The 71,674-nt window shown below is 42.6% G+C and overlaps 4 protein-coding genes across 4 annotated transcripts in view; 1 reads left to right on the plus strand and 3 right to left on the minus strand.

The window, feature by feature from the left end:
* Positions 1–5,080: 5,080 nt before the first annotated feature.
* On the minus strand, positions 5,081–7,278 carry LOC308120290 (glutathione-specific gamma-glutamylcyclotransferase 1-like). The gene is made up of 3 exons (XM_080480805.1): positions 6,860–7,278; positions 6,734–6,769; positions 5,081–5,807 (listed from the first exon to the last, which is right to left on the minus strand). The coding sequence occupies exons 1-3, from the start codon at positions 7,028–7,030 to the stop codon at positions 5,397–5,399; spliced, it is 618 nt and encodes a 205-aa protein (XP_080336931.1). The 5' UTR covers positions 7,031–7,278; the 3' UTR covers positions 5,081–5,396.
* A 3,463-nt stretch (positions 7,279–10,741) lies between these two features.
* LOC308120262 (delta-like protein 4) lies at positions 10,742–18,151 on the minus strand. Its single transcript, XM_080480771.1, has 11 exons — positions 17,721–18,151; positions 17,377–17,631; positions 16,794–16,851; positions 16,115–16,378; positions 15,296–15,356; positions 14,814–14,944; positions 14,557–14,726; positions 14,070–14,289; positions 13,245–13,980; positions 13,041–13,149; positions 10,742–12,164 (listed from the first exon to the last, which is right to left on the minus strand). The coding sequence occupies exons 1-11, from the start codon at positions 17,772–17,774 to the stop codon at positions 12,159–12,161; spliced, it is 2,064 nt and encodes a 687-aa protein (XP_080336897.1). The 5' UTR covers positions 17,775–18,151; the 3' UTR covers positions 10,742–12,158.
* A 32,559-nt stretch (positions 18,152–50,710) lies between these two features.
* exd1 (exonuclease 3'-5' domain containing 1) lies at positions 50,711–56,490 on the minus strand. The gene is made up of 11 exons (XM_080480772.1): positions 56,240–56,490; positions 56,088–56,153; positions 55,960–55,993; positions 55,222–55,277; positions 55,082–55,146; positions 54,917–55,003; positions 54,729–54,833; positions 54,539–54,619; positions 53,897–54,040; positions 52,454–52,645; positions 50,711–51,621 (listed from the first exon to the last, which is right to left on the minus strand). Exons 1-11 carry the CDS (start codon positions 56,367–56,369, stop codon positions 51,037–51,039), a joined length of 1,545 nt encoding a protein of 514 aa, XP_080336898.1. The 5' UTR covers positions 56,370–56,490; the 3' UTR covers positions 50,711–51,036.
* A 9,612-nt stretch (positions 56,491–66,102) lies between these two features.
* The window catches only part of LOC308120105 (RAS guanyl-releasing protein 1-like), a 25,848-nt gene continuing 20,276 nt past the window's right edge, over positions 66,103–71,674 (plus strand). The window contains exons 1-2 of the mRNA XM_080480513.1: positions 66,103–66,459; positions 66,968–67,143. Coding sequence (XP_080336639.1) covers positions 66,332–66,459; positions 66,968–67,143 — 304 coding nt within the window. The 5' untranslated portion in view covers positions 66,103–66,331. The remainder of the gene's footprint in view (positions 66,460–66,967; positions 67,144–71,674) is intronic.

A 71,674-nucleotide genomic window follows, 5' to 3' on the forward strand; every position in this document is an offset into this window, starting at 1 on the left:
ACACACATTTATTTGTATAATTTTCCAAGCAGTGTCTCAAACATGCAGTACTTTCACAATTCCCGCACAGTTTGTTTGGTTGAAAGACAACAGAAAGGCATCGATGGAGAACCACTGTGCAACCTTACAAATGACTTTCATTTCAACTCACATGATTTGATTTGCTCGTTAATCCACATTACAACGTGCCAGAAACAACATGTCCCTGATAAGTGCCTCACCACTGGAGGTATGCCACGCATGCAGCTGGTGAGGTGTCAGAAACTACCACGGACACGTAAAGAGGTGCAGCGCTCTGGCTTGAAATCATTCACCCTTTAAAACCCATATGTAATTTACCAAAAGGTCTAAAGCAAGGGGGAGCAAATATGTTTCAGTTCAGGGGCCACATGCAGCCCACTGTCATCTTGAGTGGGCCGGACCGGTATAATAGTGCCATAATAACCTTTAAATTTAATCTTTAAAGTATTTATTTGTTGTGGCGTATAGGTGGTGGAAAATGTCTATAAATTCACGTCCCAAAAAAGTTGCTACTTAAAGTTATTACAATCTCAACATGGAGGCAATTTCAACCAAATCTTCTTGTGCAAAATACAGTGAAATATCCAGAAAACTTCTCCCAGGCTAGTTTGATAGCAATGAGGTAACTAGTTCTATTCTCCATATCACAGCTCTGGGGTTGGGGATGTGTTGTAACTTTTAGGAAATTTGTCCCAAAAGTTGTCCCAAAATTTGTCCCAAAAAAAAAAAAAATTTGGGGGACAAATCTTTGACATTTCTTTACAATTTCCTCGGTGGTTTGACTTTCGGATTGGAGCCTCTTGCCTCTTGTTTGACGTCCCTGCTTTAAACTGTAAGAAGAACCTGGTGAAAGCCTGCAAAGCATTCCCAAGTATGTGATTCTAGATGTAACAATCACATTATAACAAGATTTGACTGGTTTGATTTCACAGAAGAAAGGCCAAAGCATCAAAAAAACATTTTTTTTTTTTTTTAAGGTATAAAAGTTGAATTTGTAGGGCCACTTAGAAAGCTGCCTGGTTTGCTTTGTTATGAGTGCACATATACCAGTAATGCAAACTACTACATTCTGCTTCAGTGGCGTAAAACGAGAACGACCCGACTTCAGCATTGTCGGTTCTCACACGGGACAACTTTTATTTAGATTTTTATGTTCAAAACATAGTGAAATATGATCAAGATGAAAATAAAGACTTAAGTCCAGTTCACGTTCGGGTTTTATTTGTGTTTCCTTTTCATAGATCAAGTGCCCCTTTACACAGGGATTAACATCACTTTGAACCAATGACAGTTGGAGATCACAGAGGGGTCGGTCAGATTGTATGGAGAGATCTGAAACTGTATAGAGCAAGAATGAAATTTTGCTGATTATGACATTCTATCCTGTTTGTTTAGTCAGTAAAAATCCAAAATGTAGCAATACGTTAATCTCGTATGAAAAATAGTTAAAATCTTTGTTTTGGGCCACAATTATTGAATCACTTAGTGCATTGACAGCCTGTGAAGACAGCGAAATGGAAAGATGAGTGGCTGGAGGTTAAGATCTCATCCTCCAAAGACCTCAGATTACGAGCGGACCTGATACAGAACAACAAGCCGTGTGTTGAAATTGAAACAGTCCTCCTGAGGGCCGCACACCCTGTGGTCAGGCCTGGTCAGCTGCGGTTTGCTTCCAGTGTAAATGAGATTAGGGAAATGAAATTAAGTGCAGCGAAAGTGCCATTCCACGGGGACGGAGGCAGCTAATGAAGCAGGAGGCAGCACTCCGGCTGCAGCTTTCATTTCTCTCCAGATCTGCTCCCGACAGATCGGATTAAAACATCCAGTGGGTGTGATTCATGCTCTGTTTGGATGAGAAGAAACAATTTTCGCATTAACCACTGGCGATGATGAATGGATTAGAGAATAGTGTTTATCGCTGCTCGGTGATGGATGAGTCTGAACTGTTGTTTCTCTTCTTTCAGCCAAAGTACACAGCTCTTTTGATCCGAGTACTTAAAGACGTGGCTGTCTTTCAGGGAATCATATCACACACGGATTGGTTGAAGGGTTTGAATTTATCATTTGTTTTGAGCGCGAAGCACTCAGCTCACAAATGGGGTTTGAATTCATTTTCACCTTTTCTTTTTTTTTTAACTATTTAGAATTTTTGTTCCTTATTTTACAATCTGTTTTGACTGTAGTTCTTATTTGTTTTTGGAAGGATGGATATTTATTTACTCACTGACTATATATTTTGTCAGTCAATGGGTTCAAAAGACGGAAACATCTTCCACAGAGTAGCAATCTGCATAAACACTACCACTAATTTAAATAAAAAACAGGCTCTGCCATGAGTTCTACAATCAAAATTGCAACGACAACTTCGATCAGTGTTTACAGGTGCGGACAATTATTTTGAACACGGCAGTCATTCAGAATAATTGGCTCATTATAATGAGAAAATAACATGATAACATTATCAAATCAATTAGCTTGTTGGGTTCCTTTAATCTATAAACCGAAAAGCTCCTAGAAACTGATATTTGAAATGTTGTTTGGGAAACCAGCTCAGACAGAAAGCCTCCATTTTTCTCATTTTGCACGATAGGTTGTGTTAACTGGCCAACGTGCCGCAGTCTTTCATAGTCCTGAAGGTCTTCCTTGCCTTCAGGCCTTCAGTTGTTGTTTTTTTCTTGAGTCTCTTGCTCCTTGCGACTCTTCTCCTACGTGGAGTAGTCGGGGAAGAAGATGAGAGGAAGAAGCGGTGAGAAAGGCACACGTTGCTGTGAGCACAAAAACACCAAAATGTTGTCGTTTACACAACAGCATGTTTTGAAAAGCGTCTCCGAAGGTCGAACTTTTCAACCCACTAGTGGCTCGACATTATCGTGTAAACAGACATTGTTTCCAAAACACCGCCGTGTAAAGGTGAACCTTTTCTGAAACAAAAACGGTACGTTTTCACAAACATTGTCACGTAAACGAGGCTCATAATCTCTGGTTTGAGAAACGGTTCCAGTGAAGCTCGCTCTCACCAACATACAGAAGCATTACTGCTTCAGTTTCTTCTGATCGTTGTTTGGAAAGAATCGCCCGGTTTATTGTAAAATCGTTATTCTTTGTTTGTGTCTTGTTAATGGACGGTCCTGCCCTCACCACCACTTGAAGGGTCGCGGAGAGGGTGGAGGTGACCCCCGGTGGACAGACCTGACCTCCACGTGTCACAGAGCTCCGGCTCCAAAGTGGATGGACTCCATTAAAAACCTGATCTCTGTCTCATTAACTTGCCTCCAGGGTGACCTTCAGCCCTCGGCTGACATAGCCAAGGTTAACGGTCAAGGTTCAGACCGGGTGCAGGACAGCATGGAGGTTCAGGCTCCAAACAAGGTTTTTTTTTAGGAACGTGAGACCAGTGTGAAGAAGAAATGTGAGCGTGTGTTGCCCTGTTTGCTCATGATGTCATGTATGTTATATTGTGTTGAGGATTGGAGAAAAGAAACATGGAAGCTGTAGAATAACAATACGAACTGACCCCAGTGACAAACCGAGGTAATAATTGTGCAACATATAGTGAACTGAATCCTTATTTTGTGAAGAAATCACTGCACAGCACTGACGTCGATGTATGTTTCAGCTGTAGTTTATGATAAACCCTCTGAAAGGCTTCTCCCGCCCCTGACATAGAGCATGGTTTACTGGTAGGACTCGGATTTCTTTTCGTGGCGCTACAAAAACAATAGGAAATGTCAAACACATGGAGACATAGCAGTTAGTAGCCTCTTCCACTTTGACCCCAGAGTCCAATATCGTCTCTCTCCGAAGTGACATGAAAACGCGGTAAAAGCCATTTATTGATTGGCTCATCTTCATCATCATAGCTCTTCTGAGGGAGCTCTAAATCATAAGGCTCTCTCACTGCATATCCGACTGAGGATACGTGAATGAATAAATAAAGAAACGCGGGCCTTGCGAGCGCCTTTCTAACAGCCTCCTCGCAGCAGCAGATGTTCAGAGCAGCTGCACTCGTCCAGCGCAGAAGAAACTGCTAATTCTGATGTTGTTTGACAAGCCTGACGAGGCGCCGAATGTAGGTCAGCCTCGAGCAGAGGACCGACCCGGGGATTGGTCGCAACAATAAAACAAAAAAAATGTGAGCCCAATTTGTGAAAAAGAAGAAAGCAAAAAAAATGTTCCCCTGACTCGCCTCATGTTGTTGTTGTTGTTGTTGTTGTGGTCAATTTGTGCAAGGACATGTTGAATGTAACCACATGTTGCTAAAGCGAGGAAATTTTAAACCTGCGTCATCTGGATGATCTCATTGGATTTGGTGAAAACAAAACTCCTGCCGTGCTTCATTGGAGCAGTAAACAGTTTTCTAGCAGTCAGTCAGCAGCAGCAGCAGGAGTCACAAACTGTTCTCCCATAGATCAGCACTTTCTCCCCACCCTTGTCAAACACAAGACCGACTCAGCGATCCTGTCATGGAACGAGTGACTTCAAAGGACCTGCACCGGTAACTTTTGTCCATATCGACACGTCCTGTACCTGAAATGTTTTCACCGGGTCTGAGGTAAACCTCTGACCCAGTTTGGGCTTCTTTTCCAGGAAAAAAAAAAAAAAAGTGCAACAGAAGTGTGTAACTCACTGCGAGCACGGTCAGCCTTTATGTGAAACTTGAGGCACGTGCACATGTTACTGCAATGTGACTGCCCCCCATCCCCACCCCCAAAGCCCCCATATGCTCTGTCTATACAGTAAAGGTTGGCAGAAAACACACCGGCATGACAAGACATGACTCTTCCCTGCACAGCTGAACATGCCTCTTCAAAACTGTGAAAACTCTTCTCAGTAAAGAAAATAAACCATACTCCGAAAAACTCCAGATTGCTGAGTTTTCAGAGCTAATTCCGGGGAATCTAGTAAGAGTACAGCCTTAAAGTGTTGTCTCTCGTGCGGTTAACAGCTCTCCGAGGAAAAGTCGTCATTTACACGAAAGCCAGAGTCAACATTCCTGGGACACGTGACGAGGGAGCGTGAACGTATGTGAGCATTAACATAAACACAGTATGAGTGACATACAGGGACTGAAATCGTTGGTTTCTTTTTTTTAATTTCTTTAAATACATTCCAAAAAATACATTTAAATACAAAGTTATTTACACAAAAAAGGTTCAAGACGTTCAAAATGCAATGTTTTTCAAGCTTCCCTTGCTTGTTTTTGCGTTCAGTAGTTGCGTAGCTTACGTATAACAGTCTAATGAAAAAGAAGGTCGGAAGTAGAGTGCTTGTCGACAGGAGATAACTGTAAAGTCAGAGTATTTGTACTCGGAGAGTAAAGCGGGGATTCCTGGGAAATTTGTTCCAGGATTTCATTTCCGCCGTCGACGGCTTTCTTACAGCAGTGCAGACTTTGGCTCCGGGGATTTGATCCCTCCGCAGTCACGCAGAATGTTCAGCAGCGCGGCCTCGATGGAGAAGAGATGCTCGTCCTGCGCCTCGGGGCAGCACAGTCTCATGAACTCTGCCAGGCGCACCAGGTATTCCACATTGTGTCCCGTGCTGCCTCTGCAGCTGGCGATCTGCGCGGCGATCTTCTGGTCCGAGGCCGGGCCGAGGTAGATGGGGTTGTCCGAGGTGGCGATGTAGACGAGGGCCGACAGCGTGCCCTGACCTTTCTCTTTAGGGGTGAACTCCACCATCTCCGTGACGTAGCCGCCGCCCTCCACCTCTCTCACGTTCAGGTACTGCAGCGACTCCTCCACCTGCGAGTCGGTCACTTCGTAAGCGACGCCCCACGTGCAGGCCTGACGGGGAAAGAACGTTTGACACTCGGTTGGAGCAACTCTGTAGAAGGATTTTTATTGCATATCTCGACTCATGAAACTGAAATTTACAGAACGAAGGATGGAAAAACATACTGGGCTTTTATGGCAACATAAATATATCAAGGCTTTGTCATAAATCAGTGCAGAACAAGCAGTAAATACGTCAAATAAATTGAGTGTGAATGACAAACAAAACAATCTTGGTGATGACTCAGAGTTCGTCTTATGCCCTGATTTAAAAAAAAGTCGTGATCTGGCTGATCCATGTAGTTCACTGGGTTCCTTTCGAGTAGATAATAATAATACATGTTGGATTTATGCCCCTGAGCTGTAGACGTTGTCCGGCTCACCGTCTGACTGAAGAATTACAATTTGAATCAACATAATCGGACGCCAAAGACAAACACGGGGATTGGAGCAGGACTGAATCCAACTGCTTTTTTTTGATAAGCGATACATTAATAGTGGGTAGAACTCATTGCTCAGCCATACAATATGTTTAACCCCTCAGGCTCCTACCCAGGATGTGGCATGAGCTTCAAAATAAAATGTTAAACTTCCAAATAAGGAGTGGCGTGATTATTGATAATAACATGAAAATAAACATGTTATTTTGAACTTTTATTGTATTTCGCACCGAGGGGTAAGGTTATTATGGCATTGTGTTAAAATAGTCCTCATATTTCTTTATAAATTACTACTTTTTAAGTTAAAATAACGTATTTCTTTTGACCAGAACAAAGAGAACACATGTTGAGTTGTGATTATTTGTTTGGCTCACTCTTAATTAAATTTGGATTGACGTGGCCCCTGAACTGACTGATAAGAGTTTTTATTCCCATTAACCAATTAAAAAATAAACAAGGTCTCATTTATAGTAGAAGTCGAGCGCATCGTGTACTTACATCTTCATCTTCCACCAGTGTGACCACTCTGCCTAGCTGAGAAGAGAAAAACAAAAACACACAAAATGAGATCTGCTTTTCCAATCAATCTAATTGCATTGGGAGGTTTCAGACTGCAATTCTCACCTTTTCCTTGTCCCCTCGATAGAAATCATCTCCATGCCAGAACCTCCTCTTGTAGCCTTCGATAAATCCCACTTTGCTTCTCCTGTAGGCAAAGTCCGGCTTCCACACCAGCGACCCGTAGCCAAAGATCCAGAGGCTGCTCTTCTCCTTGATGATGTCCTGAGGTTTCATCCTGGTTCTGTTTCTTTCCCTCTGTGTCAACAAGTGTCCGCTGCCTTCTGTCCCGCACCTTCCTGCGTGTCTCCGTTATAAAGTGCCATCATGCTGCCTTCAGCTAAAAAAAAAAAAAAAAGAAAAAAGAATGTTGTTTTTTTTGTTGTTTTTTTTTAAAGCGCTATTGTTGCATTATCGTGGTATAGCGCACTGCAATATAGTGCAGAGACATTCCTCTGCGCTCCCACACGTGTGTTTGTTGTTCTAAGTGCGTCAGAGTGGCGCGCCTTCGACCAATGGCAGCGTGGAGGGGGGCGGGGCCCGGTGATTATGTAACCAATCAGAATCGTGTGCGTGCGGACCCGTCACCTCCTCTCCCCACACTCGTACGCACACAAAAAGAACTGAGAAGAAAAAAACTCAGCTGAAACTTCTACGAAACAACCATGACAGCGGTTTTCTAACATATAATTTACTAAATTATACATTTTCTTAGAAACACTTCCTTTAAAAGAAAAAAAAGAATTCTTGAGTGACATCTGAACATCATAATAACGAGCACATGGTCCTAGATTGTTGCTGCTTTACCTTGAGGAGCACCTTTTGGATCTAACAGTCAATTATAGACACAGATAATCCCATCACCTATAAATAAACGAGCAGTGCCGTTATATCTGTGCTCTCCTAAGCTCATTACCTGTCTGACACTGCTGAGCCAATAGCACATCAATGATAGACAGAGGTGAGAAGTAATGGAGCAGATAATCCTACACACTACAAATACTTTAAGTAGTCAATTCTGATAACTTATGACAAGTTTATGTCTCCAACCTTATAACAATAACAACACTGTCTTGTATTTTGTTTCCCATATCTTTATATTTGAACTTCAAATTCCCTCCTCACTGTGTTGAAAAGCATTAGGAGAACACGTTCATAAGTCACAGTGGCAATTCTATGGATGTAAAAAGCCTTAAACCTGCTGCACCTGCTAAAATATGCATCAGAGCCAAAACATGTTTGTTTTTTTGTTTTTTTTTAAAGAATCAGTGATGAGCAGAAAGCAACCTCTAAGCTGTGAGCTTTCTGAAGTCCTGTCAGCTGCAGACGCTGCAGGCCTTAACAAGCAAGTGGAAAGTCTTTTCTGCGAGCTCCACCTGTGATGAAATGACGACTGATAACCTGTCAGGCTGTGCAAGTTTACAGTTTCATTCACGCAGGTTAACTGGTGTCTTTAACATTCCCTGATTGGCTTGAGTGTCCCTCGATGACAGACAGCGGCTGATCTTTTCAGTTAATCTAACAGAATGAGGCTGCATGTGGCCCTTTGACACTCTGATCTAATGTCCTTCACTGAAGCATTAGATTGTATTTAAGAGCAGCCACTGATGAACAAGAGAGTTACAACTAACTGACTTTACCTTTTGAAACCATACATATTTTAGGCTTCTGCTCAGAAGTTCGATAATGAAAATAAAAGATCTATTTGAATGATTTTGATGTTAAAATGAAGCAACGATGCTACAAGGAGTCGGTATCTGATGCTTCCTTTTTTTGTGTTTTGAAGATGTATGTTCTCCCTGTGTGTGCGTGAGGTTCCTCCGGTTTTCTCCCACAGTCCCCAAAAAACATGTACCGTGGGTCCTTGAGCAAGACCCTCGGTCCCCACCAGCACCCCCCTGAGCGCTGCTCTGTGTGGCTGCTATCGATGGGCCATTTGGTCATAACTGTCCCAAAGGGGATCGGTTCTGTTGTTACAATACAACAACAAAAACAACAACAAGAACAAAAAGGATGACAAATCTTCCCTGAAACGTTCAAGCAATTTGGGTGAGTACTTTCCGAACCTTTCACTATTACCTGCGAGATCCGTGCGTCTCAATGGCGACACATGCTGATCCACCTTCATCTCCTTTACTTTGATCTCTTTTAATCTCCTCCATGAGGTGCCTCTCCCATCCACTTTGTATGGAACATTTTTTCACAGTTTTGGGGGATTTATTCGGAAACTTTGAGCCGGTAACGTCCCAAAATTGAATCGACTGGTCCTTGTATGATGACAAATCATCCCTGAAAATTTCCTGCAATTCATGTAAACAGCTTTTGTGAAAAGTTGGTAAAATACATACATACATACATACATACATACATACATACATACATACATACATACATACATACATACATACATACATACATACATACATACATACATACAAGCGGAAAAAAACATTAGGTGTTTGTACAAACTCATTCTGACATTCTGGCTTGGCTTTGAGGCTAATGCTAGTTTGCTATCTTTCATGGCAGCATCCCCGATACAGTCTCAGTGTTGTATTGTTCTCAGTGTTGTGTTGTATCCAAACTCTGAAGAAATTAGTAAAAATAAACAAAACAAAAATCAATGTTATCTTTTAAATTTTTACCATTTGGCCGGATTGGAGCCTCTTGCGGACCGGTTTTGGCCCACGGCCCTTATGTTTGACATCTCTGCTTTAAAGAATTGAAAACCACAAATTTAAATAAAGAGAGAAGAAAAGCAACTGAAACTAAATTTCCTTCCACCTTTCTCTCATCCTCCCATCTAGTTCTTCAGTTTCATTTTCATTTTTGCACAGTGGTGTGGTGGCTCTTGTCTCGCAGTGCGAAGGTCCTGGGGTTCCTTCCACAGTACAAAAATGTGAACTTGAGGCTAACTGGTGACTCTAAATTGCCTGGAGATGTGAATGTGAGTGTGTGAGACTGTGTTTGAGATGTTTTGCATTTTTTTATTTGCAGATTTTCACAATTTCCCTCCTGAAAAAGGAACTCTGCTTTTACACGATATGGAAATATGATACCTCGTTCAAATTGTGAACCCGGCTTGTTTCTTACCTCTATATGAGGGAGCAAAGGAGGAAACGTAAAAACTCTTTCTTGAAAATGTGTCGCTGTTTAGAACTTCTACCTGGTCATCATGATAATAATATGATTTATTTCAGGGAACTCAGTTCTCAAACATTGTGTGTTATTGTAACAAATAACAACTTTATTACTCAACACTTAATACATATTACATGTGTATCTGTGCTACTAACCTTTACCTACCAAGTTCTTCAGAACATATTATTTTTTGTTACCATGGCAACTTGCCATTTGGAATGATTCAAGTGTTGAATCTAAGCTGAGAAACAATTGTTAAAGTTTCATGCAGATTTCTTATTTTTACTTGATTAAAAGTGAGAAAGTCCTTCATTCCCTCTGATATTAAGCTCCTAAACACAGACCACACCCATTTTTTATTAGTTTGTATTATTGTTTTGTTTCTACCTATGTTTTCTTTTTTAAATCTTTGATCTTATCTTGCTCTATGACTGACGCATCCCACTGTCCCATGCTTAAATATGTTTGCTTGACAGCTTTATTTATGTTGACTGTACGTGTGAATGTCCACTGGGAAAGCTACAAATGAAGGATTTCCTGCTCGTTGGATAAACTTGTCTGAACTGAAAGTGATCTAACTCAGCTCTTCCACTTTTAACAGCCTAGACAGCGAGCGTGGTTGCTTTTTCCCCATATCTGGTAATAGATAACGGCTTGGAAACACGCTGCTTTTGCCTTGTTGTTGGCAATATCCTACCAACCGCTTGGCTCTTCCCCTCACTCAAAACCTGCTGCCCCCAAGTGGTTTAAAAATGCTTCAGCCGATTTCCCATCAGCAGATCCGCAGAGTCAGAGAAGTAGAAAGATCCACAAGGACTCTTTATTGTCACATACAGGTTGTTGGGGTTTTTTTTAAATATAAATTTCTTGTGTGAGTATTTCCTTACAACGCTGTCCACTGAATGATTGCTAGCACATTGATTTCACTTCACACCGACACAGACGTCCCGGACACGCGGCGGAGAATCATCAGGCCAAATATCACTGAATCTATAGACAACGAAGCCACTTTCAAGTCTCTATCTGATTCCGACATTTAATTTAGCATCTCTATTCGACCACATGTACACTCAACCATCAAAGAGCCACAAACAAACAGTGTACCAGATATGTATCCTTGTTTTTTTTTGTTTTTTTTTTTACTTTTATAGTAATAAAATAACATAAAACACCTAAAAACATTTGAAAAATAAATTCACCTTTTGGGGGCATCAAATTAAAAACAGATTTACAAGTCATACTTCTAATCTCAACATATAAATATACAGTATATACAAAATAATCTTATAAAACATAGAAAGAGACAGATCAGTGCTTCATATACTTAAATTACTACTGAAATACTAATCTTACAAAATAACATTATTGGTTCAGTAATTTCCGTTGAAGGCGTCCTTGGTACGATAGTCACTTCTTGTGTTTCTTTGTCATTTGTCTTTCTTTTTTTTTTTCTTTCTTTTTTTTTTTTTAATGATCTTGCATAAAGTAAAACGAGGCCTTATCATGAGTTTCCTTGCATATTGCAACTTTTGATCTTTAATTGTCACTGTCATGGTGCTGTGCAAAGGAACAGAGATAAGGCAGGGCACAGGGTTCTTTTTTTTCTTTTTTTCTTAAATACATATATAAGGCTTTGTGATCTAGGCTGCATACATTCTTTTTAAAAATGGGTTTAATTTACAAAAGTGATCCCCCCCCCCACCCAAACATCCCTCGAAAATGAACCGTTTTTCAGTAGTTTGTGAGACCGTTTATGATTGAGCACAATGCTGATTTAAATTTTTTTGCTTGCATAGCGCATTTGCAGGCCAGGAGGAATAGAAAAGGCTGCCGGCTCCTTCCACAGTCTTATTGGCAGTAAGCTGATTGCTGATTGCTGATTACTGCGATAACGTGGAGAGGAATGCGTGGAGACAGTCCTCTTCTCATCTCGGCCCGGAACCAAGTCCAAAACCGACTTGGACGGAGGCGACGAGGGTTCCGAGTGGAAAAACAAAACGTTTGCTCATTGTTTTCCACCGTCTCCTTCTGTAGGTCTTTACATTCCCACATAGGTTAGTAGCTTCAGTTCTATTGCGTTCGAAGAGCTCGCGAGCTCCGTCCAGTTATCAAGTTTTTCAAGAGCAGCAACTTGCGTTTGTCTTTGTTTTTTTTAAATAAATCCCAGTCTCTCCAAACGTGTAAACAAGCCACGAGTAGTCCAACAAATATTATCGTCCATTCATTAAACCTGGAGGAGAAGATAAAGAGAGAAATTCAGGGATTAATGCGACACACAACCAGGAGCCATAACATTATGACCACCATCAATAACCATGTTGCCTCTTTTTCTTCCGTGAAACAATTTTGATAGCTACCTACCACTGTTTGAATTCTTGTTATATTCTGTAACCATGAGTTAATGTTCTCTGAGGATAAACGCTTTGGCTTTACTCTCTGTCTCGGGGTGTTTGATGGTCCAGTGTCACTTCAGCTCGCAGTTTCAAACTTTCATTCTCTAGTTTTTCACCACAGAAGATGAATTCAGCTCTAAATTTGTCCATTGCTTCAGTGAAACCAGATACTAAGGAACGTTCTTGCTGCACACATTTTTCTTTTTGACCGATTTATCTTTATCTTTAGCCTTATGTGCCGCCATTTTTTTTCTCCCGCTGCTGACTTGGTGAGCTTAACATCATGTATATTGCCGACACTTTTATTTTATATTAATGCTGTCAATCGTTTAAAATTTTTTACTAATTAATCGCACAGTTTTCTGTAATTAATTGCAATTAATCACTTTTCATTTTTCTACTTAAGACTGAAGCCATGGAAATAATGTAAACCCAACACATGGAAACTATATTTAACTTCAAAGACGATTAAATATATGCAAAATTAGTAGTTTTGTCAGGTAAATGAAGTAAATGCAGACTCACCTATTTTAAGATATTAAAAAATGTTGTACTCCTTAAAATCAAGAGGACTTCGTGACCCCCCCCCCCCCCCCCCCCCCCCATGAATGTTTGGTTCTGCCCCTACGGTTGGGAATTACTGATTAAGACCAAACTAATTATTCTGCTTCTGATAGATCAAACAAGAGAACACTGGTGAAAATCAATCTTACCTCAGTGGCGATGATGCATTCATTTTTCTCTTCTGCTATTACAAAAACCGACTGGTAGATTGAATCTCTGGAGGAGCATATTGTTGATATTCGACACTCTGGTCTTTCACTGGAAAGCAAAGACACGTCGTGTTGGTTAAAAGCTCTAATATTGATGGTGCTACTCTTAGATCAGCATCATCCAATCGCCTCTTCTTCACTCACCTGTACATTCGACTCAAATGCATTTTGTCTTCTATTGTCTTTTCACAGTTTTCATCTTTGTCCAGATGGGACAGTTCGTCCCTGTACCCCGTGGAGGATTTATAGTCCAGGTGGTAGTGGTTGATGTATTTGTGATTCGACTTTTCCACGGGACAGTCCACCTCCAAATCCACCTTTTTGTTGGTGTTCTTGAGCTCCAGGGTGGAGATGAGGTTCTCTTTCTGAAAGTCGGCCTTGGAGAGGTTGTTCATGGCCTCGGCGTCCTGCCGCTCGTCCCGCTGCCTCTTGACGTGACGCACCACCGCCACTGCCATGCAGAGGAGCACCAGAACGGCCACCAGGCCAATGCCCAAACTCATGGCTGCAAAGTTCAGCGTGTCCCCGGAGCCTATGTTGGGGCTTGGGGTGCTGGCGAGAGCTTCCTCGGTGGACTGGCAGCGGGGGCCGCTGTAGTGAACGGGGCAGAGGCACACGGGCTGGCCTTTGGCTCCGACGGTGCAGGTCCCGCCGTTGAGGCAGGGCCTGGAGCCACAGCCGTCGATGGGCTTCTCGCAGTGGCGTCCCGTGTACCCCGGAGGGCAGGTGCAGCTGTAGTCGTTCATGCGGTCGATGCAGGTGGAGCCGTTGGCACACGGGTTCCTGGCACACTCGTTGACGTTGATCTCACAGCGCGGTCCGGTGAAACCTGAGCGACAGCTGCAGACGTGGAGGTTATTCTGCACCACGCAATGTCCGCCTGCACAAAACACATCAGCCGGAGTGGTTAGTTTTGATGGAGACACACAGAAACGATTCACGTTTGGTGTAACGGGCCTGGAGGTTTACCATTGATGCATTGCAGCAAGGTACATTTATCCACTTTCTTCTCACAGTTGAGTCCAGTGTAACCTGCTGGACACTCGCATATGTAGCTGTGCCCGTTATCCACCTCTTTGCACTTGCCCCCCTGGAAGCACGGTCTGTCCGCACAAGTCAACATCTTGTGTTTGCAGTGCGGTCCTTCAAAGCCCGGCGGGCACACACACCGATAGCCGTTCTCAGAGTCCTGCCAGGAGAAAAAAGAAAAAGAAAGAAAGTTTATCCAAAAGTTCTCTGTCAGATGTTTTTCCAGTGTATCCTGTTCACAACTGCCCCCAACAAACCCCATTATCCTCGGTCTGAATTCTATTTACAGTGTGCAGTCTGTGAACTGGGTCATCTACTGACTTGACAATCGATAGCATCCTCCTGGACTCGCAGATAGACCGAGGCAAAAACAAAAACAGGAAAGCCTGTGTTGTTGGAAAGGAGAGAGAGAGACTTCCGGACTCACCACGCATTGGCCTCCGTTGTGGCAGGGCCGGCTGTCACACTCCCTGACCTCGGAGTCACAGTTGACCCCGGTGAAGCCTGGCAGGCAGGTGCAGGTGTAGCTGCCCTGGCCCGTGTTCATGCACGTGGCCCCGTTGGCACAGGGCCTGTGATGTGTGCAGTAGTTCAGATCTTTAAACAAACGAGAGGGAACATCAGCACAAGAACCGAAAGAGAAACCACACAGGGGACGCTTTGTGAGATGGTCGATGTGCACACCTTGGTCACAAAAGATTCCTCCCCAGCCTTCTTTGCAGGTGCACTGCCACGGCTCTTTACAGGTACCATGTTTACAGGACGGATGGAGTTTACACACATCACAAAAGAGCCCCTGCCAGCCCTCTCTGCATCTGTTCACACATAAACATGACAGTTAGATGATTCACTCTCACACTCTGAGCCCTCATAAAGACAAAAGTACTCTTATTCAGTTTTTTATCCATGGTTGAAATGAATTAAGAAATATCTTAGTGAGCAACTGCAAATATTAACCCATGGATGGAAGGTGGGGTGAAAGTCACATCATGCACTCTCAGATTACAGATGGTGTGTATAGTTCATTGTGTAACTAATGTATGTGTGTGCCCTTACATAACCTATAGGACTACAACTGTCATACCACGCATTGCCATTGAATAGGTTATACCTATTATACCTATACATCTTTATTTAGCTCCACATACATACAAGTGTATACTCACTTGCATTCTCCAGGCACAGTGCAGTTTCCATTCCTTTCATTACACCCTTCAAGACAGATTGCTGCGAAAAGAAAGAAAAACGACAGTATTTAAAGTTTAACAGTGCCATTGAAACGCTTTTTAATAAGACTTTTATCACCTCTAAACATGCACATTCTCGCATAAAACCTGCACCCATCTGAATGGGGGAATAAAACCCATTTTCTACAAATCGCCCTGTGCTGTATGTGTCATTGATTTTGCACGCTGTTCTGCGGGGTGGAGCGGCTGGTCGGAGAGCGGAACAGATGCTTGTTCTCAGAAAAGCGGGACAGCTGCCCCATTGTTATCGGTGGACGGTTCGAGCCCCGCACGCAGCTGCTGCCCTGCACCGCTTTAACAATAGGGCCCGCAATTTAGTGGCGCGTGGCGGGCGATAATGCCGCGATTAACCCCGGCGCGTGCTGCTGGGCGACCAGCACCCTGGATTAGGCCGACCGCACGCGTCAGAGAGAGAGAGAGAGAGAGAGAGAGAGAGAGAGAGAGAGACCAAATATTACGCATGGTGTTTGGCTGCCTCACATTTCAAAGAAAGTCCATGCAATTTATAAAATATGAGATTTATGACAAAAACGTTTTAAATGTCCAATATAAAATCTAGCATTTTCCACAAATGTCAGACTGAAGCTTACATTTAACAATGACGCACCGTTCCAGTTTGTCTTGACGTGCAATTTCTATTAGCGCGCATTTGCAAACCTCTAAATCGTTCTTCTTTTTTTTTTTATCAAATCACAAACAACATAAAAGTTTCTACATGGAGTCTTCACTCTTGCTTACGTTCTTGGCAGTATTCTCCCTTCCATCCCGGGAGACAGGCTATTTGCCCGTCAGGCTTGCAGGTGTAGTGGCCAAAATGGTCGTCTCTCGGAGCGCATTTTTTGGAACAAGTGTCCCCGTAGTAATTTTCATTGCAGATGAACCGGTATGAGTACCTTAGCTCCGTCTGCGTCCCCGTCTGCACATCCGGGGACCACACAGGCCCTATTCCCAACTGTTTTCGGATGGCAAAAGAACTAATCAAGAAATCAGGGTTGGTGGTATCTATGGAGGTAAAAAAACAAACAAAAAAAACAGTTTGGAAATAAGTCATGTGCAAAAAAGCAGATCGGCTAAAACATTTTAAAGTTATTTCAGTGTCTTACTCAAATCAAATCATTCTTTTAACACAACACACAATCCAAGAAGTGAATTGTCCTCTTTTAAACTATGTCCACTTTCCCATGCGTGCTGAAAATAAAACAAGGGAAGTGCAATTGTGTTTGGAGAGACGTGATTGTGAGGGATTGTCGTGTGACTCATAAGGCATCCTAACAAATGTGAATCCATGACGCTGACATGCCAGCTGCTTTTCGATAAACAGCCACATTAAAAAGCGAGGAATGCAGGTTAAGATGGTATGAAGGGTGGAAAGATGCGTCTCCCTCTAGTGGCGGAGAAATGGTGTGCGTATCCTCACCTCGAGGCTGCGCCGCTGCAGGAGAATACCAAGCTTCAATAACTAATGAAAAAGCACCCTGTGGGGACAATGTTGGAGAAAAGAAAGTGATCAAAGATTGAAAATAACTTAGATGTATGACTCAGTATAAATGTGATAGAAATGCACCTATTCAAGCAAGACAAAACATGTTTTTCAAAGACAGGATGTTGTAATAATCTCACTCTTGTCCTTTACGCGCAGATTAAATAACAATGGGCGCATTGAAGCGTTTAACTATGTATGCCTTGAAAGAAAACAAAAATACAAATCTTCTAAAAGTATGATTTAAAAGTATATGGAAGCATTGTATATTATGTATAGTCCAGTAGAACAAACTCATTTTGAATACCAAAATGATAATTGAAGATATGAGCTGAGTTAAGCATATCTGCGATGTTTGAACAACCGGGATATCTTTGTTATTATTATTGTTATTGTTGGACCTTTTTTGTTTGTTTTATTTAAATAGATCACTAGCCCATTTTCTGTAAACATCATATTGATCTCTGCTGTGGTGCAGAGAGGCGCTAAAGCGCGCAGCAGGACGTGCAGGTGCGCTCACCGGCCAGGTGAAGTTGAGCGGCAGACGCAGCCTGGCGTCCCGCTGGATGCTGAAGGAGTCGCTTCCCAGAACAGGTGTGGCGGCTTTGCCAAATATGCACTTTCCAGGGGACACCTCCGTTTGGAAGTTCTTCAAACAAACCCTAAAATAAGTCTTGCAGCCTCCCATGCTGCTGCAACTGAGTCCATTCGCCAGCAAACCTTTAGTATTCTGAAAATGATGGAGATCGATCTCGAATACGCCTGATCCAAGAACCTAGAAGGAAATGAAGAGTGAGCACAAGGCGATGCAACAAACTATCAAAAAATATTTACAATTTAATGCAAAAGTTGGAAAAAAAATACCTGAGTAAATAATGTTATAACTATTGCGAGGACAGAGGTGAACCAAACGGCCATCCTTTAGAGTTTTATGTGCGTATCCGTGCAGAAATCAGCTTGTCCTGCCACAAAATGCTCCGACTCCAAGGAAAAAGAAAAAATATGGAGTGAAATGAAAGTGATCGGAATAAATATAATCCTTTCGTCCAAAAGAACAAGATCCAGCTCCACAATCCGTATCCAGAAGGAGAAAAACCGAGTTATCCAGTGCTCGGGGTTACGCACTTATCAGTAACGTCAATATCCACAAGTGAGTCATTCTGCGGTCTTTATGTTGTCCATCCATCGTGCCGGTCAGATGGGGTCTGAGTGTGCGGGGCCGATGCGGGGCTGAGGCTCGTGTTGGTGCCAACAGTGATGCGCGCATGTGGCGGAGCATCAGCGCATTGTGACTCCTTGTGAGGGCTGCGGGACGTTTATATACCGCGGAGCGGTGTCATTACGCACAATGTCAGGCAGCAACCCCCCACCTCCACCCCCGCCCCACACACCCCACCCCACCCACCCCAACCACACCCCCTGCGCGCGCCCTCGCTACCTTCTTTTTTTTTTTGTCTTGGCGTGAGTTTTACTAGCATTTCTTAGGAAATTGCCTTTTGATTCAGATGTCCTCATTGAAAATACACCCCCAAAATAGCATTAACTGGAATTAAACGCTCAAGCAGATATCCTCTCTTACAAACACATGCAACCAGCAGAACTGCAGAATCAGTGTCATTCAGGAGAAGAAGAGTCCGCGGGGGTCACAGATTGCGCCTCGTCTCTTATATTTTGCTTTGTTCTTGGTGTTTGTTTGAAACGATTGGGCGGGAGATAGCTCCACGTGTTATTGCAGATTCACACTGTAAACACACACCCAGTGTCAGTCATAAATCAGCCCAGAAACGCGCCTTTCAACAAGCAAAACGGCGAGTAATAGTCCATCTGGAAAGCTTTTGCATTTCTATTGATTATGGTTCTTTGTAAATATATACCGAGTGAATTCACATGGCATAAACAGACTTTCATCAAATCCTGAGTGGGACTTATCTGGAAAGGAAGGGGAATGTTTATTTCCTCAATGTGCGTTTCCCCCGTAATCTGCTATCTTTTCACTGGAAATCACGCTGTGAAAGGAATAACTTGAGTTATATAGAAAGTCAATACATAAAGACCACATACATGTGTCTATTTTTAAAGTAAGGACCTGGTCCCCAACAGTGTGATGCCAAAACCCCCTAATAAATAAAAATTGTTACTAAAACTTAATTGCTTTTAGGAAGAAGTGTATTTACTTTCAGTTTTTCGTAAAAAAAAAAAAAAAGGATGACATATACAGAAATGGCACATAAAGCCAATATTTATGATTGAAATACACTTTTTTAATGTGTATGTAATGTAAATGCTGAGAATAATCATAATTAAAAATAATGACATATAATCTATAACGAATGACCACAATTCTAACGGGTATCACAGTTACAGTTCTTTACACAAGGACATGCCAGCCATATTACTTTCTCCTTGGCAATTATGAATGCCCCGCCCCTTTCAGCAAAATGCATCCTTATATCTGCAAAGTTATCATTTGCATTTTAACACACGTACAAGCTGTGAGGGAAGAAAAATACCCCACATATTTTTCTAAAAGTTCTTTATTATTGTAGCTGAAAAAAAAAAAGCACCAAGCTGTTTGGCTACTATAGTTTACATCCCATCTCACAATGCTCTCAATTCAAAGTGCATTTGTATAAATTCAAGTCAAGATTGTATCCTGTGCACGGCCTCACACTGTTTGTTGAACTAACATCCACTTTAAGAAGTTGCAAAAACATTTATCCTCCTTTTAAGTGCAAGTCTGATTGTCTCGAGCAGGAAAAAAAAAGAAAAATGGACTGAAAAGAGTATATATGAAGGGTGGCGAGTAAATAAATTCCAATGCCATATGCATTTCTTCTTCTTCTTTTTTTTTTAATTCATGAAAAGTCACGCTGGGCACAGGCATTGTTGGCTTTATCACCGCTGCAGCAGGCCGGCTCGTCTGGGAGGATTTACAGTGAGGGAACAGGATCCAGCCACTGTTCCCTGGACCACGAAGGTGTGTGGCTGAACGGCTCTCCTGCTGAGATGACTTCATCTGCAGACCCCCACCTTTGACTTATTGGTCGGAGCTCGCACCGTAGCGGCAGAGACAATGGGCCATTGAGTCTGCAGCGGCGTGAGTAAGAGGCCCGGACATCTCATACCTCTGCTGCATTGAGGCATTTGGAGTTCCCACCATTGACTCGAATGGCACAGATCCTGCAGAGGATCAGCAGTTTCAGCTGTCGACTCCTGCTCTGGTTTGCATCAAGGAATGACCTTAAGCCGTTTATCAGGGGGGCATCCTTTTAGTTTACAGGGCTGCCACTGATACCGGAGTCTCATCACTCTTTTCAGAGAGGACGGAGAATCATGTAGCTCCGCCTTACCTTCATACACGTCAAAACACGCATTCACTTGAATATCTAATGGTTGTGGTTAGGGTTTCTCAACTTATCTCAGGCTTCGATTCCATGTAAAAAGATTGTTTCTTTGGAAAGACTTTGGCTTGAAACATATATGGAGAAACACTTTCCAGGATTTGTCTGATCTACACTTACATATTAATCTCCAGAGGCAGAAAAATACATTCTGGTATTGTTGAAAATAGTGTGGTTCTTAAAAAAACAGCGTGTTAAAGTACGAGGGACTTTTCTTAAAAGATTACTCAAAGATAAATTTACTTTTTTTTTTTTGCTATTTCATGTTGAATTGCTTGCAATTACATATCTACTCCGAAAGCATATTGATAAGAGAACAAAGTCCTTAGAAATGACTGTTAACAAATGTAAAATTAAAAACAAGTAGATACAAAGCAGTGAAAGCAATAAAGTTATCAGTTTAAAAGATGCTTAATAAAACGTCTGCTTAATCATTTCAATTGTGAACATACTCAGAAGTTCCTAATGATTTCTAAAGAAGTTTAAATCCAAGGTTTTGCATTTAAATGTTGGTAAAATTGCATATTTTTGGAAAAATGTGACATCACTTTCCCCTCCGTTGATCCCCTCTGGTATTATTATCATTCATTTATTACATTATTATCATTATTATGTAAACCTGGCTTGAAATAATGGAATATTTGAATGGGTTATTTACTTTTGGGCAAGGCAAACACTAATGAAACGGGCTCTTTTCTGCTGTGTTGCTCTAGAATAAACACGTCCCTGGAAACAGGCCTCGGCCCACCGCAGCCCCGTCTGCAGCCTTGTGTCGGCCATCATTTTTCTTTGTGACAATGTTTTGTAAAGCTGACTTCTGATTGTTCCGTGTCTCTGCAGCTGGCATCCAAAGTCTTAGAAATAACATTTTGATTGGGGAAAAGCAAGAGGTAGGACAGAGGCGTTGGGCTTATTAGGAAAGTTACTATTTGGGAGAAGCTGTCCGACGCAGTGTTTGCTGTTCCCAGCAGTGTTTATTCACGGATGTGAAAAATATCTCTCCAAATCCTATGAATCAAATGAACATTTATGAAATCAAATCAGAAAGGAAACATTTGAGGTGCCCTTTTGTGCTTCTTCCAGTCTAAATGGTCGACTCTTGACATAGTTACTCATGTCAGAATAGCAGTCGCACCAACATACTGTTCATACTTAATATTTCCAAAACACACGAGGATAATTCCAACCCTCATCACTAAAGCGGGGATCAAAGACCTCTCAAAATTACATTTCCTTCTTCCAAACGCCAATGTTTACTGTTAATTTGCCCTGGACATCAGGTAAACAGTGAACTTCGTGACACAAGTGGAGCGCAGCAAACCAGTGAGGTGTCGTTGTGTGTCACCTTATTTTCAAAAACAAAGCGTGGAACTTCTCGAAAGATGTTTTCTGTCTTTGGCGTTAATTTTCAACACCCATGAACGCACAGTGATCTTCGTCTATTTAATCGTCAATGTCAGCGTGTTCGATTCTCTTATGGTTCATTTTATGTTTATTTCTTTTGTTTATTCCTTTTTGTAACCTTGTACACACACACACACACACACACACACACACACACACACACACACACACACACACACACACACACACACACACACACACACACACACACACACACACACACACACACACACACACACACACAGAGTAAATCTGTTTCTTCCTTCCTTCCTATCCATCCATCCATCCATCAATCCATCAATCCATCCTTCTGCCCACTCTTCCTGTCGTTCCAACAGTCTGTCCAAATGCAATAGGAAATTAGCTACAGTGCCAACAGATGGCCTCCCTTTAGTTGAGAAATCTGCTCGCTTTAAAGCACCACAGTTTAACACTTCTTTACAGCACATTTGATCTCTATGCCCCAATCTGTCCGGCCAATCAATGAGGCTTTTGAAGTGTGCCGTCAATGGATCTGAGGCGTCTAAGCATGTCGCCCCGGGAGGAGAAATCACCTGCTGTCGCAATTAGTTAGACGAGGGGTGGGTTCCTTCCAGCTCCACGCCGTCCCCGACTTAACTTAATGATCCTCGCTGATAAAGGAAAATCTGTTCTTATACTGAACTAGATTCATCCACAAACATGAGTGGAAATAAATGTGCAGATGCTGAACATTACGTCCCACTGACTGCGCCTGCATGGCAGTTGATTGAAAACGCCACTTTATAAATCATAAACTTAAATCAATATGATTTAATCTGTCACTTTAAGATCGAGGAATAAATACTTGGTCAGCTTCTGCATATGTCTGTAATCTTTTAAACCTGTGCCATAAATTTGCCCCGAGCAATGACTGATTGAGACGTCTGTTTTCACTCAGTTTAAACCTTCAAAGCCCCTGACATGGTGGCTGTGGTTTAATAGGAGCCTTCAGGCTGTTGTGGAACTTTCCAGCCGCCCTGCTTCTGTGCTGTTGACACAACACAGCCGTGTCAGCACTGCGCCCCCGCCGCGCCACCGACAACACGCGAACAACGCGTCGAGATGCAGGCAGGTGTCACCGAACCCGAGGAGGGACCAATCATGACATCATGCACGTCCATGGCTGTTATTTACGGCTTAACAGCAGCACACTTATCTAACGGGTTCTGCTCAGGCTGGAGTGTGTAAATGAGGTCGGAGTGATCCGGGATCAGGGGCCTGCAACCTGTGGCTCTGGAGCCAGACGAAGGCTCCTCAGCCTTCCAGCAGAGGCTCCGTGGAGCATTAACGTGCAGTATTCTGCCTCAGGATCCGCAGCACATTTCCCTGTCACCTGCACTGAAAGCTCTCACGTTTCTTACTCTACTCTTCTGAAAGGCAACTAAGGAGAAGTAAGAAAGGAAAACATTTCTGAGACAAGAATTTATTTGCGCTACTGAAGCCCTATGAAACAAAAAATGCGAATGGAGTTCCTCAAGGATCAGTTGATGGACCTCTTTCGTTTAACATCTACATGTTTCCTCTGGCTAGGATTGTGGAATATCTTTTACCATCTTTATGCAGAGGACACACAGATGTACAGCACAGAACCATCAGACCAACAAATTCTTGGGTTGTTTTAAGATTAAGATTGTTTTTGGCCCAAAGAAGGAAAATCTATATATAATCTATATATAGGTCTATAAAACCTACAAAATAATCTAGAAATCTTGGTGTTCTAAATTCCAACAGTCCCAAACAAACACAATTACTAAATCAGCCTTTACTACCTTCAAAACATAGTATGAATTAAATTGATTTCTGAGTCCTGATGAGAGTAAAGCACATTACACCAGAAAGCTCTGAACGGTCTTTGGGCAAAACAAATCTCTGGTTTACTCGTTGGTTATGAAGCACATTTTAAAAAACAAAACGTACATTTTCTATTTGATACTACTGGCAACTTGGCTCTTATGATGGAAAAGGTTTCAGACCTCTATCCAGGACTGTTTGTGACAGCTGTCTGTGTGCCAGCATGCAAAAAGACAGCACATCCTTCCCTCCCACTTGTTTCAGATTCGCCCCCCCTAATGCTCAGTATTGATCCAACAGGGCCGCTCCACCTCTGACACATGGACAGTCAGCGGGGACGCTGGGCATCGCCACATCTGCCACCTTAACTGAACCAACTCAACTGCTGCTCCACTTCAGCAGATCCGTTTCCTCAAGATACTGATTTTCTGTCACCGTCTTCCTGTTGTGGCTGTACGCGAGCAGAAAACACACGAAGGACACTCCCAGGCAAAACAGCCAAACATGTTTTTGTGTCCGAGCGGCTCGTGAGTGACGACCGCGGCAAGGCTAATTGTTTTTGCGTGGAAGAAGCAACCGTCGCCTTGAGGAAATCCTCCCTGGCCCGAGTCAAAGCATCGGTGACTCGCACAAGACAAAAAAACCACACAGCAGGAAGGGGAAAGAGATAAATGGAGGTGAGGGAAGAGCGTGCTGGTGTGAAGAGGGCTGTTAAAGCCACGCCGGCGGGCCAATCAGGAAGACCATCCTGAGACTATGAATGACTGGGCTGCAATTCACACACTCATCTACCTGTTGGTGGGAGGCCAAAACGAGTGCTTTCCCCTCATGAGCTGCACAGTGGGGGGGCTTTTTGTGCTTTAAATGCCTCCCATTCGTTTCCCTTTTTCTTTTTTTTTTCTTTTTTTTTATTAAAGCTGCCTGAAGCGGAGAATCAAAGCAATAGCCAATATTAATCTTCAAAGTTGCAAGGCTTTCTGACTCTCAGGGTCTCGGTAGGGGAAACGGAGCAATCACTGCACACCATCAGCGTGATTAGCGTCGAGTAATTCCACATTGGCATGCCACGCTGTTAGATGCTGAGATCGGGCGTGATAAGGGGAATGCAGTTTTTCTTCAATTATCCAGAGACTTAATGATCTCTTATCTGCCGTTCTTCCCCACTTCCTGAGCGGGGGCACATGACCTCTACAGCGCACTATTTTATTGTTTATTTATACAGACGAGACCTAGAAATATTTTAGGAGGGCCTGTTGTTTTTTCCTCTGACAATCCTAGTGGCTCTTTCAGTCTGAGTAGCTTCCTACCTTTGCTTCTAATTTTTCTGAAAGGAGCTTCTTGGGAATCTGAAGTGTTTTCTTCTGTGAGGATAGTGCACGGTGACGTGCGTCTTATTAGGCGAAAGGCTCGGGAAGTGTGGGAACTCTCAGAAACACACTCAACCAGACTGCTGTGAGGCCTTTGTGACCTCCGTCTTACCAAAAAGTCACCATGTACACACACACACACACACACACACACACACACACACACACACACACACACACACACACACACACACACACACACACACACACACACACACACACACACACACACACACACAGCAGTTTATAATTTTCTTACATGAATACAAACCTTTTCATTTTACATTTCTTAGTTGCACTTTTATTATCTATTTATATATTATTTATCAGCGATTCGACCCAAACGTGTGCCGCCGGCCTATTTTCTGTGGGTCAGGGGTCACACTCCTCGGTCAGTTGACAATCACCATTTCAATATGTAGAAGACCCACAAACGTTTGCTCCCTTGTGTTAGTTGCGCCTAGTGAATTACAGATATGATTAGATCTGAATTTCATAATGCTGAGGACAATGGAGGGTAAAACGTTTAGCGTTGCTTGCTGTGAGGTTTTGTTATATTTAAGAATGAAAACTGTCATTTGGCTCTACACTGAAATTACCTGAGGAGAGATTAATTTTATTCCATATTTCTGTATGAAAACACTGTTGAGTCTGTTTTAAAAAAGGCCGGCGTTACTGAAGATGAAAGTTTGTATTGGATTGAAATGCAACTACTTTATGCTGAAATGGGTGACGTCTACACCAACATTTGCTGGTCATGCTGCAGTACTTTGTGTTGGCATGCTGTAATATTCCAACAAATGAATTAAGTTTAACATCAGCCAAAAATAACTGCTTGAAATTACAGTATGCAATATTTCATATACATGGAACAGGTTGATAGTTACTAATTCTTTAGTCTTATAGAAATGACTGTTTCGAGTCCAGCAAACTCCAGAAATGAAATTCTTTTTAAGAAATTCAAAGTCAAAAAATCCTAAACTACACTGAAATTGCCCCAAATGTTTAATTGTTTTATCCAATTCACAGTCGACGGGTGGAGTCAGGGTACATTCTAACTACCGACCTGCTCCACAATAGTTTTGTACAGTGATGGGGCCCCGTTTATACAACAATGTTTACAGTGAAAATTCATACAACAACGTTTTGGAAGCGATGTCCATTTTACACACATATGGCAGAAACACAGAAAACGATGTAGTTAACATGCCGGGCCACGAGTTGGCGATGCTGGTTGATTTTTGTAATAAAACCACACACACTTGAGCACAGCTCATCACGCGATAAGTATGAGCATTTTCCTCCATTTCCATGGAGGTGGAGCATTTTCAAAAAGATTTCCAGTGGCTCAGAGCACTTGTGTACAGCTGTTGTGTAAACAGACACCCGAAACACAATGAAAGTTTTCCGTTTTCACTTGAAATCGCTGTCGTGTAAACGGGGTGCGAGCGCTGCCTAAACAGTCAGAGGAGGGTTGTGAGTAATTTTATCCGTTTTGAATTTTACCTTCCTCAAATCACATATTAACAGTAATACAGTAGGCAAACTCCAGAGAGATCTTTGGCATCAAGCCAGTGATATTCTCACTGTGAGGCGGCAGTGCTAACCACTGCGGTACCGTCAGCTGTCATCGTTGTGAAACGCGACCTTTTGTTTGGATTCCATTTAGCGAGCTGCGCCGCGGTCGACCTCATCACCGTTCACTGTGTACATCCACGGAAAGTCATCTCCACTCTGCAGGACAAACAACAGATGCAAAAAAAAAAAAAAAAAAAAACCTTTTGTGTTAAGTGATTGTTATCCAGGTCAAACGAAGGCAAGGACACATAAATAAACACCGGCACAGATTGAACATGTGTACGTTCACGCGTCTGGCGAGTTAGCGGGCATCGCGCCACGTTTGACATCATTCAGGCGCCTGGCTGTGCTCACCCAGCCTCACCATGAGGCCGCTGGGACATTGTTTGATTGATTCTTTCTGTTGGTGCTCGGTGTCGAGGAGCCTGTTTGTCCAGTAAAGGCTCATTGACACTGGATGCTCACTGATGGGAGTGTGTGGAAGGGTCTCGTGTTCACAGTGATGAATATGCTCTCACAGGGCCGGACTAATGATGCGTTCGGAGTCTTTTCTGGAGGAGCTCCCTTGCTGCCAGACCTTATGGCCGTGGCGTGTTGTTCCAACTTGACCCCCACGAGTCCCAAGTTGCCCCAGTTCTTACTCCTGTGATTTGGCCCTCAGAGCCAATTTTCATGTCTCTGTCTTATATTTGACATCTCTCAAGAACTCTGTACTTTCCAAACTGTTGGTTGCTTTTATTATAACCTCTCTTTAAAAAAAAAAGTGCCAACCTTCTTTAAGGAAAGTCTAAATCACAGATTCCTTCCTTATGTGGGAAAAGGACGCAGAAATGAGCATGGAAAAACAGCAATTCCTCATTGTCTCCTATTGGCACCTTCTCAGCAAGACGCCTTTCTGACATAAACACACATTTATATATATATATTTCAATGTTTTCTTGAGGCACTGACGCACTTCTAATAGATTGGATGAAGCATGCATGGTGCCAGGAAATTAATCTTTCTGCTCAAAGTTTGTGCTCGCATGCTTCAGAATGATTTATTACGCAGAGTGATGAATGACACCAGTAGCCATGCAGAGCCTGCACATTGAGCTCTAATTTGTTTGTCTTGCAGCCTTGAGCTACAACACTATGGATACACTTCGATGTAAACCACATGCCAGAAGCATTTTCTTGTGTTCTTGGGTAGAGAACCTGGTTTTAGCTCAGGAGGCTAACACGGTCGCTTCTTTTAAGATCTTGCCAACATTTGTTTTTATTAATTAATGACGTTTCAGAGTTTGGGCTGGTTGAAATTGATCTTTGGGCTGTTTTCTTAGAAGCTGCTGCAGGTTTAGACCCTGTTTACACAACAAGTTTTTGTGTTTTTGTTTCAGAAAGGTTTTGTGTTTACATGGCAATATTTTGAAAACATGGAAATGGTAGTGACACCACAAAGTCTAGTCTATTGTTGGGCCACTAGTAGGTGCTGCTGTTTATTATTTATAATGAAACCACACGTACATAAGCACAGAGAAAAACATACTATTAACAATGGCGAATACAAGGACATTTGTATACACAAACAACAAATTTAACCGACCCAGTACAGCTGGGGTCACACAAAAAATATGTCAATATAAATAGGGATGCTCCTATACCATGTGTACAAGTACTAATCCTTAGCTACCAAGTACTGATATGAGTATTTATTTTTTCATGTTTCTGTAGTTTTCTTGTAGTTGGCATATCAACATATCTGATGAAGTAAAACTAATGAACTAACTGTAATAAACTGAACAAAATACAGCCTAGTAGGTGTTAACGTGTTCGATACTTCTGGAAAAAATACAAGTAAATAGAAGTATGTTGCACCTTTCCTAACCATGCATCCATCTTATAAGCTGCTTTATCTAATTCAGGGTCAAACTCATCCTACGCCACAATAGCTTTGCAAAGTGCTAGTGTCCGTGAGGCTTCGTTTAGTGAAAAAGCATCGTTATTTGTGTTGGTGTTTCAGAAAAGACTTTTTAGACATTTTATTTTATTTAACCAGAAAAACTCAGTTGACATAAAAAATTTCTTTTTCAAGCGCGTCCTGTCCAAGGCAGTACATTAAAACGTTTCAGATAAAACATGCACATAAAACACATGAAGCATCTCCTGCTCAGAACCACAAGGATTGTAAGGCCCTGTTTTTTATTGTATGGTAAATAACAGTGGGCCCAAAACTAGACCTTGTGGAACTCCACACTCACGTTAACTTTGAGCTCGCACCTTGTGTCTGAGCAGTGTGATTTGTGGCAGCAGGATGAATATGAACCTCAGAAAAACTGTCAGGCTAAAAAGTTTTGTGAAAAGCTTTTGACAGCTCTAAAAACATTTATAAAAATGCTCAAAAATGCTTCTTAAAACTGTACATAAGTCACACTGATTAACCTTCAGATGTGCATACAATGAGCCTGTGCCATAAAATGCTTGCAGCCCCCTGTGTAATATGTCGCCTCTGATAAGACTCTGAGAGAGCAGCAGTGTGTACCCTCTCACAGTAATTATAAACACGGCGCTATGGCGAGCTTATATAAGCCCCGAGGAGCATTCAGCTGATCTGTCACACTGTACAAGCTGCCCAGTAATCACACATTAGCTTAATGCTACACGGGTTAGATCAGATGTGATTTTAGATCAATTGAAATAAAGCCTTTGTAAACCTACACACTGATTCTATGATGCACAATGACGGCCGTGGTTTGTTTAGGTTTTATGACTTGATGTGCTCATGTCAACATTTCATAACGTGGACTTGTTGAGTTATATCTTGGTTGTGTAAGCGACAAGTGTCCATTGGTCACTTTATATCCCCCGCTCCGTGAGCAGTCATCACCCTTTCGCCCTCCACCTCCCGCCCTCTCACCCTCACCCCATCCTCGGCCTTACCCCCAAGCCTGGGAGCGGAATTCTGGGAACATTTTTCCATGTGAAATGCCGAGGTCCAGTTGAGGGGTGTGACGCCAGTTCATTGTTCCAGCAGCAAAAAAAGGAACCGCTTGTGATGAGGCCAATTCCTGTTAGTCCCAAAAAAACAGGCACTTTCTCACACCGACTTCCTTCCTCATTGGACAGCGCAAAACAATCCCAGACCAACTAGCAAAGCAAAAAAGAAAGAGAGAGGAGGGAAGAGAGAGGTACGAGAGGCGGACTGGAAGGATTCTCGGCCCGTGCTGGTTGTGTAGCTGAAAACAGACTGTCTTTGCATTCTCCTGCCGCCGCCTGACCGTCCCTTTATCTGCAGACGCAGGCCCCTGCTGAATGTGCTTACTATTATCCACATTCTGCTATCCGTGTGACGGGCAGCAGCCGCTCTTATCTTTACTGGCTGCACCATCGTCATCACTTCTGTCAATCTCAGTGCCCTCTGCTTTTTACTGTTGCACAATGTTTGCTTTTGGCTCCTGTGCGGATAAAACCTGCGCAGTGATTGGGGCTTTATCTGAGGCCGGCATGGGACTTGTTGTGGTTTTACTACAACTCTTAGCAGCAGATTGAGAAAACAGAAAAATGGAACAAGGAACAGTGAGTCTGGACTGATCGAGGGAGCAGGACTCAGGAAGCACCTGCCTGCGCGGAGAGCCGAGCATTTATCTGACCCCGCTCACATCAGGTGGTTTCCTTGTTTACGTTATCTCCCAGCAGCTCCCTGTGGCCTAGCCCCTATTGGTCGCCCCGGGCCACTCCTTTTTCCACCACGCTCATTGATCTTAAGAGGGCTTTCCACTTCCTTGTTTCTCCTTTCCCACCACAGTGACTGTACGGAGAAGGAAACGTACCCCCTCGCCACCCTGGAGCTCCAAAACCACGTAAGACGGATCGGTTTAATAAGCTCGAAAACTCCGAGCTCCGCCTGACCCCTCACCTCTGTCCTCACAACACAAACATGGCAGCCTTGAAGACCGCCTTCCTTTTCCTCTGCTCGCCTATACTCGGGCACTGTAAAAACAAGGAGGCTCATCAATTAGCTTGACTGATAACCTTGATCCTGCTGTCCCACGTGTCACCTGTATTACTCAACCTTAACCCAGCTGGTAAGATTTAAACAATGATCTGCCTGAGGCGAAGGGGGGGGGGGGGGGGGGGGGGTCTGGTGACTCGTTACTCCACTGAAGCGGTGCTTTTCCCCACTGTAGCGTTTTTAATGGTTAACTTATTGAGATGTACTGCTGCTGAATATTTCCTTTTTTCCCCCCTGTTGATATAATTACCGTTAAATTGCTGCTTGGCATTCGCAATAATGACTGCAGGAGGGCCAGACACAGGTGCTGTCTGTAATTACTGTGCACACCAGATCCAGAAATGATTATCTGGGCTAAATACATATAATCAACCTCTGCAGATGCACGTCCAAACAGTTTGATCAAATGTTTATTGTCACCAGGAGGGAGGGCCGAGCAGCGTGTTTGCATAGACAAGGGAAACTCTGCGTGCAGGGATGGATCTGGGCAATTTTTAGGGGTCGAGGGCAAAAAGGGGACCAAGATTTAGACATAGACGTTTGTCTTTAAATTCAAACTACATTCAAGTGGGGGAAAGTATATTCATTGGTCGCGCGGCTTCTTCATTTTCTGTTTTCGTCACGTTATACAACAGAGTCCCGAGCATCGTAAACAGTGCACGACAGGAGCAACATTACTTTCACATTGTAGATTACCACATCACAGCAGAATATTTATTTATTCAACCCACGGATGGGCAACTTCGATCAGTGTGACAGCCACAAAACTGTCCCTCTCACTAACATTGGGTCAAATTATGACGGCGCATTTCTACAAATTATAAATATGAATGTCAAAGCGATAACTTTAATTAGAAGAACAAATTTTATGTGTATTAGTACAGATATTACAAAGATGTTTTTATTAATGAGAAATAGTTATTTTCCTCCTACCATAGTCTGTGAAGACTGGGAGTAGGGCTTCGTGGAAGAGTTACATGTTTTTCCTGTGCGTTGAAATCCTACAGGAACCGAAGCTTCTTTCACAGCACAAAGACATTGAGAGATGTTTATAGACCAGGGGTGTCAAACTGATTTTAGTTCAGGGCCGACACACAGTTTAGTTTCCTCTTGAGTGGGCCGTACTGGTGAAATAGAGCCAGCAATGTCAAAATAAAGCCAATTTTTAAAAAAAATGACTTCTGGTAATACAGTGAAATGTCAAACAAAACTGTTGCATTATGCATTTTTTTTTACAAACTCTCCCAGACAGCATGGGTTTTGAGGCTAATGCTAGTCCGCTCGTATTGATCTCAGGGTCTCAGTGTTGCGCTGTTACTCTCCAGTTTCCTTTTAATTTTTTACAATTTTCTTGACGGATCGGAGCTTCTCGAGGGCCGATTTTGGCCTACAGGCTTTAAATGCTTTAAATGGACCACAGGTGTAAATATGTAGTTATTTGTCTCTGTGTCCAGGGTATATAGTGCCGTTTGTGGTATATCACAAGACCAGCTGCAACCACCTGCAAAGCAGAATGAAGATGAGTGTTTGTTCTACAGAAATATCCTCCAAGTGAAATCCAAAACCTTTTTGCACTAGAAGCCATAGAGCCATGCTTGCATGTCTTCATGGCCAAAGCAGCCCCCGCAGTGAATTAAGCATTTTTACGTGATCCATTTTGGTGGTCGGCCGAAACACAGTTCTATCTGTGGCGCGCGTTCCCCCTCCTCCCTGCAGACCTCTGCGCGGCCTCTCAGTGGCCCTGCTTTCCTTACTATCTTGTTATCTCAGCAAGTGTTTCCTGCGAGCACCTCGCTCCTCTCTGGGACATGTGGTGGAGCTTGTGCCGCGTCACGTCCAGGAGGTATTGTTCTCCCACAGTTTGACCATCGTAAATTAGCTGGAAACAATTTGTCAGACGTGAGAAAGAGGGGCGTCAGGAAAAGGGGGGGGGGGGGCAAAAAAAAAAAAAAAAAAAACCCTACAAAATCAGACGGCACGATTTGGCCCCAGCTCTGAACCATACATTGAGCAAATACGTTCATGGTCTCTGTAATTGCTGCAATTCGGGCTGTTCCAGAGCGCTTACTATGAGCTCTGGGCAAACTGGAAGACTGGTTTCTTCGTTTTACGCTTCACTCCAAATGCTTAGCGCTCTTTCAAATCTGTGGCATTTTATTATTCATCATTTTATGTGGCAACCACAGTAAGAGGTGAACTAAAATGCAAAAAGAAATGCAAAAGACACGACACAATTGATAAAGCCCACTTATATCGCTTACACGACAAAGTTTAAACGCAAATCTTTTGTTGCGCTTTAGAGATCTGTTTACACGACAACGGTGCTCGGAGCCACTGAAAACAACTTTTCTGAAATTCTGCTACTGGACATGCCCACTACACACCAACTCGTGGCCTCACATGTTAACTACGTTGTGTACATCATTTCTGCCATTTCTGTATAAATGTACATTGCTTTAAAAATGCTGGCGTGTAAACATAAAACTTTTCTGAAACGAAAACACTGAAACTATGTGGAACTGAAGGAGGTGGGGTGGAATTTGGTTGATTTTGTTTTTCCATATGAATTTCACATTGATAGATTTGGTTGTCAATGGCTGTTGGGATCCACGCGGATTAGAAATGAAATAAAAGTGCTTTGAAAGCCGACGTCAGGAGGGTAGATCCTTATATAAAAACCTTCATCTGTCATACCTGTTGTATTTATGGTGCTTTGTTACAGTTTATTCGATCATTTTAATTAATTGACATCACAATTCCATTACGTTCATGTGCGAAATGTCTTTTGACTTAAATATTTCACACCCACCCGTTGGAAACATCCGCCTCCGGTTGTGTCTGCTGCCTATTTGTGAGAAGTGTGTTTATTTGAAATGCAGTCGGAGCCACCCCTGTTTATTCCGCAGGCTGATTCCTATGGAGCATCAACATGACCCTCTTTAATGAGGGAATTCCTGAACATCAGAGGATGTCCAACACACATCCTGCCTCTTAATCAACCCTCACGCTCTCACCTATATCAGTCCTGCCGTGGGGGGGCCGATTCTCACGGGGGGGGTCAGACGTTCCCCTGCGAGGGGGAGAGCTGCAGGACGGCTCGTCGTTTCCCCGCGTAACCTCAAACTGTCTCAATCTGGCTGCGGCAGCAAATTTTTGAAAGACAGAACTATGCCTTTCTGTCAAGATCAAGCCCGTGGCGTTCCCCCTGGGGAGGCTACTGTCACAACCAATGTTCCCATGGATGGAAATGACCCCCGGGGATGCAGAGATTGACAGTGAGCATAGTGGGACCAGGAATTAAAGAGTCAAGAGGCTAGTAAGACGGGCAAAAATAAAAACATGCTGTAAAACATGCACTCAACATCAGCGGGACATGAGAACCCCTACCTCCCCTCAAACTATACCAATAGCACCCCCCCCCCCGGACAGCGAGGGCAGGTCATCTCTGAGGCCCCGCTTGCAGCTGGGTCGCTCCCTGCCCTGCTACCTCATGCCAGGCCAAAATATGCTGGGAACCAACGGAGTTAAGAACACAACCTTGAGATTAGGCCCCCCGATACAAGTGGAACCTCACAACGGCTGTTGATACGGAGCCAAATAAGAAACGTTTTAACCATGCTGCTTCGATAAGGAAATATTGCAAGGCGACTCCGGCAATCATCGGGAGCATGAAAAATTACTGCAATTCAGTGTGAAAACAACTTCCCTGCCCTCCGTAGAATAACAGTAATCCCGCAAGTGTAGGGGAAATCAGAGGGAAGTTCCTCCCTATAGGAGAGAGGATTGTTCTCCACCTCTGATTGTTGATCCAACGCTAAACATGTTTGCTTTAAATTATGTCACAATGTGTCACAGAAGTGCGTTCCGTTTTCCAGGGGAACAAATACTTGTGCGTGCATTTATGCGATTGCAATATGAAAAACACGCCAACGCCGAAGCTCATCACCAGAAGGATTGACATTTTATTATATGAATCCAGCATATTTTGGCTTTTCTCTAAATTTACTTTAGCTTTCACTGCTATTTTTCTTGGCTTTGTTGTAGCGACAATTTCTCCTCGTTTCGATAAAATCTTAGATTATTGTAGACGTCTACAAAACATACTATTTACTCCCTGTGTCCTCAGTCTGCGCTTCCCTTCCCATGAGCGCTGTCACTCAGGACTGCCAGCAGTCGAATAAGGACAGAAAATGTCACAGAGTAACCCCCCCAAAAAAATCAACGCAGGGGCAGAAGGTAACCACCCTCACAAAACTACTTTAAAGTCTCACCCCAGTCCTGGTGGCAGATGAAGAGGCGGCCACCCTCTGTTCACCCCTGCCAGGCCCACTTTGCCCCATCATCCATCTCCTTAAATAGCTGTAACCATGGCACCCTGTATTCTGCGGGAGAGGGTGGCAGCATGACAACATTAAAGCCGGCGATGTTTTGTGTGGTGCTGGATGATGTTGGAAGCCAGAGGAACATTTGTTGGCTCCCTTTTTGGCGGGCAGGCGTGTCTGTCAGAGATAGAAACAGATTCAAATGGAGAAGTGCGGCTGGCTTGGCTCGGGGTGTGAGATGAATGTGTTGTAAGCTTCAGATGGAGCCAGATTTCATTAGCACAAGATGCATAATCAAGATGGATTACACTCCCAATCAGCCTAAACATTATGACCACTTGAGTGATTTTGTGTTGGTCCCTCGTTCGCTGCTAAAACAGTCCTAAACCTGCAATAGATTTCCGAAGGTGTGCTGTTTTTATCTTAAAACCTGGAGGTGGGGCCTCCGGGGAACTGGATGTCTTGGTCCTGCACGTTTCACTGACTGGGTTTGAGTATAAATCACCACCTTGAAGTGGTCGTCAAAAATCCTGAACTGCAGTGAGTTACAAAAGTACTCATACCCCTTGAACTTTTCCACATTCCATTTTGTCACATTACAACCACAAATATATATAACCACAAATGTAAATATATTTTATTGGGATTTTATGTGATAAAGCAACTCAACATGAAGCTGGTAGAATTGACTCAGAGAGGCTGAACACTGTTCAACCATGCATCATTTTCTTTATCTTCACAATTACGCAGCATGTTGTGTTGGCCCATCACATAAAATTCCAATAAAATACATTTACATTTGTGGTTGTAAAGTGACAAAGTTCAAAGGATATCAGCACTTTTAGCCACTGTAGTTTTGCTTCTGTCAGCGCGTATTATCCTGTTAAGAGGCTTCAATCATCAGTCAATGCTGTTTCCCAAAGGACTGCGTTATGTGTGTAACCTTTAGATAGATGCTATGTGTTAAAAGATTTCCCAGCAGAACATTGCCCACAGCATCTCACAGTCTATACATATCCATATTCCCATGGTGCTACGTGTTTCCCGGAGAAGTGGCTCATGACGGAAATGAGACAAATTGTGATGCACCTTTAACTTGTGCAGCAGTTTGAGCTGCAGTAACTCATTCTGCTGTTTTGGACCAGAAGATCAACCCTGTCACTATTTCACTACTTCTTCTAGATTGGACCGCTTCAGGTCGATACTGATCCCGGGAAATATCCCACAAAAGCTGCAGATTTAGAAATGCTGTGACTGAATCGTGTAGCCTTCACACCCCCGATATGTATTGAGCCCACTAACAGGCGCCATGACAGAGAGGAACTACGGTCCATAAGTAAAGTAATTAAACACTGATCCGAACAAAACTGCAACATGTAAAGACTCCTACCCCCTCAGATCGGACTTATTCCATTGAAGGTATTACTTTTTAAGAAAATATCACATAACATTTTATGTTTGGTGAGCTTTTTGTGTTATGCAACGTCAACATGTTGATCCACTGACTGATACTCAAAGTATATATTTTTTCATCACAATGAATTGCATTGTCAGTGTTGACTTTTCAAAGTAACATAGTAGCTATGTAAAAGTTATACCCTGATAAGTCTGAGTACAATTACATACCCACAAATGTCCTCAATAACTGCAAAGTGAGTCTTCGTAATCTACTACTTCCATCGCTGCTTGAATAATATTTAGTTACATAGTCATTATTAAGATTTGGTAATCTGTGATCCAGGAGAACGGGTCTCCGGTCCGATTGCTGAGTGATCTGCGGCTTGATGATCACGTTATAAAATCCCAACAAAGTCTCATTGCAACAAAGTGGAAAGGCATGACTGGGTCGATCCAGATAAGCATCAGGACCACATTCAGCGCTGGTTCCTGTTTGTCCTTTGGGAGCGAGTGGCTCCTGAGTGTGTGCTGATGCTGCCGCCGCCGCCGCTGCTGGTAAACCTATCAGGGCACAAAGAAGAATGGGACCTTCTGCAGACAATATGGCTCCTCTTCAGACAAAAAGAGTCCCCTCTGAACGGGGGGCCAACGTGAGAACCCACCTAGCCTGCTGAGTCTGCTAAATAGAAATTCAAAAAGCCTTTTGGTGATGACTAATTAGTTTGTGTAATCATTAACAAAGAACTGCAGGGCATCTCCAGCACAAATGAGTTCTTCAGCATGCTGATGTAGTGACTCCTGCTGAGAGTCGGGAACCCTCGCCGGAGTTGTGTCTGCCACACAAATAAATTTGGAAATTGTGTCATTTTCCTTCCTAATCTACACCCATTTCCCCCGTTTTACGGGTATCATCCCCTGGTATAACTCACAGTATTGCAATAGATTGTCGCTGTCAGACATCACAATGTGCATTGTTCTAATGGCTACGTCTGGCTGACACACTGTGAATAATGCCTGAAAGACGGAGGAATGAGTCTAATCTCACTGGTAAATTATGTTCTGATGCTTGGCAGGAGGAGTGTGCAGGTATGTCATTTGTCAGAGCCTAAGAAAAGCTTCTGCGATGAATATAGCTCCAAAAGGACACGTCCGAGTGGAGAGTTTTTTGTGCATGAGCAAGGTAAGGCACGTGTATTTCTATAGCGCCATTCAGATACAATTTACAGAGCTTTACAAGGAAATAAAGGGAATACATTAAAACACTGTGATTAAAAAAGGCTTCAATAAGAGAAACAAGTAAAATCTATTGATGATTTAAAGCAGTGTGTGTCAGCGGGAGGTTTGTCCCACAGGTGAGGAGCTGAAGAAAGTAAAAGCTGCTTCATCTGGTCTCTTCTGACTCTGAAACACTTGATAAACCTCTTCCTGAGGACCTCTGAGGGCGGGATGTTTCATAACCTCCCTGAGATGTGTTTAGGCTTGAGGCCATTCAAAGGTTTATAGAGCAGAGGTCAGGTTTTGAAGAGGGTCCTTTAACAGACAGGCGGCCAGAGCAGAGGTTGTCGCTCAGGTGTGATGAGCTCAGCCCTCTTTGTGTGGGGGAGGGGTTATCGAACGGATTGACCCGTAAACACTTTTAATTCTTAGATATGTTTCTGCAAATCAAAATGATGCGTGCATTCAGAGATTTGTGTGTATATAAATCAATGTGTTCATGTGGAATGTAGTGCAGTGTGTGTGTGCGTGTCCAGAATGACCAATGTTTCTGTCCTTATACTCGTTTCTCATCGTTTTTTGCATTTGTGATTCAGAAAAGTTTCACGTTTACACTGCAAGATTTTGTCCGTTAACACAGAAACTAAAACAATTTTGTTTTCATGTTGGAACACTAGTGGGAGCTATTGCTTGTCTTTGTAATGGCGCCACACACGCATGCAAAGCGCAATAAACCTTAACAATGGGAGTACACACACATTCATATGGACACGACAGACAATGGAGTTGGACTGTTATTACAGTGACTGTCAACTTTAAAGCTACCAAGTCTCAGGAGAATATGGACGTGGAGTCACGACACTCCGGAGGCAAACATTGCTGTCATTGTCCGTCTACTCACACATGTGAAGGAGAAGGATTTAATACGGCCGTGGTGTGCATGCACACGAGCAACATTTCCGCCATCAGCAAGGAGACGGGCTCCGTTTTCCCATTTTGCACCTTGGTAGCCGTTTTCAAAACGTTGTGTTTTCAGCGGCGCTGAGCGCGTTTGTCGTGTAAACGAACAACCAGTTAGCCACAAAGGTTTCGCGTCTTCATTGTGTAAACGGGGCTTTAGTCTCTGTTGTGTATGCAACAAACTTTACAGGTGCACGTAAACAGTTTTGCAGAAATGTTACTAGACAGATGCGATGTGCATGTAAAAAATCTAAATATGCACAAACAGATATCAACGTGCATACACAATCTGTTATGCAGGAACAAAACTTCTCTCGCATAAGTCATCTTGCTACTTGGTTTACTTATGATTGACGCGGCTACCTGTGACCGAGCCGCGGCCTCCTGTCACCCCCTCCCTCGGCAGATTAAAGTGAAGCCTGGAAACCATTTCACGTCTTTTTTTTTTTTTTTTCTTCTTCCTCCGTTAGCTCTCATAATGACAGGAAAGTGCTGTGGCCCGGCTGCCACTGAGAGCAAAGGCTTGATGGGAAACTGTATGCCTCTGCATAAATGTCTCCTTTTAGGGCTCTGTGAGCTCCGTTACACCCACACTCTGCAACCATAAATTTCAAAAAGATGAAATAGCATGCGGCTCTTATCTTTATTTACACGATATAAAGCTTTTTCTTTTTTTTTCTTTCTTTTTTTTCCAAGTGAGGGAAAATGAAAAAAGTGAGCCCTGGAGTCCAGAAAGCCCTGATTTCTCATGGAGGAAATAGGTTGAACACTTTTTTTTTTTTTTTTTTACAATCTGTCTCTGTTAAAGTCTCTCATGTGCAAACCCCCAGGGCTCAATATTTCTGAATTTATAGATATTCTATCCGAGATTTGTGACTTTTGGAGTAGATTATTTGCAGACGCGCAGCGTATTCTAATAATATTAAATACAAAAATGAATTCAATGATATGCAAGGTGTTATCACCTCTAACAATGAGGCGGATTTGTGTTGCATCCTTCTGCTCGTCAAGGACAATCACCAGCATCCAGTGTGACAATCACTTGTTGATGAGGGAAGCGTCTCCTACTTCTAACCCACTCTGTAATCAAGCAATAGTTCACGTGTTGGAAACACAAGCCTGTTCATTATCAGAGTGATTGCAGTGGATTGATGTCATGCATCACACGGCGAAAGAGAAGTTTTGTTTTCTGGATAACAGAGTCTGACTGAGGCCGAGGCCAGTCATTTTCCCAGGGAGGGATGGTGGGGAGCTTATCCCGCTCTGGTCCATGCATAACCTCTTTTTAAATCCACGTAAAGCAGGCCTGCGAACTCTGACACATCAAGAGTGAAAGTCAGACAATGAATTTTCTGATCCATCGACATGAACACATTTTGTTTGGACTTTCTGCACAGGTGTACTTTAAGAGTGAAAGAATCATGTCGTTATTTATAGACCTGTAACTGACTTACAATTACTCGCTATAACCCGGGATATATTCATGATAGGTCTTTGTTACATTCACATCACAGACATTTTAAAATGCTACATTGGATTTTAATTAGTTTTAAACTACACTCATTCCTATTTTATCATGATTTATTGAAAAAAAAAAAAAGAAAAAAAAACGTAACCCGTGTGTATGTAAGGATACTTGTGTCTATATATCTATGTCTATATCTATTTCAATGGAATCACATTATCACTAAACTATTGAAGGAAAATACGTATTTCTTTCATCTAAATCACATTAATATTCATTGAAATGTGAACGTTAAAGGACATCTAACTCCTTGACCTCAACTACCGGTACAATTTATTTCATTTTTTCAAACAACACAAGGCCAAAATGTTAAAACAGGACTGGGCATCTAATTTCCCCAAAGGTTCAACATAACAATTGGCACTAACATTGACGGCCAAGACATAAGTTGACTTTTTTTTGCTGAATAAGGATTGATAAAAAACTCTTTTTAACATGATTTTTATGAACTACTGTTGCTCTACGTCCCTTTTTATTCCCAGCCCTTGCCTGGAAAATCATAATTTACATTCTTCTGAATTTCAAGTCCAGTAAATAAGTAAATGAAATCTATATTTTTTAATGAACTTTTTTTTTTCCATTGTGAAACACATAGTTTGTGAGGGAACGGTTAATAGCTGTGCTAGACACAAATAAAAATGTAATGAAAGCCAATAAGGTGAAAAATTACCATCGTAAAAATCATTTTAGACGTCATAAAGCCAATAATAACTGTCATTGTTGTTAGATTGATTTCCCAGTGGCACTCAGAGGGCCGTTCACGCAGAGCTGAAGATTTTATGTTTTTCAATCTATTTGAATATTATCCGAGAAGCATTAAAAATAAGTGTAGTGAAGTAAAACGTCTAAATGTTAGTGTGAAAACATGAGGCTGACGTGAAGAACACCCACATGCTGCTTCCTCCATAAATCACCAGGACACAAACATGGCTGTCAAGGAGATCCTCTTTGGTCCAAATCAAAGCTACTGCAACCTGTGTGTTTTACAGCTGCTGCTGTTGTGTTAGTCCTACGGGCTCCCAGGGTCAACACGGGGCCAAACGGCAGATAAGCAACACAGCACACCTGCACGAGCAAACATGCACTTATTAAAAAAGGTGTGTCCGACTCTCCTCTGATGGATTTACATACAGTAAAGTGTTTTTTTGGCACTGATAAGACACGGAACTTAAAGGTTCTGGCGTGTGGGTGTATGTGTGAACGTGGCTAACATCGCGAAGTGCTTCGAGACCGCTAAAAGCGGTGAGTCAGCGCGGCATAACAAAGTTTTGTTTACGGGAGGGAACATATTGCGCAAAAGTGTTTGGCTGAAAATGAAATCTAAGCTCATCTGGCTCCGGTCCTTCCACATGGTTGCAATAATTAGCTGCTCCACTTCATCCTCATTATACGAGCAGCACCAAAACACTTTGCTCTCATTAGGGCCGCGCCATTGTCTGTCAGCAGTTTGCAACCATTTTGCCTTCCCTTTTAAAAAACAAAGAGAGGGGAGGTAAAACAGTTTACCCACAAATCTCCCCCGTGTGCCCACTGGTTCACTCCACTTATTCAGGCGGGCAAGTAAAGACCATCTGCTCATTTTAGAGAAACTTCAGCCTCCAAACATTCACTGAGGCACATTCACCAAGCTCTCATTGCCGTCAGCCAGCAGATTATTTGAGCAAACAACGCGGCCGCGCTGCGGCGGCCACCGCTCTGCCACTGGCCTGGGATGAATGGATGAGCTGGACGGAGCCGGAGGAGAACGACGGGCAGCTGCTCTGCGAAATCGCCAAAATATACTTAAACGCAGCCAATGAGCCAGGATTGAATAGTGAAGAACGACTTTACAAGGAGAAATGGGATTGTTTTGCTGTGATCTCTGACCGCCAAGCTCTTACTGAGGTTTCCTCTTCACGCTGTCACAGCACAACCCCCCGCCCCCCAACCCCCCGGCCCAGCCCGGCCCACGGCGTCTTTTGGCCGTTTCGCTCCATTTTGCCCTGTTTGACGGCAACACCATGTGGGGCCAAACAAACACACATTAATCTTCACTTTGTATGAATATTCAGATACAGCTGTCTGCTACAAGGAGATAGCAGCTGGTGCGCTCGGGCTCCCGCAGATACACCGGTGCCATGCCTGGACCGGAGCTGTGGCACCGGGGCCAAGATCGGCCCCAGCCGGCCCGGGGTAAGCCTGCGCTGATCCCACCGGTGACGCTCTCCACCGTACACAGGTGGTCCGAGACTCAATAAACACCTTCAGCAGTCTGTAGCCGACACTTTCAGTATGTCAGCGATATGAGGCCTGAAATAGCCGAGTTAGGTGGCACCTGATTCAAAATGAACACAAGAGAACGGATTATTTATTAAATAGTTCATGTATATGAGAGAGGAAGGCCGTCGACTGGCTACCAGTGAGTTTGAGAGAGAGATGACCTGTGTGCTCATCATCCTGTGTGACGTCTGAGCTCCTCAGGTACAACACGACTCTGTTGGTGGTCTCAAAAATAAAAAAGCTTTAATGGGGCGTCGTCCAGTTTCCACACTGTGAAATATTAATTAAGGTCTGAAGAGGAACATTTAATTTGACACTGAAAAGACACAACTTCAGCTCAGGTTTCCATAAACAACTGGTTAATTTCTTCACCTACTTAAATTTATAAATTTTTTCTTTTAATATTTTTTTTCTTTTTTTCATCTTATTTTTTCTATTTCCATTTTACACAATTTTCAATATAAGTTTGACATTTTCCTTTGTCATACATATATAATCTTAAGATTGTATGTTCAAAATTCATTTTCTTCTCGATTTTGAGTTCATTTTTACCTCGTTTTAGTCATTTGGACTAAACTCACTGGATGATTGATGGTAAATGTCAGGAGATCATGGTAGTTGCTGGATTAAGGACGGGGTTTAAAAGCAAATTAAGAGTAGAAAGCATTTCTAAGAATGTGGATGTGGATTTGAGAGAGAGAGAGAGAGTGTGTCGTTCTGATAAAGATAACTGGGGAAACTGAAATGAAAGGTTTGGATTGAGGGCTGCACCTGGAAAAATGTTCAGGATACCTGACCTTGTATAAATGTGCTTAAAAGTCACTTTCTTTCAATTTTAATATTTCATACGGACTATTTTGAGTTCAGAATGATATTTAGACTTGAAGGACTGTTGGGAATTTCACACTGCTCTGACATTAGATGAGGTTTAAGAGGAGTCATAAACCGATCTGAAAAAAACAACATAAGTTATTCTGGCGGTTGTTGCAACTATATAAACTGAGGAAGATCATGTGGATTTGTTGGGTTTCTCTGTGTAAAAGGCACCTAGAAGTGACTGGTGGTGTATTTGCTGCTAAATAAATAAAGTTGAAGTTGAACTTTCAGCCAATTGACTTTTGTTTGTATCCTTTGCAATCCCAAATAAACCTTCTGTGTGCATCACAAACCTGACAGCTCAACAATAGTCACTAAAGTTACATTTCTCCCTTCTTGTCCTGCATGTTTCTTTGTTCCATCTTGTTTTGTTTTGTTATTACTGTATCAATCCTAATGTCAACCCCTTTGAATCAAACTAAGAACGAATAGAAACTTCAACCCTTAAAAAAAAACCAGTTTGAAAATCGGATTTCACTTGAGTGAGTCGCACGCCCGTTTACTGCATTCAAACCGACAACCTCCGCATCTTTCATCACCGCTAAATGTCACCGCGGGCTCAGTGTGGCATTTACATTTGCCCTTTTTAATTACCCAATCTAAGCTCATACTAATCCCATGATATTGCCATAACAAGCAACACAAATATGGCAAGCTGGTCGGGGGACAAAAGCCTGAGCCGGCGAGCGTTTGTGTTGTGCCCGCCCGGTGTTGCTACCTCTCTAACTATCCGCAGGCTGTGCCAGCCAGGGACAGCAGCTGCCAGGCCGAACCATCGGGCGCTCATTCAGCCAGCCGTGGGGAGCCCCCACCGCCCGCCCCTCATCTGTGCAACACACACACACACACACACACACACACACACACACACACACACACACACACACACACACACACACACACACACACACACACACAGACACGCACACGCACACGCACAATGCAGGTTTTAATTATGATGAATGTGCCAAAAGCTAATAGCCCACCTTTTCAATCAAAGGCGTTTACGGGTGACAGTGGTGCACAACAATCTATTCAACCTACAGTACAGGACTTTTTTCAGTTTTAATGCTGTTGTAAAAGATTTTTTTCTCGGTTTTAACATCCCAACGTGACGTAAAACTCAGAACAGCATCATTCCTGAGTGCTACAGGCCTGACGGAGGCCTTCCTCTCGGTCATTTGCATGCTTGTCATCTCCACATGTCCATGTTAATCGCACAAACCATTAACATCCCGCTTGTTTTGTCATTATCTCCGGTGAATAAGAGTGCAGTTACTGAGCCCCGGGGACCGCGGTCATGCCAGGGACTCTGTGGTTGGTTAAGTAACGGCCAAAATGCTGAGACGCATTCAGCTGCTCCTCTGATGTGAGGGAGCTGGATCCCGTGGAGATCTGGGCTACAATGGAGGCCGGAGGAACAAACCTCACTTTATAAGAGAGTAGATACATTACATTGAAGTTTCAAAGTGTATGAGCATGAACCACTTTATACCGACGCAAACTCTCACAGCACACAACTTCATCTCAGTAGTAGCTTCTGGTTGATTTCCTAATGTTTGTCACATTATGAGAAATTCTCTGATGAATAGGTAACAAAAGCAGAAACTTTATTGGTCTTGTTAGATCCATTCAATTTGACAATGTTTTAATAGTATGAGTTAATATTTGTTTTGTTTTTTTATAGTTGATGTCTAATTTACCAGGTAGGTCAACTGAGAACCAGTCCTCATTTACAATGAAGCCGTTGAGGCAAGCAAGAGGCAGTAAGATACATTCATTATATACCTTCATGGACAAATAGAGAAACGATCAAAGCAAATGAAGTGATGGGTCATTATTGGTTGTATGGTATATTATTTGCTGAAAACTAAAATGAGGAGCGACAACAGGAGGTACGGGCTTTAGGTGTGACCAGACTGACGAATCTACTAGAAGTTAGACTGTTAGTTGTGTTGTGAGGAAGGACCAGAAGATGACAGAGGATTTGTGTAGATGTAATAAAAGCAGTGGGTTTGTCTGGGACAGGCGGTAATGGTGAGTTCTGAATGGAGCTCCAGTCATACAGTGGATGGTGAAGAACATCCAGCATGTGAAGGAAATGCAGATCTGTCGAAACTATATATAGTTTGAAACTGTCATAATGGTATCACCTAAGATTTGGCACTAAAGCGTCTTTTATTTTAATTTGTCTCCATTCCAAAAAAGTGTGTGTTGATAAAATAAGAATAGTTTTATATTGTTTTTTCTCACAATTTAGAGTGATAAAAGAGGATTTTTTTCCAATGAGTCACTGAACTCTCTTGTGAGCCCCGGGTGAGACCGGCTCCTATCGTCTATACTGCTTCATTTATACTGCAACCGAGGGTCGTCTCGGGGGCTGCAGCCAATCCCAGCTGACTATGAGTGAGAGACAGACACTCACATTCACACTAAAGGACAACTTTAGTCCCCCACTTATCCTCAAATGTATGTTCTTTGGCTTTTGGGTTCAATTAGAGGCCCTGCAGAAAACCCCATCATGCATGGATCCTAACCGTGAGACAACAGGGCAAACCACTGCACCATCGTGACACAGCTAAGCCCCACACTTTGTGAACGACTGGATTATTGTGGTACTTTAATACCTTCAAATCAACATGAGATCTTTGTCATATGCAGCAAAACGTCTCTTTCTCTCTGGTCTTTAAATCGATATCAAGAATATCTACAGTTCAGTTGTTACGTGGGTAAAGTGCAACACTTCCAATGAGGACTAAGTTAAAATTCATCTGATTCATCTTCACTCCACAAGCTAGAATACGGTGGACACTGATTGTATTAGGAGGAAGAACCTCATCCTGAAGTAATGACTTATCATATTTCATACCAGATGATGGAGTCAGTTGTAACATTTAACTCGTCATCAAATACAGAAGGCATTAGAGAGCGAGGTGAAGTTCGACCACCTACTTTAATAAACACATTAAAGCAACCATCGCAAATGAGGCTGGACCCAAACCTTGTGAATAAATGACAGTAACATATCAAGCTGAAACATTCTAATCTGGCTACAGTTTATTGATAATACAAGTCATTTTAATCTGGTGGAAATACATTGGGAGTGAAATCACAAATAACAAAATCACTAATTTAACTCTGAAGTAGTTTTTAGATACTGCACTTTTACATATACTGTATGTAATTTACTAGTGCCGGAGTACAATTTTATCTATGTAATCTACTGTTTCATAGTTGTTTATTTGACAAATGTGCTTTGAATGTAGATATTCTGAGAAGGTTAAAATAGTAAACTCTCTGTATTTGAAAGGACGATCTCATATTCACACTCCAACAATAACGTCTATGAACCATTTCAGAAGAGTTTTTATCGTCGTCACAGCACCGAAAAAGCTCTCATGGAAATCACCAGCGACCTCCTAACTCCTGCTGACTCTGGACTTTTATCCATCCTCCTCCTCCTGGATCTAAGTCCACTGTTTGACACCGTCAAACATCTGCTCTGTCACCTGTCACTGGCTCTCAGTCTGCGCCCGACTGTCCCAGCTGAAGGTCACAATATGGCCGATTCCTCTGGAGAGGCCCTCCGGGTCCCCGCGCCTCACGCTGCCTGAGTAAACATGGCACAGCAGTTCATAAAGATGCTCATTGTGCGCCTGCATCTGCGTGTCGGGAGTGAATGTGGGCATACTGAGGGGTCTTCCTGAATGAGGTTTCCTGACCGCAGGGGTACGTGCATACCGTTGGTGAGGCCGGCTGAAATATTGATGCTGTGTTTTGTTCTGGGTTGTGCTGCACTTGAGGGGCCGTCGACATGGGTCGGGCTTTCTCACGTTAAATGTTAATTCCCCTGTCGAATTCGACCTGGGGAGAGTGGGAGAGGGTGGTTTTGTAACGTGAGAGCATGGGAGGGGGGTGGGGGGGTTCAGCACGATTCAACAATAGGTTTTTCCTAACAGATGGAAGACTGACTGCGGGGATGCAGTTCAGCCACATAGAGCAACCTGATATCTGATTATAGTCCTCCCTCCCTATAAATACAAAGGGGATTACATGTGGTTACATGAATAATGAAATTGAGATTATTTTGTTGACATACATCTAATTTGTTGTGGCACAGTTGGAGCTGCTGAATACTGCCCACCAGTCTGTGTCTTTGTGCCGCACTGCTCAGGTAAGACCTGCAGATCATGTTCGTCCAACAAGCCAATCAATTTAAGTTGTCTGCGGCCAAGTCCGCCACCTGAGGCCACACCGGGGAGAAATAATTGGCTGGAAGGTGCCTCTACGGCAGGACTCAGTCAGGAGGACAAATTCAAAAAGCTCACAAACAATATCATTATTGACACGCCACTGATCCCAGTTTGACCTCTCCAGCATTAAGAAAACCAATGTACCATGAGCTGAATGTGCTTAATCAGAAACACCCTGGCATTAATGTGCCTCGGAGTGTGAACCAGCTCACATAATAGAAAACATGAAATAGTTGAACCTGGAAAAGTGAAATAAATAGAATAAAAAATTAAAGGTTATTCATTGGTTATATATACATGATATAGTGGGACAATGGTGCTCAATTTGACATTGACAATCTTTTACTGAATAACCTGAGAAATAAATCCAATTGAAGGATTTCTTTTCCTCGTAATAATTCCCAACAGATTCTACTTCATATAAATAAAATATAAGCGTTTAAATCCAATCTTGAAAGTCTTAAGAATTCCCTTTAACTACACTGTGGAGTTGAAACTTTCAAGTATTTTGATGAGTGCCCTTTAAAGGGTTAACAGGAGCATCCCTCCGCTTTTAATAATTAACAACAGTCTATTAATTATGAACAAATCTGTAGCCTAACACTGATGTAGTGGAGGGATGGTTGCCTAGGTGCACTTGAATGATCTGAATAACTTTGGAGTTGTGAGTCCACCTTTGTGGCGGGTGCCGTCACAAGCTCAGAAGCTTAATAATGTTGTCTGCCATGTGTGACACAAGGGACATTTATTCATCATGTTTGTTTACAGTCTATGAAATGTGCTGCCCAGGCCGAGAAAATACACCAATCCGTCACAACTTTAGGACCTCAAGATGGTTTTTCAGCTCTGCACCAGCAGTAGTTCTCCTTTATATTGTTTCTTTTTGAGCGACCATTTGTAGGGAAAGACGTGTGATGTGTGTCGTCTGATGGTTTGAAAGGGTGTAGGCCCCCTCGTCCCAGAGCGTCATCACACGTCAGAATGATGCTCCGAGGAAGTCTGCAGTCACGGTCGAACCACGCCAGGTAAAAACCATCTTTCCCTACTGATTGTCGCTTAAAATCGACAAAATGAGGATAATTCAGAAAGTAATTCTCCTTCTTTGGACCACTTCTGATATATACTGACCTTCACAAATCCATCCATCCATTTGTCCTGTTCACGAGGGGCAGGATACACCCTGGACAGGTCTTCAGTCCATCACAGGGCAAACACACGGAGACAGACAACCGCACACACTCACACCTCGGGGTAATTTACCAGTTAACGTCGTGTACATGCTTTTGGACTGTGGGAGGAAACCCATGCACGTGTGAAGAGAACATGCGAACCCCAGAATGGCCCGAACGGTACCTGAACCCCGATCTGCTTGCTGTGAGGCGTGAGCACTGACCACCACCGCCGTCACAAATCCTCACTCATTTTCCCTTCTATCCCCACATCGACTTCAAGAACAAAGCAACCCGCCCAGTGACAGGTGTCACGACGAAGATGTAATGACCGTTATTCACGTCGCGCCCATCGGTGGTCCTAATGCTACAGCTGGCAGGTGTGTGTGATTACGTTAAAGATCTCAGTGGAGGTCGCCGAGAGCTTGGCTGCAGGTCTGGAGACCTCAGCTTCGCCAGCATCCACACCCAGTGTGAGGAAGTGCAGGAAACAATGTGAGAAGAAAAAAAAAAAAGAAAAAGACCAAAGCAGAGGCAAGTAAGAGTGATCTTACGCTGGAGTAGAAACTGGGCTCTCGCTGTGTCATGAGGGATTGTTGTTTGTGGCTTTTTGTCGGACTTTGCAGCCGCCCTTCTCATAATCCTGATCCTGCCTCCTCATCTCAAGGCAAAGCAGGATGCACCGCTTCCACAGGAACTGCACGACCACCTATCCACATTTCCCCCCACCGTGGGTTCATTTCTTCTCCCCTATACATTTTTAATAGTAAAGTCTTAATCATTGTTTGAAGGTGACCTATTCCGTTGCACCTTGAAGGCCCGGTGGGCTCCCGCTGCTCAGTCAAAACAATAAACTAGTCCTACACAGTTGGGCCTCCATTTTCGGATGCTAAATCAACACAGCTGGACATCCTAAAGTTTGTGTTTATGTCTGTGAGCTACCTTTCCGACTGGAGCCTAAAAATAGCCGGGCCGCATCCTGCTGTGATGCTGACGGTGCTGTCATCTTTCCCTCCTGAAGGACACAACACTGTCTGAAGTCAGGAGCGGCTGTAGGGAGAGCAGAGGAGGAGGGGGGGAGGAGGTGGGGAGGAAACCGTGACTACCGTGTGACAAGCGCTCTGTTCCTTCCTCCCGGGCCTGAGAAACAGGAAGCGCTGCACATAAGGCATTATTGTGACGGAGAGGAAATGCAAGGTCCTCTAAAATAAGCGCTCCAATCTGGTGGTCAATGACAGGGGCCTGTCCTCCACGGCCCCGCAGAGACCCGGTCCCGGGACCCCTCCTCCAGGACTTTACTGTTGAGAGACGCAGATAGAAAACAAGTGTTCAGGTGTTGTGTAACCTGTGGATCCTGCAGGGTGGCATGAACTTTTTAAATAAAACAACCAAGGATGTTTATTGTTAGTAGCATTAGTAAATCTTCATATTAGCCCCGTGGTGGACTGGTGACCTCTCGCCGTGTCGACTGGGCCTGGCTCCAGCACTCCGCCACCCCAGGCTGAATAAAGAGGTACAGAAGATAGACGCGGATAGCGTGAAGTAAATCAGAGGATGACTTGTGAAACCTTTTGTTCCCTCCTGCGCGCGGCCACATTTCAAAGGGTTAAAGAAGGCATATGGGTGGGATCCACCCCGCTTGTGTTCAGCAGAAGCCGGTTGCTAAGAGAGACGCGAGGCTTTGTGTCGGGCTGCCTCCCAGTTAATTAAAATCCTACATTATCTGTTTCATGCTTTCAAATAGAAAGCTCTGGAAGTGGCCCAAGCCTCCAATGTAGATAACCATAGCAATAAGATGTGATTAAAACAGAAGGGGGGGGGGGGGGGGGGGGCGGGGGGCTACAGCACTGCCCTGCTGTTGTGCCTCGTTTTGATCTGGAGGAACCACCTCTGGTGATCCAGGAAAAAGAAATGGCCGCCACCTCAAGCTGCAAATTAATTGGATCAGATTGGATTTGGTAAAACACGGCAGGTGCTGGCCACCTGTGATCACACACAGCAGAGACACAGGAACTCAGTTTAGGCCCGAGCCAAGTTTTGAGATTTTTTTTTTCTCCTTCTTTTGTATTATTTGACTGTCAGCAATGTCTTTGCTCAATTAGCAGCAGATCCATCAATGTCTGTGTCTGCTTTTCACAATCAATTAAGTGCAACACAGAAGCCAGAGCTGCAATAAATCACAGAGCCGAGCACAATATGATTTAAAGGGCATGTCGTGCCGTGTTTTGGGTTGTTTGTGTTCCACCAGCCAAAGTCATGACTCCTTGGTACTTTCTGTGACATACAGTCAAAGCATTATATGTAAAAAAACACCTTACAAATCAAGCCTTTCAAATCCAGCTTTATCACAGAACTGAAGTTTATTAAAAAAATTAATGACAACAAGTCAGGCGATTTAGAAAACAGGAAGACTGGTTACACAACAACAACACTCTGTATTTAAGTTAACATGGCCACAGAATCTTTGTTTTCCCCCAAACATCAGTGACTTTTCAGTCGTGCCTCTCTGCAAAAACAAACGGTTTACTGCCATCTATTGGCCACTGTAAGAAATTAAACCTCCTGATCCAGCCAAACCATTCCAAGTTACCCTGATGAACTCTGATCTTCCTTTAATATCCGGAAGAAGACGAAATGAGCGGCTCGGCTCTCTACCACCACAGGTGATCATGTTGTCCAGGCTGAGGTGTTTTCGTTTGGCTGAGAGCTGAAGGAGCCGCCTGCGTCCACCCTGCAGCGCTCCGCCCAGGAATCTGAGCCGGTGGCATGTGGAGGAGGGAGCCTCTGCCTAGAAATGGAAACGCTGGAGCCGATGACTCCTCATTCCTCACACTGGTGATATTTATGACCTCATCTGGCCTCCCGCTGTCACTCACAGACTGAGGGATACCTGAACACTCCGTGGCGTCTTGCTCAGACGCAGCGACCGGAACTGGAGCCTCATCAACGCCATCAGAGCAAACCGTCGTACCTCCGGGACCTTCAGGGTTTGGTTGATTACTAAGAAGGTCATTGCGAGGCGATGGCGGCGGCTCCTCTGTTTCGGCCACGGGAGACTCCGGCTGCGTACCGTTTTGGTCCTCGGCTGCAGGTGAGTTCTCAGGTGAAGGCTGAGCGTTGAAGCGCGCCAGCAGGCCCTGCTCCGTGACGGGGAATCGCTCTGCAGCGAACTCGTGGCGCTCGCTGAGGATTCGGTCCAGCTGCTTGAATTCTCGGGGCAACTCCAACATACTGTCCTGTTGAGGAGAGGCGAAGGCCTTGTGACAGGGCATTCAAACATGTTCACACACTGCAAGTCAGGGCAAATGTGCAGATGCGCATGGGGAACATGCAAACGCCACACAAACACGGGTTATTCTCACTGGGAAGTGAAAGAGCTACCCACTACACCACCGTGTCGCTGTGATCGCAAATAAAACCTTTAGCAAATAAAACCTGGAAAAATAAAACAGTTTAGCAATGAGATAAAAGTCAGAGACCTCTAACTCTGTGTGCCTGTCTCTTTAAGAGGCAAGGCGCAAAGATTACTACTTACGTGGGTTTTTCATGACAACAATGTACTGAATTACTTTTCAAAAAAAAAAAAAATGTTTCAAAGACTTGAACCAGAACTGCGTTGTTGCACTGCTTTATCTCAGGAGGTACTTCTAATAGTCTGACGACCCTGTGAGCATGAGAAGAGTGAATAACTGGAAACAGACCTGAATGCAACCTCACCACAAAGTACAAATACAAAAAGCATCCTGGCAGTTAAATACAAGTAGTTTAGTTCAGGTCTAATTAGTTTTGCTTCAGTTCAATCTGAATTGGGCCGGAACGGTAAAACGATGTCATAATGAAACTATACACTTTAAATTTATATCTGTTTCACAGTATATCACAAAAAAAAACTCAAGTTAAGCAATAACGCTTGTTCCCGCCATGTGCTGCTCACTTCTGGTTCTATGTGGAGTTTCATTCTGAAACGAGGCCTTTCTACTGTACAAATTAGTATAAGGTAGCCAAGGTCCACTAGTTATGTATCCTGTTTATTCATTCACTAGTTGTTTGGGACATTCCTGGACCCACCATGCTGGCGTGCTCCAGCTGGTCGGGCAGGTAGTGGCTGCTGTTCAGGTAACAATCCACCACGAGCAGGTAGTCGGTCATGAGGGCGTCCATCAGCTCCAGCCTGAGAGGCAGCAGGTGGACCACCGACAGAACCATCGGCTTCATCAGAGCTGCGGGACAGGGGCGCGTGTACCACACTTCCTGCTCCTTCTGCAAAACACACACAGCGCCTGTTTACGCTCACACAGCTGGGAAGTGGGAACATTTCAGTTTGTAGAGAAGTGACAGAGGAGTGTTGAGAAGCAGTTTCAACTTATACATGTGCAAAAAGGATCATTCATTCATTTTCTTCCGCTTATCCGTTTCCGGGTCGCGGGGGTGACAGCCTGAGCATCGTCACCCAGATCACATCGCACCATTTAAGAACCTTCCTGCAGGTGTTGAGCCCACGGGAACAAAAAAAAAAGGATCAATTTATTTTTGCTTTTCACCGTCTGTCAAATGCATTTTTAAGCGCTCAAAGGCTTACTGTACAACTCCTGTTATATTACCTCAATTTAATTAATACCAAGTGAAAATACTCTTAAAAAACGACTTAAATTGAGTTGATTTCTAACTACATTTATTTGTCAATCGCTGTTACTATATTCAATTAGCCTTCATTAAAATAATTAAATACATTCAAAGCTTAAGGGGACATCCTGGGATTTCCTGAGAGCCCAACTTGTGCAGGTGTGGCTAAAAAGGGACCCGGATTTATTTTCTAAATTACCAGGAATTTTTTTTTCACTTTCACTTTCAAAACTACTTTCATTCTATGTAATCAGTAGAGGACAGCAGGACTTTCAACCTGCTTTACATCATTTTTAATATAAAAGAGGGTTGAATGAGGTCAAATTAACTTTAACAGCTTTGGAAGAAGACTCAGATAAGTAGATGATGTCAAGTAGGGACAGACAGTAGAGAAACATTGAGATGAGGACTTGTCAGCTGTTCAAGGGCGTGAGCAGGACAATGTCACTGTAATCTCATGATTTGAATTGTTATATTTTGTGATGTCCAATTCCTGTTGTGTTGCTGCAAAATGCTTCATTTAACCTGAAGACTCAAGGATCTTTAAAAAAAAAAAATTATATATATATATATATATATATATATATATATATCAATTTTCTTTCAAATAGGTCTCATGAAGAAATGGATCTAAAGGTGGAATTCCCTGTTAAAATAATAAACTTCATTGAAGCTTAAAATGTTTTATTCAACCATGAGTCGCTATCGAGTGCAAACCACACAGCAGAGTATCTGTACTTCAGTATGAGGTAGATGACATGACTTGATTAAAAAAATGCACAGAAATACAATTTAATTACAGCCATGTGACTTTTTGCAAATGAATTCTCCCCACTTCCTCATGAAGGCACCACATCCTCATATAGATAAGAAATGAATGGGCTGTACCTTGGTGAGCTTGGATTTGGTCTGAACCGATGAGAGCTGGGAAGAGGGCATCTTCAGGCGAAGGTGGAGTAACTCGTCCAGGGTACTGAGTCTGTCAGGAAGGAAGCCCCCCGTCTCCGAGCGGAAGCACAGGACGTCTGCCACCTTGAAACACGAGCATTTAAGCAGAAGAGGAGCAGTCAGCTGCAGGGCTGCAACCAGATCAGGTAAACATGTGTTGGGAACTGTTGTGAAAATTAGATGATTTTATATGATTATATTGACTTTGCGTTTCTGCTTTTCCAAATAACAGCTATTCCCCCTCATTTATACCTACTGTGACTGTTGACAGTCTTATTTACTACTCTTTTTTATTTTTAATTATTTTTATCAGGGTTTTTTTTCCCTCTTTCTGATTTTTTGTTATAAAATACTTACTGCTGTCTATCAATTTTGTTTGAGAATTTAGGGATTTGCAGTTATTCAGTTACGGGTATAAATATGAAAAGTTTACAAGCCTGCCACTGAATGTAAACATTCACACAATTATGTCACAAAAGCAGTCGCAAGCAAAACACACACACACACACACACACAGCAGGTTTTTATTTCGTCCTCACGCACAAACACGACCAAACCTCCTATATATTTATATATATATACCTGAGTATCAAAGACGTTGGTTAGCTTCACTCCAAACTGAGCTCCAAGACATCCAGCAATGGATCTGCAGTCATGAATGACCTGTACCAAATGAGTTTTTAAAAAAACAAACAAAAAAAAACCCATTACAGCCAAGAAAAATAATGACTGTGACGAGCAGCGGACTTTCCACATCAGTACCACGGCTCACCTTTAATATGTGCTGACTTTCCAGGATCATAGAAAGGCCGTTTTTAAACACCCAGCGCCCAAGTCGGAGGACATCAAAAAAGTACACCTTGCTTGTGGTGGCAATCTAAACGAATGAGAGCGTCCAAACCATGTTAAGAAGAACCAAGGACCAACAAAAAAACAGGAAATCCTATCAGTGATTCTCACCAGCAGCCAGCACAGCCTCCCATTCTTATACATCTCCACACCCTCAGCGCAGACTCCGATCACTCTCTGCTTCTTGATGTGCAACACCTGATGGGAAGAATATGAGACTTCGAGCTATATTTGGATGATTTATTAAAAAAAACAAAAACATTTAAATCAACTTACAGCAGGGCCAAACTTCTGGAGAAACTCATCGATGATTTCAAGGCCGACCTCCTCGTCACCTACATCTGCAACAGAAAGATCCTTTTAAATATAAGATCTTTCAAACTTGCATTTAACAACCGATTCCTTATTCAACTCACCCAATGTTAATGATTTCCTGTATTGCTGAGGAGGTTTAATAATCTGCTGATGATTTCTGTCCAATACAATGTAAGTTATAAGGCCAGTTTATTTACACAACATTCAGACACAAGGACATTCACAGTGCTTTGCAAGGAAATACATTAGAACAAAGTGATTAAGAAAGTCTTTATTAAGATAAAGGTAATAAAATAAGTAAAATCTATTGTTCAGTGGAGAGCCTGAACAAATAATAGTGTGTCACGTCCTGATTTAAAGAAGTGGGTGTGTCGGCAGGATGTTTGTTCCACAGGTGAGGAGAGTAGTTTCTCCCTACTCTGGCAACACTTTAGTAAACCTCTTCCTGAGGACTTCAGGGGTCTGGATGTTTCTTATTCTACAAGTAAATCTGAGACGTATTCAAGCCCGAAGGCCAGTCAAAGCTTTATAGAGCAGAGGTCAGATTTTGAAGTGGAACCTTCTACACAGACAGACCGTGCAGATTGAAGCCCAGGTGTGATGAGCTCCACCCTCTTTGTGTGGGTGAGGTCTCATCGAACAGATTTGTTTTTACCAAGACCTATAAGCATTCTATTACAATAATCCAGCCTGCTGGGAATAAACACATTTCTGATTTGTTGCCATGAGTGACAAGGAGTCAAGATGAGCTCTGACCTTTAACCTTTCCAAGGTCAACACAATAACCTCGATTTACCCAAGTCAAAACCAGGCTGTATTTTAAATATTCAGTTACTTACCCACTGTCAGGAGTTGCTTCAAAGTCAAACTCCACTGTGGATTTAATAAAAAAAAAAAAAAAAAAAAAAAAAAAAAGTTAAAAACCCAAACTTAACATAAACTTTTACATCAGGATGGAGAAACTCACCGTTCACTATCTCATGACCACAGAACAGCCTTGTTCTTACAGTCTTGCAGCCATTGCCGTCACTCACTAAACAGAGTGAGAAAATGCCTTCAGTAATGTGATATAATAGTAATATAGGGCGTAGTTATTAAGTATTATTAACTTTTTCCCACCGTCTGACAAAAGCAGGCTTCTGTTGGAGTTCACGCGCTGAACGACTCCAGAGTATGAAGAGTTCTTCAGGGTCAGTTTGATTCGTTTCCCCTTCAGGAGATTCATGAAATCGATGTGGTCCACACCCATTTCAAAAGCAGGAGTGGTTTAAAGCTTTTAAATCCCCAAACTCTTAGTTTATTCACGCTTCCTATGCTAACTGCTAGCAGAGTCACAGCCAGGAGCGCGTGCAGCGTGACAGCTCGTGCGTGGATTTTGGTGCGTTCACTGAATTTCGTAATTTCTTACGTCGCCTTTCCTGCTGGCGCGACCATTATAAGTTAACAGTAAATAATGTTGTCATATATTTTAGTGACATTTATATAATAAAGTATGGCTAGAAATTATAGTTTAACATTGTTGTTGGTGGCACACAGTCAGTGGGCGATTTTAAATTGGCCTTCTTTACTTTGCTGAGAAAGCTGAAAATTAGTTTTAATTGAATTTGATTGATTTTAAAAAAAATTATTTTTTTTGCATGTCCTTTAATTGCGCTGTACTTTAGTGACTCCTGGTAGATTGTGTGTGTGTGTGTGTGTGTGTGTGTGTGTGTGTGTGTGTGTGTGTGTGTGTGTGTGTGTGTGTGTGTGTGTGTGTGTGTGTGTGTGTGTTATGCTCACCAAAAAATGTAATACACAATTTTACATATTTCTTTTCTATTTTATTTTATTCTATTCCACGTTGATATAGTGTCATCGTTAAAAATACTGAAGGTAAGCATCCTTTTCAAGGCAGTTGTTTGTTTGTTTTATTCCATTTCCACTCTCTCCTATACCTGCTCATGTGAAATTGTAGATTTTTCTCTGCAAACGTGTCTTGAAATGACTGCATTGTGTTTGGCGTTCTAGAAATAAAACTGAATTGAATGTGTACAATGCTTTGTCTTCTGGGTTTGCAGTTGGTGTTTGCCCATGCCAACATGGGCGCCTGTGCAGAAAAATATATAAAAATGTGTTCCACTCACTAGAGGTCAATTATATCACTTTACTGGGAGCCAATTAAAACTAGTAGTGTGATTCAAATATAGTTTGTTCACACCATCACATCAAACACAGTACATACTGTACAGTATGCAGTTCCCCAAAGGCTGGATGTGTGAAAGAAGCTATTTAAAGTAGAATAGGGCAATTAATCCTTGATAATTGTGGGGGCTAATTAAAAATGGGCAGTAGTTTGGACGCCTCTGGAATTTCAGCATTGCATGAATACAAAACTCAGTTCAAGGGAGCCAGAAAAATAGCAAGGCCGGTGTTATCTCCTCCTCGGTCTGAGGAATCTATGTCTCTGTCCTAAGTCTTGTGACTAATTCAGCAGACCTGCTGAAGAGCAGAGGATCACAGATGGCAGTAGATCACTCAGTAGATCCACCAGGGGGGACCGCAGTACAAGTATTGAGCTCTTCTGTTTCTACTGGGAAGTCCTAGGTTCTTATTCTTCATTAAAGAACCATCACCTTCCATCATATTATTCTAGCACAGGCAGTTGGCTCTATATGTACTGTGCACAGTGCTTTAAGTGTAATAAAATAAGTATCGGTACTCCCATTAGTGACAGGCTGTCAGTCTGACATACAAATATGAGACAGAAACACGATATTCAGTGGCGTGTATAGACGTTTTGGCAGCAGGTGTTCAGTGTAAAATAAGGGCACCTTGTTCGGCGTGTGGATCCACCGGCTGCCTTATTATAGTAGTGTGAGATTAAATAAAAAACAATAAACATTACAGGCACATGTTGTAAGTATTTGTATATGGATTTAAATATTGGTGGATTTGTAAAAATTCCTCCAAAAAGAAATCAAAATAAAGAATGAGAGTGAGAGAGAGAGAGATGAGTGGATGTCACTACACACCATCCTGAATAAGTTCAGATATACTTTTTTCATGTAGTGGGTGTAATTCAAGCATGTAATTGAGGTGAAAAAGAGCTGCAGTGAATCCATCTGAAAACTGACACAGAGGAATGACTGGGTTGAACAAGAATGTGGGGCAGGTTGCTGAAAACAATTAGATTTATTTAGGGATTTTTAAAAAAAAAATCTGCCCTGACAGCAATTTTTCAATTAAGTGAGATTTTAGTGTGATTGTGAAAAAAAATGCTGCAGTGAATCCACTTGAAAATGGACACAACAGTACCTGGGGTCATGTAGGAATGGACAGGACAGGAACCTGGTACAGGCAAAAACAATTTGCCTGTACAGTAATATAACCACATACAGGAGAGTGTACACTACTAAAAAAAGAAATGAACCCACTAAATTTAAAAAGAAAAGAAACAACAACATTTGTACGTATACAGTATAGGTGTCAGGGTTGTGCAGGGTGGACTCAAACACAGACTCAGCCAGTTCCATAAAAAACAGGTTTATTGCAACAAAAAGTCCATGGAACACGAGGCGAGACAAGAGGGCGAGAGGGCGAGACAAGAGGACGAGACGATCCGACAAGGACAACAGAGGGAGAGGAGTTTAAATACACAAGGAAGGGGTGGACACACGTGGAACATTGGTTAATTGGAAACAGAGACCTGACAATAGGCCACACTCGTCTCTAACCACAGGTGTCCACGTTGTAACAGGGTATGGATTTCACTGTGGGATTGCAGTTTTTTTTTGTTTTTGTTTGTTTTTTGGTTTTGTTTTTAAGAAAAAAACGAGTTTTAAACACAGCTTCCATGGTGGGGCGATGGACAGGAGGGAAAGAGAGACAGAGAGAGAGACAGAGAGAGAGACAGAGAGGGAGACAGAGAGAGAGACAGAGAGGGAGACAGACAGAGAGAGAGACAGAGACAGAGGGTTTTATCTCTGTTCATAAAGTATTTGCTGATTGTGATTCTGAGGAAAGGAGATTTTCATCTGAGACCACGGAGCACAAAGTTACGTGATGCTCCTGAATGCATGAATTGACACCAGAGTACAGGCGCATACCCGCCCACATAAAGTACTGGCATTGCAGGCACATCTTTTGTGAACATACCCATATTTTTTAAGTAATGTTTGTTTAAAGCCAGTGAGATGACCCAAAGAATGGTTGAATACAGAATTGTTTTTAAATAAATGTAATATAAATTGCTGTCAATGATGTACAGTCCACAAAAGGTAATAAGTAATATCTAACATCATCACAAGAATGTATGGAAATTTGTACTTACTGTTTCAATGATTTGATTAAATTCAGTTATGAGTGAAAGTTCACCAATTAAATGGACACAAAATTAAATATGTCAGAAACTACTTTTGAACTGTGTTCAACTGCAATGTCATATTTAGGCATCGAATTCAGTTACTTGTATGAAAAATATCTGTTAAAATCACATTTCTGAGAGGAAATGGGATAACTTTCATTTAAATGTATACATAAAGCAAGAATTTAAATGATACACTTGTTGGGTGCAAAGGTGTGGATCAAAAGGTTTGAACGTTAATTCAAGTTATGAGTGTACTCACTTGTGATTTATGATTCTGAAGGTAGTTTACATAGTGTAAATTGTACTTAAATACTATTGAAATTACACATTATAAATACATTATCGTCACCCTACTTAATTACACTAATTTGAGTCCTTTAATTTAGTTATTTCCAGCCTGAATGATCAAGACATACAATGTCTTCACTTTTTATTGTTGGATTATTTTCAGCTTTGAATTCGCAGTGGGTGATTCTCAGCAGACGTGGAAAACGCTGCGTCGTGAAGTGTTCATGGTACGAAAAGTGTACCTTTTTATTCTTATCAGGATTGTGTGGCGTCAAGTCAGAGTTTGGGTGGAGATTTCCAAAAGTGGTAGAGGGCTCAGTGCCAGAATCAGTCGTGCCTTCGGCCATGTGGGGGCAGCCTGAAGTCATCGCTGTGGCGTCTGATAACAGCAGCAGCGAAGATAAACGACTGTCTTATCACGAGAACCCAGCTGCTGATACACAGCGTGTCTGTGGAAGCATGAATTCATCCTGACGGTTGTCAGTGTACGATGAGGCGCCTCATCAGGGGGTAGTGGGGCGAGGTGTGTTGTGGGGGCAAAGGGCCAACTAGGTCAAGATAAGGGAGTCAGGGAATTACCTCTCGCCTCACTGCAAGACATCTCTGGTTTGAGTCCAGCTTTGGGGCTCTTTTGTGTTCGTTTTTACTCTTTTCAAATAATTACAGCGAGAGAGAGAGAGAGAGAGAGAGAGAGAGAGAGAGAGAGAGAGAGAGAGAGAGAGAGAGAGAGATACTGTGGTAAAACATCACTGTATGGAGAGTGAGGAAATAAAGGAAGTTCAGTGCAGTGCAGGTCCTCCAGCAGTCTAAACCTACAGCAGCTTCACCAGAAAATAGTCCAGGATGTCCTGAACCAGCCCTCACTGTCAGCTTTATTAAATAGAAAGATCTTAACCTTACCTGAAACTCGTTCTACATGAGAGGAGCCTGAAAGCTGAATGTTCTGCCTCCCATTCTACTTTTAGAACATGTCGGAACCTCCAATACACAGCACTCTGAGAACCAAGTGTTCTTCTGGGTAATATGGGACTAACAACTCTTTAAGATAAGATAGAACCTGGTTGTTAAGAGTTTTATCAGTTAAAATTAGGATTTTTAGTACTATACTTCTACTATTCCACATTAAACAGGAGGCCATTGAAGAGAATCTAATATTGAAGTGATGTGGGTCATCACTCGCGGCAGCCTTCTGAATCAATGGAAGATTATGTAAGCAGACATTCGGACGCCCTGATTTGTTTAAAGTGGAAATCAAATAAGTCCCAGTCAAACGTAACTTCCAGGACCTTCCAATGGTACTGGTGGTCAGGTAATATATCCAGAGTTACTACATGTTTGGATAATGTGTCTCTTCAGCTGAGCGGTGTTTCCAAATAGCACTTACTTCAGAAAGCAAGCATAATGTCAAAAGTTTCTAACACTGAACCTCGTGGAACTCCATCATTAACTTTAATCCAATCTAAAGACACATAATCAGCATAAATGAATTAATCCATCTGAGAAATTTGACTCTGCAGAATGAGAAAAATACAAATTAAATAGAGAAAACTGATGTTTTCTTATGTTTTAGCTGCTATCCAAATGATGGCAAACTTATTAAAGGCTTCTCTGCAACCCTCTGAAAGGCCAGGTACTGCAGCATGGGGTTTTGTCTCAAACAGCCACTGTGGATTCAAAGCACTTCTCTTGTAAACAGGAAACTGTGGCTTCAAATCTCTGCTTTGCCTGCATTTCCTGCACAACTGTTAGATACAGTATGTAAAAATAAAATGTATACCTAAGCCTACTTAAGGATATATTATTAAAAAACAAAGAGACTATTGTCAACAGGCTTGTCATGATAAGAAAGGCATTGTAGCTCGGCCCGTTAAAGCGCCTGTCTCGTAAACAGAAGATCCTGGGTCCAAATCCCAGCAGTGCCTCAGTATTGCATTTGTTGTTATTGTGACTGAACATGTACAGAATTCTAAACTGCATTTCGACGACAAATAACTAAGTTTTTTGAAGGTTTCTTTTTTTTTTTTTTAAAGCTGCTATTAGAAAGATATCAAACATATATTTTGCTCTGTACCAAAGCTGATGACAAGGTAAAGTCATTTTCCATTGGTGATGTTCGGGCTTAATTAATTACAATGATTATCTCATAAGATGGAGAGTCTGTGTTCAGAGCAGAGCAAAAAGTCAACAAACTGCTCAAGAAGGCAATTTAAGAAACAAGCACTCTGGTGTATCTGGGTGAAGCTCCTGTCATGTAAACCTGACGGTCCAAATCTTCGCTGTGCCTTACAGACGTGTTTTATTGTGCAGTGACTGCACATTGTTGTTATTGTGTTTTAACATCAACAGATGTATAACCTAGTTGAACAGCAAACATCTGATGTTAAGTGTTTTTAGCTGCGATCCAACTTAAAATGCTGCTCTGCACCAAAGCTGACAGACTTTTTGCAGTTAAACTTTATTTCATTCATCTGTTGCTGTTAAAACACAATAAGAACAATGTACAGTCACTTTATATTGAAGCAAACCTCTAAGGCACACCTACAATTTGGACCAGTAATCTCAGGCTTCCACAGGAGCTTCAGCCAAACACAACAGGTGAACCCCAGGAAACTATGTTTAGAGACACGACACTGTAGCTTAGCTGGTTAAAGCACCTGTCTTGTAAACAGGAGATCCTTGGTCCAAATCCAAGCAGTGCCTCTGAAACTCCTTTCGGTATGAAATGACTGCAATTTGTTGTTGTTTTTTGTTTTTTATAGCTGCAAATAGATATCTAACCTAAATACTGCTCATCGTCAAAGCTGACGCCCAGGTACTGCAGTGTGAGAGGCTACCTGAGGGAGGCGCTGTAGTTTAGCAGGTGAAAGCACCTGTCTGATGGAGAGGAGATCCTGGGTCTAACTTTATGGCTGTGATTAAAGAAAGTTGGTGTTCAGTCTCATTGACAACAAATAGCAGTCATGTCAGATCAAATTATCTTCGAAGGCACTGCTGGGATTCGGACCCAGGACCTGCTGTTTACAAGACAGGTGCTGGTTAAAGCACCTGTCTTGTAAACAGCAGATCCTGGGTTCATGGTGCAGAGTGCCATTTGAATTTGATCACAGCTAAAAACACACTTAACATCAGATGCCTGACATCAAATTTATTTATATTAAAACACAGATACAGCTACAATTTGGACCAAAGCGGTAGTTTCTTAAATATCAATAATTTGCTCCGGGCAACTTCTGAAGATATCACTGTGATTTGAACACAGGACCTCCTGCAACATGACAGATGCCATTACCAACTAAGCTGCAGTGTTTTGTCTTTTACAAAACATGTAAGCTATAAATCCTTTTTTCCTCCTAAATAAAATCATAATTTCCTTTTTACACGCTCGAGTTTATAATGTAGATTTTACTTTGTGAGTGATCTGACCTCAGGATCCACGAGTGGAGTGTTAAAGTTCAGATATGAAGTGATTATATTGGTTTAAATACATCTCTAAGTGAAGTTCATGAGTGAGTTAATGCTTCTCTTACAAAAGGCACTGTAGCTTAGCTGGTTACAGCACCTGTCTTGTAAACAGGAGATCCTAGGTCCAAATCCCAGCGGTGCCTCTGTAACTGCTTCTTATATGAAATTATATTATACATATTGTTGTTATTGGGACTGAACAGTTACAGAATTCGAAATTCTATTTCAACTACAAGTTATATTTGTTTATTTAGATGATCTTTTAGGTCTGTTTGGCCTTGTGGCTCCTGAACCTGTCACAAAATGATTCATAAGTAAACATTTTTAATTCAATTCAACTTTAACTTTATTCATATAGCACCAAATATGACACAGTCATTTCTGGGTGCTTTTAACAGAGAGAAACTTAACACATCAAAAGAAATCTTTTTTTTTTTTTTTTTAATCAAATCAAGGACTTTAACTCTTGGCTAAAAATGACTTTTAAAGAAGGCACAACAAAAAGGTCTAAAGTGGAGAAAAATTTAAAAATGGTCCATATTAAAATGCTGGAACTGTTGAATGTTGAATGTTGAATGTTGAAACCTCTAAAATCAGGTACAAAATCAGCAGAAACCATAATGAATTGTTTACCATCCTAAATTGTAATTGAAACTTCATCAATGAAATAAGACACAATTTATGTTCATATATCATTTTAAAGGTTAAATGTGTTTTTCGGCTCCAGTTAAATTTGATTTGGTGGAAAGTGACAAAACGTCTCTATAGTCATAATGATGTAGGCCAAGATAAACTTTATTATTCTCACTGTTCACACTCACTCACTGACCTGTTTGTTATAAAACTCATCAACCAGCAAACTAAGCCAGAGTCCACGTTAAAAAAATGTTCACGACAACAGCTTGAAAACAGAGTTGTCTACAGTTGATTTGTAAACATTCATTCTGTAGCTGTTCAGTGTCAGTCACAACAAACTTCAATTAATTTATATAAGAAGAACCACTGGGATTTGAACCAATGATCACATGTTTGTAAGACAGGTGCTTTGGTCAGATAAGCTACAGCAACTTCCCTGTGATAACCAAGTCACCTAAAACCCTTTTTCCTCCTCAATATAATTAAATTTTTACATCTGTAATTCATGAGTTTATTATCTTTTTGAGTGATCTGAGCTTAGTATCCTAAGTGGAGTATTGAAACTCAGTTATAAAATGATTATATTGATTTAAATACGTCTTTAACTAACGGCAGATAATTCAGAATCCATTTGAAACCTTTTCATCTTTGATGCGTTCTGTTAGTAGGCTCTTCACAAATTTAATATAACAATGACTCAGTTTGATACTTTTGTGTTTTCTACTATTGTGTTAAACATTGACCCATGAAATAACCCAGGGTGCCCAGGTACTGCAGCACGAGGACTATCCTGAAGGGGGAGCTGTGGCTTAGCTGCTTATGGCGTCTGCGTAATGAAACTGATTCTGTCTTCTATCACTCCTCACCGACTTTTTGACTTTTGAAAATCTCTATTTGGTTGAAGGGGGAAACCAGGCAGGACAAAATAGCAGTGAACCTGAGATGGTCCAGCTCAGCTGGTGAAATCTGCTGTCTCGTAAACTGAGAGGAAGAGCCACCCTTTCCTGTTCTGCACGCTGAACAAACAAAAGTTTAGTAAATCAAAGGAGGAAACACATTACACTTTTTTTCCACAAATGGCAGGGAGCCCCTGAGGAGACACATATTCAAGTTGTGTGTCAGGAGATGTTTGCTTGACTGGTGTTTGATTGCAGGATAGCAGGCACAGTGAAAACTGCCGAGGAGGAGAGAGTTCTGAAAAATTCCTATTTCATTCGTACATCTTATTCACCACCTTACCCATCATCGGGTTGCAGGGGTAACAGACAATATGAACTCACTGTGGGCAAAACATTCACATTTGGGATCATTTAGAAAAGATGAACCAATAAACATCAAGTATCAGCAAAACATGGCCAAGTTTTACCAGTTACATTGAAGGAAGAATTGTATTTGGTTGTTTGTTGTTCATTTATTTATTGTTTTGGGAATGTTCTGCATGGAATTTATTAAAAAATAAAGTAAATTTTTTTGTTACATCAAGTATCGGCAGCACCCACACGGAGAACATGCAAACTCCTCAACGAAAGGTCCCCAAACTTAGACTCAAACAGGTGACGTCTCACTGTGAAACGACTTGCAAACCACTACAGCACAAGGAGTGCTATAAGACTATATATTAATTTGGCCCCACCTGGGCTTCATGCTCAAGACATAATGGCCCCATGCCAAATGTCCATGTGGCATTAATGTGGTATTTATTTAATCAGCACATGTGGGACTGTTATGGGTTTCCCAGTCTGAGCCAAACATTTCCCATTATTGACCCAAGACCCACAAAGGAAGCCCACATAAGAGAACCTGTGGTTTGACCATTTGGGTAATTTGACCCCATTTGGTACCCAACATGTTCTCCGTGTGGGTGCTGCCATAAACCATGTGGGGCCGATGGTCCATCTTCAAATCACATTTCTCATATAAACAACAATTTGTGTGAAAATGACACTTAAATATGGAGACAGAAAGTAGGATAGTTCTCATAAAAAGATTGTATTATCTAGTCAGAATGTGTGATTCTTTCTTTCTTTCTTTTTCAATTTCACTAATTTGAGTAAATCTGATTTATTACATTCACTGAACTTCCTGAAGAACATAATTAACAGACCTCAGCCTCGCGAGACTTTCGCCACCTCCGACTGATTTCTTGATTAAAGTGATAAAGTACGAACCTGCAAGATCACGACTTTTGACGCATGTAATAATGACGGGGGACGCGCACGCGGAGCCCACTCCGTGTGATTGGTGTGTGTGTGTGTGTGTGTGTGTGTGTGTGTGTGTGTGTGTGTGTGTGTGTGTGTGTGTGTGTGTGTGTGTGTGTGTGTGTGTGTGTGTGTGTGTGTGTGTGAGTGACAAGCCCGACAGCAGCACGGCCGCCCACTCACAGACGAGCTGGGTGAATCTTAATTGTGTAACGTCCATTGACGAGTCGGCACAATGCTGCTGAGAGCGCGGAGGCGCACCGAGCCGAGCAGAGCGATGCGATGCTCCCAGTGAGGCGGACACCGATGGACAGCCTCGTACAGCCGCTCGTCGCCCAGTACCTCGCCATGGGATGCCAAGCAAAAGAAAACGAAAGTGTAGCCACGGACGAGAAGGGGAAAGACGATGCGTAAGTAGCGCAAGACCTTATTTTTACGCACGAGTTTTTGGATGAAGTGTTGGCGCGAGCGTGCTTTGTTTTTTTTTTTTTGGAGTCATTTTGCGAGTGTTAATAACACGAAACAAGCGGGTGTGTCACAATTTGCTCCAAAACTGACCTGTTGCTTTTGAAGTGTATTTTTCTGTGCGCAGGTTTATGAACTCAAAATTAAGCGCAAAATTCCATGTTTTGTTCAGTGGTCACTGAGCAGTTCAAAGTGGATGTCCGCAATCAATCGGTATTTCCCTAAGTTAAAGGAAGGAAATGAGAACAATGAAGAGCACAGTGGCGGGGTGGGGGGGGGGGGGGGGGGGGGGGGTTAAGCACAAACAACTGCTCCAATCTTTGGTTCACACTATGCAAACCATGTTCTGTACAGCCGCATGAAGTCAAGGTTTAATGTTTGTCATGTACCATCAAACAATATCTACATGACAAATAGAGCAAGCCATCCTACCCCCCCTCACTGTTTCTTTAGGAGAGCGACCACAGGATGCACGCCCAGGTCCAGGGTTTCTCCTCCGGGCCGGCCTCACCGGTTCCACAAGCCCAGCCCGGCTCAGACCGCCACCAGCAAACCGGTCATGTCTCTGGGACACCTGACCAAAGGGGCGAGCTGGGAGGAGCTCATCCAGGCCTGTCTGCAGTCCTTCGGTAAGTCTCACCTGCCTCCTCGCCAAAGTGGAGATCTTTACCTTTTGGCTGCGTGACGATGGTTGAATTCATTTTCTGTCATTGCAAAGTTGACATATACAAAAACTTTTCTCCAGTAACGAGTGCAAAATAAACAGGCTCGTGTCTTGCCTTGATAAACTTCAGTGTAAAGAAGTAGAACATTCTAAATAGATGAAACGTGTTTCCCCGAAACCAGAGGTGTCAAACAAAAAGTTGAGTCACAGCAGTGACACAACAGCACAATAACTCCTAACTGCTGTATGTCAGATTTATTCGAGTAGCTTCTGAAAAAGTCCACTTTTAAAGCCTTTTCCACTGTGAAATCCCTGAAAAAAAAAACCACGATCTGAAATCACTACCTGCACTTTAGAATCACTTGTGACTCATTTTGTTAAAAAAAAAAAAAAAAAGGCTGTACTTTCTCATAACAAATGTTTGCTGCAGCTTTTTGCAACATGTTTTAACTTGCACTCATTAAATAACAGGGATGCTAAATGCTGTTTCCCTGGCGAGGCATCACTGATCTATGAGGGTCTCGGTTTTAGGGTCTAACATTTTGATATCTACTTGTACTGAAATCCTGCATCATTAGTTATTAATTAGCTATGAATTATCATGCCTCATGTTTCACACCCTAAAAATGTCCCTGGATTCTTTCTGCAACACTCTAAACAAGTTTGGACGGGCCTTTGACTAAAGCAGGGAGAGAAAGATGTCTTTTCTCAACACATTTGTTTTTGTTCGGCGGTGGATTTTGTGGTTTGAAGATCAAATTCTTATCACAGCTGTGGAAAAACCACTTTGGGGAAAGGGCCTTTCTTTTTTCTTTTTTTTTTTTGCATTCTGCACTATATCTGATACAGCAGCATTTCACTTGATTCAAGGAATATAGAGGGTTTGTTTGAATTAAAAGAAGGAAAAGGCAGAGCAGCGGTTATGTAGGCTGTGGTTGGATCAATCAAGCAAAGACCATTGGCTCCATCAAGTTGTCTGGAGTGCTCTCAGAGTTATGGTGATTGCGTCTGTGAAGAGACAAGCTTTCAAATTGCCGTTGCCTGGTTACGCAATGCAGCAACAGCAGCGGAGAGAAGTGTTACAATGAGCTGAAAAGTACGTTTATCAGTGGAGAGGTAAAAGCAAGCGCTAATGACAGCCCACCTCCATTTCCCTGATCACGAAGGAAACGGTCTCGGGAAAAAAATTAGAAATGGCAAGTGGAGTGAAGGAACCCTTCGCCGCACCTGCTTGGACATGCTTTTTACTGCCACTATGCAAGAGCAGAGGTTTGTGCGCATGCGCGGCAGAATGTAATCTGCCAGTACAATAGCGGGGAGACCTTGAACAGCTCCTCTTGATGAATTGAAGCCCTGCACTGCTCGTCCTGGCTCACATCAGAGCTGAACCCCCCGAGGTCCGCCAGTCCTGCTACCCTTTTTTTTTTTTTTTTTCTTTCTTTCTTTTTTCAAAAGTGAGCGTGCACGTAAGAGCTATTTGAAGGATTACCTGATGGCGGCTTCAAGCCTGGCTGAGCTGAAAGGTCAGCTCCCCGAACGGTCGCCCCTCAGATGCTGACCAACCTTTGAAATGCTATGAGGTGCGGATCAATACCTGTTGACATCATCACTCTCTGCAGAGCTGAGCTCCACGCGCGCAACACGCCCATGTTCTTTACTCCAGTAGAAATGCAGTTTGGATGAAAAACAAGCTCAAACTCTTTTTCCAAATCTCTACCTGAAGATACCACAGTCACGATACGTTGATTTCTGTGCCGGGTTGCAGGTACGACAACAGAAATCAGCGAGCGAGCTGAAGCCTGTCCCGTCTTGTAAATCTCGTACAGTAACGTCTGAGCGACCTCCTCACATCAGGCTGCTTCGGGGCCGACTAACACCCACTGACATCCTGGTCCTTGTTAGAGCTGTCCAGACCTGCTGGCTGTCAGTTATCGAACCCCCCCCCCCCCCCCCCCACACACACACACACACACACACACACAAAACATCCCATCAAATTTTCATCAGGCTTCTCCTTTAATAATTCAATGACATGTCAGAAGTCTTCAAACCTCATTATGTGACAAACCATCAGAAGATTTGTATAAAGCTTCACCTGGTAGTTACAAGTCAAAGTTATATACTTAAAGGTAAACACAGGCTGGAAAGCTTTAGGAAACGCAGCTGAACTCGAGTGAAACTGTACAAAAACGGCCTCCCTAATGCACAAAAGTACCATTAACAAAGTGTCACACACTGCATCGTCACATATATAATACATCAGAGCAGAGTTTTTGCAACCATGTAAAAGTGATGGCAAAATCAGTGTTACTACAAAACCAGGAGCAACGGCAAATAAACTTTATATCAAATTTAAAATGAAAAGCATGAGAAGACTTGTGCTTTCAAGTGCATAATACTGCATATAATGTGGAAAAAACCAACCATTTGACCAAAAGTCACCATGTCTGAGGGTAAGAGTAGGGCAGATGGGTTCGGGTTTTGGTTTCAGCTGAGTGAGAGCGGGATGATAATTACACGTTTTGAAAACTCAGACATTAATGTATGCACTTACTCATTATAAACTTTTAGATGCATTTATTGATTTCAATGTTCAAGATTTAGTTTATCCCTTTGAATGAATGATCATTCGTTTTGAATATAAAGGAAAGTGTGATCATTGTGTATAAAACATACCAACATGTTCAAAAGCCACCACTTTAGAGCTTTAGTTTAACGCAGTAAAAAGGTACGTGTGAAATATTTTTTACATTAGTCTTCTGAAAAAACACATTTAAAGCAACTTGAACTGTGTTTTCCATAAATTAATACCCCTGGATTGAAATACAAAAACCTGCCCTGTTAAGTGAAATGTTAGGTTTTTCCTCAGAGTATACATATTCTATATACAAATTTATCTTTTTCTTGTTTCTTTCATCTATTTCCCACTATTCCAGTTATTTCCGCTTCAGTTATGAACTACTTCTGTCTCCGGTTAGGAAAGGTGTGCTCTGAAGAATGATTACATACAATGTTATTGGTAAAGTTGGGGATCACGGAGGATTTTGTGATAACTATCTTCCTGCGTCCTCTGAAACAAAGGCCCCCGTCCAATCTGATAGCCTCTGTCCAAACAGGGAAGAGTGACGCGCAGCTTTGTGATGAGCGTCTGAGATAACCCTCCAACTAGGCCGTGCGCCGCGCGCCCTCGGCAGCGTTCATCTCCGTGTAGCGCTGTGTGTTTCCAGTGTTTCCAGCCTTCCTTATTTTCCAGTCACCAGCAAACAGTCCGGGGGGGATTTCCTCTTGTAATTAACCCTGCACCGGGAGGGTTAGTGGTTGGAAAGTTGTGAAAAAAAATAAAGGAGCATGGTGCAATTGTTTGCTGATGCAGAGTCACGGCCGTGCTGTTGTTTTTACTCTAGTATAATGCATAGAAGTAAATACAGTATGCCTCTAACGGCACCGAATCCTCATTATCTTTTCCATTAAGAAAGCTGGACGTTGCTTCACCTCTTTCAGTCTCTTAACGACTGACAGCCGGGGTCGCAGACACTCACCGGCTCTGGATGGCGGAGTCTGCGTGCAGCAAACACAAACACACCCCGTGCAGGATATGAGGGCAGGATTAGTCAGCTGCAGTAGGAGTGGCGAGTTGCTTACAGATAACAAAGATTGGAAAAACATGTTGCCATGGCATCTGAGGTATTTCCAAGGTGATCCGGTTTAAAACCGGGCCCTCGCTCGCCTGGTTGTCCTTGGCGGTGTCGAGATGCTGGTAGAGCTGGAAGGGAAACAATAAGCAGCTGGAGAAAATCACAAATGCTGTTCTCTAACCTTTTCGCTGCAGCGTGCTCGGGTTCCGCACACTACGGGGGGAAGAAGCAGGCTTCCCACCGAGTATAAATAATGTTTTCAAAGCCGCGATTAAACACTCTTCCCCTTTATGTCGACCGCTAATTCACTGCCTGCTGCAGCGGGTTGAAGTTTCGCCCAAGACAAGCGCGATTCTGCTTTTCTGTTGAGTACGCAAGGGGGGGGGGGTTCCGTAATTACAGGTCAGAAGTGGAGCAGTGACATGATGTAATGTTTTGTATGCAGGTATTCCACATTGTAGTTGAGTTTTCCCTCACTGTGTTGGTGTGAAGATGACAGCCGCAGCTCAGTCAGGATAAGGTGGCGTGGTCACAAAGGGAGGAAGTCAGACTCATGTGAGGGGGGGGAAAGGAAGCAGCAAAGGTGGTGAGACGATCAGACTGCAACGGTTCACACAAGCAGAGGAAAAGTGAAATGTTTAGAAGCCGAGGTCTGTGTATAGCATAACCATTACGCCGTACGTGTGCAGCAGATTAGTCCGTCACCTGTTTGATTAACATGGAAACGTCGTTTCATTTGATGAGCTTCACTTTCTTTATTCTGAAGCTCTCATTTCAACGGGTTTACATTTTGTAATCTTTCCTTAGTCTTTTATTTGATTTTTTTTTTGAAATTGTATTCACTGTTTTTGCCCTTGAGTT

This window comes from Lipophrys pholis (genome assembly GCF_963383615.2).
Source record: "Lipophrys pholis genome assembly, chromosome: 14".
NCBI classification, from domain to species: Eukaryota; Metazoa; Chordata; class Actinopteri; order Blenniiformes; family Blenniidae; genus Lipophrys; species Lipophrys pholis.

Excerpts from the sequence above, each read along its gene's own strand:
- LOC308120290 (XM_080480805.1), bottom strand. The coding sequence starts at position 7,030 with ATGAAACCTCAGGACATCATCAAGGAGAAGAGCAGCCTCTGGATCTTT. Across the intron at positions 6,770-6,859 it reads ATCGAGGGGACAAGGAAAAG|CTAGGCAGAGTGGTCACACT; the intron begins GTGAGAATTGCA and ends TTCTCTTCTCAG. Across the intron at positions 5,808-6,733 it reads CACTGGTGGAAGATGAAGAT|GCCTGCACGTGGGGCGTCGC; the intron begins GTAAGTACACGA and ends TTTCCCCGTCAG.
- LOC308120262 (XM_080480771.1), bottom strand. The coding sequence starts at position 17,774 with ATGGCCGTTTGGTTCACCTCTGTCCTCGCAATAGTTATAACATTATTT. Across the intron at positions 16,852-17,376 it reads CGCTCAACTTCACCTGGCCG|GGTGCTTTTTCATTAGTTAT; the intron begins GTGAGCGCACCT and ends TTGTCCCCACAG. Across the intron at positions 14,727-14,813 it reads AGGAATCTTTTGTGACCAAG|ATCTGAACTACTGCACACAT; the intron begins GTGTGCACATCG and ends GTTTGTTTAAAG.
- exd1 (XM_080480772.1), bottom strand. The coding sequence starts at position 56,369 with ATGGGTGTGGACCACATCGATTTCATGAATCTCCTGAAGGGGAAACGA. Across the intron at positions 55,147-55,221 it reads CAGGAAATCATTAACATTGG|ATGTAGGTGACGAGGAGGTC; the intron begins GTGAGTTGAATA and ends TTTCTGTTGCAG. Across the intron at positions 54,041-54,538 it reads CCAACGTCTTTGATACTCAG|GTGGCAGACGTCCTGTGCTT; the intron begins GTATATATATAT and ends TCGTGTTTCAAG.